General features: G+C 36.5%; 4 protein-coding genes across 7 annotated transcripts in view; 1 reads left to right on the top strand and 3 right to left on the bottom strand.

The window, feature by feature from the left end:
- The window catches only part of RTCB (RNA 2',3'-cyclic phosphate and 5'-OH ligase), a 12,475-nt gene extending 11,913 nt beyond the window's left edge, over nt 1–562 (bottom strand). Inside the window, exon 1 of the mRNA XM_034402679.3 lies at nt 112–562. Coding sequence (XP_034258570.1) covers nt 112–204 — 93 coding nt within the window. The 5' untranslated portion in view covers nt 205–562. The remainder of the gene's footprint in view (nt 1–111) is intronic.
- A 3,368-nt stretch (nt 563–3,930) lies between these two features.
- Nucleotides 3,931–20,037, bottom strand: BPIFC (BPI fold containing family C). The gene is made up of 15 exons (XM_034403054.2): nt 19,871–20,037; nt 18,953–19,064; nt 17,158–17,286; nt 15,129–15,284; nt 14,468–14,531; nt 13,097–13,157; nt 12,421–12,512; nt 11,775–11,954; nt 10,371–10,424; nt 10,104–10,274; nt 8,727–8,794; nt 6,918–6,960; nt 5,921–5,984; nt 5,255–5,331; nt 3,931–4,749 (listed from the first exon to the last, which is right to left on the bottom strand). The coding sequence occupies exons 1-15, from the start codon at nt 19,971–19,973 to the stop codon at nt 4,708–4,710; spliced, it is 1,416 nt and encodes a 471-aa protein (XP_034258945.1). The 5' UTR covers nt 19,974–20,037; the 3' UTR covers nt 3,931–4,707.
- Nucleotides 20,038–29,995: 9,958 nt separating this feature from the next.
- On the bottom strand, nt 29,996–47,198 carry LOC117655490 (BPI fold-containing family C protein-like). Of its 4 annotated transcripts, XM_034403013.3 has the most exons (17): nt 46,527–47,180; nt 44,608–44,718; nt 43,965–44,097; nt 43,359–43,470; nt 42,947–43,075; nt 42,584–42,739; nt 41,995–42,058; nt 41,804–41,864; nt 40,301–40,392; nt 38,530–38,703; nt 37,540–37,593; nt 36,655–36,825; nt 35,061–35,128; nt 33,674–33,716; nt 32,554–32,617; nt 31,981–32,057; nt 29,996–30,359 (listed from the first exon to the last, which is right to left on the bottom strand). In XM_034403013.3, exons 3-17 carry the CDS (start codon nt 44,065–44,067, stop codon nt 30,318–30,320), a joined length of 1,410 nt encoding a protein of 469 aa, XP_034258904.2. In that variant the 5' UTR covers nt 44,068–44,097; nt 44,608–44,718; nt 46,527–47,180; the 3' UTR covers nt 29,996–30,317. The 4 variants fall into 4 exon arrangements, with proteins under 4 accessions (XP_034258904.2, XP_087729948.1, XP_087729945.1 ...); XM_087873822.1 differs by lacking the exon at nt 44,608–44,718 and having other exon boundaries at nt 44,057–44,097; nt 46,527–47,198; XM_087873819.1 differs by lacking the exon at nt 44,608–44,718 and having other exon boundaries at nt 46,527–47,121.
- A 37-nt stretch (nt 47,199–47,235) lies between these two features.
- On the top strand, nt 47,236–60,373 carry FBXO7 (F-box protein 7). The gene is made up of 9 exons (XM_034403831.3): nt 47,236–47,565; nt 50,426–50,729; nt 50,926–51,153; nt 52,449–52,590; nt 54,185–54,268; nt 56,453–56,545; nt 58,816–58,992; nt 59,243–59,280; nt 59,676–60,373. The coding sequence occupies exons 1-9, from the start codon at nt 47,444–47,446 to the stop codon at nt 60,054–60,056; spliced, it is 1,569 nt and encodes a 522-aa protein (XP_034259722.1). The 5' UTR covers nt 47,236–47,443; the 3' UTR covers nt 60,057–60,373.
- The last annotated feature ends 575 nt before the right edge of the window (nt 60,374–60,948 follow it).

The following is a 60,948-nucleotide window of genomic DNA, read 5'->3' on the forward strand; positions in this document are numbered from 1 at the left end:
TGTCAAACATTGACTGTTCATTGACCATGCCAGGCAAAAACTCCAAAAAATAAAATTATATTTGGCTCCAGAACGAAGTTTAAGCGATGAAAACGCCTCTGAGCAACTCACGTTCATGTTGGGCACAAATCCTTTCTTGATGCGCCAGCAGTTCTTATCCAGTTTATCCAAATATTGCAATTCATCGTTGTAGTTTCGGCTCATGGCGAAAAGTAAGCAAACGCTCCGAAATCACTAGAATAGAAGAACGGTTTCTTTCCCCACCCCCTCAGGTGCTTTCTGGCAAAGCCCGGCCACGTTCACGTTACGCCAGTACGGAGGCCGAGATGGCTCCGCCCCAATTCTCTGCCGGGCCGAGAAGAAATCGTACGGCGGCCGAAAAGGCTCAATTTAGGACAGGGGTGGGCAATTGTGGCTCTTTTACAACTTGGCTGTCTCAGGAATTCTGGGAGTTGAAGTCACAGGTTGTAAAAGAACCACAATTGCCCACCCCTGATTTAGGATAACTGGAGCAACGCTGCAAAAACTGGGGCGACCGCTGGACGGAAATAAAGGGGTGCCTGAAGCTGCTGCGTCTTTGCTTCCGTGTTTTGCTTCTGTAGTTTTGAAACAGGAGTCAAATAGCTCCTTTTGTTTGTCTATGTCTGTCTGTCTGTCTGTCTCTGCCGTTAGAAACAGCTAAAAGTTGGTGTTTTTGCGTGCTATTTTATATCAGATGAAACAAATGCGGACACGCTCAGGAGAGTGAAATGGGAAAAATGTGGGAATACGCTTTTGAATAAGGAGAAACAGCCAAACCACGACTCTAGGCGTACTTTTCACTTGGAGGTGGCTATCTATAGATACATTAGTTGCTGGAGAATGACATTTAACTCTTAAGATTTCATGGGATATGTGAACATGATAAAAGAATAGAAAAGGTTTACAGGTTTACAGACCCCTCACATCCTGGACATAAACTGTTTCAACTCCTACCCTCAAAACGACGCTATAGAGCACTGCACACCAGAACAACTAGACACAAGTTTTTTTCCCCCAAACGCCATCACTCTGCTAAACAAATAATTCCCTCAACACTGTCAAACTAGTTACTAAGTCTGCATTACTATTAATCTTCTCATTGTTCCTATCACCCATCTCCTCCCACTTATGACTGTGTGACTGTAACCTTGTTGCTTGTATCCTTACGATTTATATTGTTTCCCTATGACTATCATTAAGTGTTATATCTTATGATTCTTGATGAATGTATATTTTCTTTTATGTATGCACCAAGACAAATTCCTTGTGTGTCCAATCACACTTGGCCAATAGAAAATATAGAAGTTTATTGGCCAAGTCTGATTGGACACACAAGAAATTTGTCTTGGTGCATACGCTCTTAGTGTACATAAAAGAAAAGATACATTCGTCAAGAATCAAATGATAGTCATAGGGAAACAGTCAATATAAATCGTAACGATACAAGCAAAAAAGTTACAGTCATACAGTCATTAGTGGAAGGAGATGGGTGATAAAAAAGATACTGTAAATCAGTAATTATTATAATACACTTTTTAGTCTTTAAGGTGCCACGATGCCATATGTTTTTGCTGCAATAGAGATACTACAAACAAAATGAATATTTTTAATAAGGGATGAATTTCAGCCACCAAAATATTTGCTGCATTTGTGGCAATTAAATCTGTATCAATATAATCAGTGCTTCAGAATCAAGGTTTTTTTGATTGATGCTCATATATCCAGCAGTGAAAACTATTTTAGAAGATGAGGCCTGCATGTATTCTGATACCCCGTGGACTGCATCTCTTATCATTCCCAAATTTTGGTGTGAATGTGAATGAAAACATGAGATACCCTCATTAGTTCTTTGATATTTTAAAATTAAAGAGCTGCTCGGGTCTCCAACACAAATCACCCTTTCATGATCGTTGGCCTTGATTTTTGGATTTTTTTTTTAAAAAAAGGAACGTCTGCTTTCCCTTAAGGTAAAGTGTCCATTTTCATGCCATAATTCAAGAAAAAACAAGAAACTAAGCAGTTCTATTGAATCACATAATTAGTGTGTCAATTCCAAGGCAAATTTTGAAGATGTGCAATAGAATCTTTGCTGTTGTTATGCTGTTCTGGTCCACATCTGGTCCATGACTGTCCATCTTACTCTTCTTATGTTGTTGTGAATCCAGATGAAGGAAGGCAGGATAGTGGTGTTGAGTTGAAACTGCAGCTCCCAAATTTAAAACCAGAATTATCTGCTCATTTTGTGAATATCATTGCAAAAGGCTACATATAAGACATGACCAACTCAATTTTATGATGTTTTATGATGATTATTAAAGAACATTGCTGCCTTTAAGCAGTCATTAAGCAAACCATTGTTCACTATGACACAGTTTTGCTGAAAACTGGAGTGCTAATTCTACTGTCATAAAAATTCAGTCATGTGACCACAATTTACTATTCTAGTAAATAGAACTTTGAAAAATGCTTGCTTCAGAGTTTTTACTTAGAGTTGGGGTTTTTTTTCTGGAACGCTGACATACACTGCAAATGGATATAAAAGTGACTTGTGTTGCCAAGTTCCCAAATTGTGGCCACATGAGTTGAGAAGGTGACTGTCAGAAATTCAGATCTGGATTGTAATTTTGAATGGTTGCTAAGTAACCATTGTAAGTCAAGGACTACCTGTAAATAAATTTATAAAAAATAAATAGCAAATTTCATTTTATATTGAAAATAAAATGAAAATTGCAATATATAATGAAATTTGCTACAATTTTCATTATATGTTGCTATATCCCAAATAGACAGTGCAGACAACTGAAGCCACTTAATCTAGGTTTGAAGTGGACCATTTTTGTCCCATAATCCACAGCCATCTTGATTGCATTCCCTTGGAATTATGAGAATCATATCCAGTGGATCTAGAGCAGGGGTGAAATCCAGCAGGTTCTGACAGGGTCTGGAGAACCGGTAGCAGAAATTTTGAGCAGTTTGGAGAACCGGCAGTAGAAATTTTGAGTAGTTCGGAGAACCGGCAAATACCACCTCTGGCTGGCCCCAGAGTGGGGTGGGAATGGAGATTTTGCAATATCCTTTCTCCAGGAGTGAGAGGGAATGGGGATTTTGCAGTATCATTACCTTGGAATGGGGCGGGAATGGAGATTTTGCAGTATCCTTCTCTTGCCATGCCCAACAAGCCACGCCTACCAAGCCACACCACAACACGCCCACCAAGCCACACCCACAGAGCCAGTAGTAAAAAAATTTGGATTTCACCACTGATCTAGAGGATTCCAGTGTAGATCCTATTATAGAATCCATGTTTTTGAACCAGGTCTAATGTTATATATAAAGGTTGTCAAAGCTCCAAATGGGTTTTAATAACTTTTTAAAAAGATATTTTTATCCTGCCTATGTTATTTTTATATATGACTCAAGGCAGTACACACACCTAATAGTTTTTCTTCTCTTTTCCCCACAACAACCACCCTTTGTGTTGGGCTGAGAATGTGACCGGCACAAAGTTATTCAGCTGGCTTTCATGCCTAAGGCGGGGCTAGAACTCAGTCTTCCTGTTTCTAGGCTGAAAAAAAAACCAGATTTGAGGTTTGCCATAGCTTGTAGATTTGGGAAAGAAAGAAAAGAAAGGGAAGGGAAGGAAGGAAGGAAGGAAGGAAGGGAGAAAGAAAGAAAGAAAGAAAGAGAGAGAGAGAGAGAGAGAGAGAGAGAGAGAGAAAGAAAGAAAGAAAGAAAGAAAGAAAGAAAGAAAGAAAGAAAGAAAGAAAGAAAGAAAGAAAGAAAGAAAGAAAGAAAGTTGTATATCTCTTTGCTGACACCCCAATTTTTACAGCCAGGTCTGGTAGTTGTAGCGTTACCATTATCAAACATTTCTCTTACACAGAAATTAGATTCACTCATCGTACTAAATTATATTGTGGTTTCTTTTTAATCTAGTGTGTTGTAACCATATTAAAAAACGTTGGCTAGTTTGAAACCAGTTAACAAATTCAATAAAATATTACATAAGCTTACATGATTTTCTCCACTGCAGGAAGGAAGGAACATAAATAAATAATGGTATTTCTAATACAAAGTTTCTAACAGCTTTGCAAAACTCTCAAATTCTTCAACTTTCTTAATTAAATTGTCGTTTCAGATAATATACTAGAATTAGAAATCTTTTGGCCATATAAAACAGGGATAGGCAATACATAGGAGTAGGACTGGGGACTACAACTCTGCTTCTTGATTTTCTTGAAGGCCACAAGAGGCTCTCAGGTGATACTGTAATGTCTCTGAAAGGCATAGGGAGGGGAATTTCGAGTGTGTGTGTGTGTTAAAGTAGACTTAGAAGCAGGAGACTACTATCTGTGCACTTAATATCACTCCATCTCCTGGCTAAAATCACAATGGTGAAATCTATTGATTTTGTCTTCAAAATTGAGCAGCTCCATTTTGGTGCACTGGGGAAATTCATTACCCATTCCCGATATTTAGTTGTGAGAGTGTTGGATCAATATTTTCACCTTCAGTTTGTTGCTATCTTAAACCAATATACTATGCATTTTTGAACTTCTGGTTGAACTATTAAAAATTTCATCCACCAATTTGCTCACTCACAAATGCATATTGGCTCTTATGCACTTTATGCATCTATAGTAAAAAAAAAAAGTCAACATTTGCTTGGAGATAAAGATTTCCTCGTTATCGTAGGCTTTGAATATCAGTGGAAATCAGCAAGAAACCCTAAGAAGATAAACAAAACATATTTTATTGCAGGTTTATAACAGCTTGATTATTAGAAATCTCACTTCTCACTGTTTTGTGAACTGAATTCTAGAAATAAGGAGCTTATGATTGACAAAAAGAAATAAAAACTGTCATGTCATTGGTATTATGGAGTCACTGTGGGTGAGTTGGGCAGTTGTAAACATTTAATAAATAAATAATATAAATATTTTAGTTACAGAAGTTACAGAAGTACAAATATTTGTGGATAGGTGTTATATGTATGTTTGGTCATAAAGAGGGTGAATAGGACATACTGAAAACTCATTTATTTATTCATATCTCAAATTTGGAGACCACCTATCTCTTTCATGGAGCAAATTCCATGAAACAGCAATTCACTGTATTGGAAGCACATGACAACTTTCTGACAAATATCATCTAATCTAAATATATCATCCTAATCATCTTTTATTTTTCACTCAAGGGATATAAGATAAGAATAGTCATTACCAAATCTTACCTCATAAATTCTAATACTGGGCTTCATAAGAATCATTGGGTCCAAGGCAGGTAGAGGAAACCCATCCTTTAGTTTAACTTAATAAAACATAGAAAAAGAGAGAAAGAAAAAGATTAAAATAGTTATGACTAGAATAGGTTTTGCGATTGCATACATTCCTTAATCTAAAAGCTGAATATGTTGTATATTATTGCTCAAATACAAACATTTTAGCATTTGTTTTATTTTTTATTCTTCAGAAAGTAGTTTATAATTTCTTCAAGAAGTGTAATATTATATTTTAAAGACAGAAAAAGGAGGCATTGAGATGCACAATTTTTTTTGCAGTTGTTATGCTTTGTTTGGATTTCACTGACTTCAGTTGTGAATACAGCATGGACAATTGTAGTGATAGGTAGTATAGTACTGATCACATGAATGGATATAAATCTGAGTTACTGTTGTGCAGGGATAAAAAATCTAAGCTATACAACTCATACATTTTAACTACCAGTCTTAGAAGTTCTTGATTACCCTCTCCACTCTAGTGTTGGATACTTTATTTATGGTCATGCTGGCTAGACTTTACAGGATTATTTATCAGTCTTTAGCCCATTAGAAGCTGTCTTAAAAACAAGTCATTAAAGACAGAGAAATTGAGAGAAAGAAAGAGGAAGCTACACTTACAATTGGCTGCTGGAATTATTCCAGTTCGTAAAATGTAAGACAAGAAATTATCCAGAAGTGAAGCCTGCAATGTAAAACAAAGGTTGACTTTTCCTTAGTAAGAGAACTGGGATGACAGTGTTTAAACAGGATTATTTTTATCAGTATTATCAATGGATGATATTCTAGCAGAAAAGTGACCTGATGCTATATACAGAAGGCAACTTTCTACGTTTGCTAATAATTTCTAATTTAGACTGCAAATTATTTGCTTGCCATTTTTGCAGCCCTTCTCTAAATCCTATACAATGTTATATTTGCACATTATTTTATTTGCATAATTTTATTTAATAAAATTTCTCATAAACTACTATTTGTTGCAATCATTTACCCAGTACTGAAAAAAATTATTTTGAAAATGAAGTATTAACCTCTTATGGAAGAAAATTCAAATTCCCAGGCTGAAGCATGCTGCTGAATCTCAAGAATTGTATAAAATGTCTCTGTGTGTATCTGTCTTTGTGTGTTTGTGTCTCTGTGTGTATGTCAGAAGGACCCTAAAGGTGGAGGATGCTAGAAACAGTTCAGTGAAGAGTGAATATACTCAATAATAATAATACCACAACACTACTTACCTGTAGAAAGATAGAAAATGGAAAACTGTGAAGAGGTACTAAATGCAGAATCTAAGAATGGTAACTGAGTGGTAGAATTCCCCTCAGTCCTTCATCTCACAAATTCCTTTTTCATTTTTTAGATATAAAACACTATAAAGTGAAATAGTTCTCAAGAAAATAATAAGGGAAGGGGCAATTGTCCTGAAATATTATTGGAAAGAAAGTTAAAATTAAAGGAAAAGAAAAAAATTATGGGATCAATAATCAGGACAGCATATTTTATAGAATTTAATAGTTCTCATGAAGAAAATTTAAAAGGTAAAGTAATATACTTTGTAAGCAATTCAGTTCTATCTGCTATAAGTTGCACCTGCTTATTTTTCCTAGAGGCTGACATTTACCTCAAAGAGGCCAACATTGGAATGAGCCAAGGAGCTGTGGAAACTGCAAGAAAGAAAGCATAATGCAGAGATTATTGTACATGACCAAGATAATAATGTCGGTGTGGCATTGCTGATGGGTTATTGGTCTTGAATCAGAAAGATTGGGGTTCAGATTTCTCTCAATGATCTTAATCATTCACACTGGGGCAATCCACACTTCCTGTTTGCTCAGGTGTGAGGGCAACTCACCCATTGTTTCAAGAGAGCGGGCAGAGGTGATATCATTCCTAGCCCACCTCTCCTCCCTCCCTCCCTTCCTCCCCATTAGTAACCTGTTGAAATTCTGGACTTTTAAAATAGATTCAGCAGAGGGAGGATGGCATCTTGTCCCTTCTGTTTTTTTTCAAACAGGGAGGTTCTTACTCCCATGTTTTCGCTGGCTAAAATTGACAAAAGTTTTGTCAAGTTTCCCCTCTGAGCCCCCTGAACTGCTTTTTAAGGGTTTGCAGTGGGATAGTGAAATGTGGGAGATCTTTCTTTCTTTCTTTCTTTCTTTCTTTCTTTCTTTCTTTCTTTCTTTCTTTCTTTCTTTCTTTCTTTCTTTCCTTCCTTCCTTCCTTCCTTCCTTCCTTCCTTCCTTCCTTCCTTTCTTTCTTTCGTTTGTCAAACATGTATGAGATAACAGGAATAAGTATAAATATGGATATGAATACAGGAAATGGGGACAAATAAATGGGCACAGTAGGACAGGATAGAAGGCACGCTGGTGCGCTTATGCATGCCCCTTACAGACCTCTTAGGAATGGGGTGAGGTCAACAGTAAACAGTCTAAGGTTAAAGTTATGGGGGTTTGGCGATATAATCAAAGAGTCAGGTAATGCATTCCAGACGTTGACCACTCTGTTGCTGAAGTTGTATTTTCTGCAATTGAGTTTGGAGTGGTTTACCTTAAGTTTGTATCTATTGTGTGCTCGTGTATTATTGTGGTTGAAGCTGAAGTAGTCATTAACAGGTAGTACATTGTAGCAGATAATTTTGTGTACTATGCTTAGGTCGGAGCATTGGCGGTGTAGTTCTAAGTTGTCCAAGCCCAAAATTTCAAGCCTGGTGGCATAAGGTATTCTGTTGTGAGTCTATCTTTATTTGTTTTTTGTTTATTTGTTTATTTGTTTATTTATTTATTTATTTATTTATATATTTAAAATAAATATTTATTTTTTAAAGTAAATATATTTACTTATTTATGTCTATCTTAAAGACATATCTTTAAGATATGGGTATCAGGGTATAATTGAAGAAAGTTCAGCCTTGTACAGGATGCAAACCATAAGTTCATTTTTTATATACAGTAAAATTTTACCAGTAATTGTATCTTACTGTTAAATTCACAACTGTGCTGTGTACTATCACAATTACTCCAGTGTTCAATAATGATTTTTTGTATGCAGTATTTCCCATCAATACAGCCATACATTCATATCCAATCCCAGAATTTTGAGCCCCTTTCTAAGCAATGGAGTAATCTCATGTGCATTTTCCTTGATAAGAGTTAAAGTAATTCATCATGTTTCAATTTGAAAGAGGAGGTAAAATGTGAGTTGGTCATAATATTCCATGTACATTGCAAAAGCTTCTTTCCTACATTTACATCTTAGATTACTTTCTCTCAACCTGATGTACTCCATTTCACAAATACAGTTCCATAATACAATTGCAGCATGACCTTTTTTATATTTATTTTAAGATGCCATACTTTTAAATACTAGATTAATCAATTTAAATAGCTTTTGGGATACAACGGGTTAAAAACCTAACAAAGGTTTTTACCTGTTCAAGCACAATGTAGTTAGCAACCTCCGGTTAAATATAGTCAAATCTGCATGAGTTCTGGTTGTCTGTGAAAAAGAAAGGTTACTATATTGTAAGTAATTCTTTCACAGTTAGACAGCTGCTGTAATAGTATCTGGGAAAGACCTTGGGATTTGAGGCAAAGTGATGTTGCCTAGAAAATGGTTGGCTAAGAGACACATAGCCCCCTCTAAATACTGGATAGGACAAGAGGCTCTGAAGGGACCCTTTCTAGTTTCTTGGACTGTAAATGAGATGGTTAGAGAATTGCACTTTCAAACAGGTAAGATTGAGGCCTGCCTTACCAGGCAGATCAGACAGGAAACACAATTAGATAAGTTAATTTTACCTTATTGTAAAGCTACGTTAATAGAATCTTGCAACTCTGAAAATTCCTTCCTTCTCTCTAGAGTTCCTGTTGGCTTCCCAATTTACTTTGCTTATTGAATGCTTGCAGGGAGAAAATCAACCAGTCCAAGCCTGCCAGGCAGGTAAGTGGCTGCTGTCGGGTGGGAGAGGAAATGAAAATGTGTGTGGTTTGTGCTGGTTAGGAGGAAGGATATGTGAGAGAATGCATGAGAGGTGCCATGTGGGTCAGGAAAGATATACAGGTGTGCACAAGAGATTCCAAGTGGGTTGGTTTGGACAAATGAGGAGGATGACATGAGTCAGGAAATGTGCACAGAGATGCATGAGAGGTACCATGCCGGTGGGATAGGGCATGCAAGGGGGGAGGCGGGGGGGGACTCCAGGGGGAAAGCATGGGCTGGAAAGGATGCATAAGGATACATAAGAGGTGCACATAGATTGGAGAAGATGCATGGAGGACAGAAGAGAATGCACATAGGTCCCTTCCCTTCCCTTCTGCTGCTCCCAGGTAGAGTAGGGACTGAGAAATTGCAAGAGTGGCTGGGAAATTGTCACAGAACGGAATATTGATACTGAGGATCATGTGACTGCAGCAGCAGCCTGGCAATTGAAGCAGCCAAACTTTCTCAAATTCCATTTTATTTTATTTGGAGATGTAAAATGAAAACAATTGCTATGAATAACATGTACTTTTTCAGTGACTTTCGAATAATATAGGCAGAAGTAAACCAGTTGTTTTGAACTTTAACTTTCATCAGGGTGAATGAGGCAAAATACTGTAGTTCTAATCTAAAACATCTGGGTTACCTATAACCTGTCCTTAGAATACAGTTAGATTTGAGATGGATTAGGGAACTATTTTATAGCCAACATCTAAGCACTGAGGCTCTTAACAGTCTAAGTAAGATGAAAAATTTGCAGGATGGCTCATAACTTCACATATTCCTACAAACAGGTCTAGAGAGAATTGGATATTGTAAGACTTACTATGTTCAAGGTGAACATGGATTGGGTGGTTGAGTTTGGCATCTTTGCCAATACTTCCATAGAAGCAGAAAACTTCAGGATGGATTTATTGTCATACAGACTAATCACAGGTGCATCAGTGATTCTTATGTTCATAATTACTGGAAGTGGCTTTGCATGAATATGAGAAATCTGTGGAGTTTAAAAGTAGAGACCAAGTTTCAGGAAAATTAAAACAGAGTTTTAAAAATGCAAACAGAAAGTTTCGAAGAAATAAAAAACACTTACAGTGGGAATGATGCTCTCCAATGTATCTGTGGTTAACTTGAAATAAGAAGAAAGCTGTAAAATGAAATGACATGTTAGGTTATCTTACAAAAATCGTGTGCCTTTATATGGGCTTAATTATCTGGAGAGACAATGGTCTCCTTTTCATCTAATGTGTTCCAACAGAGGCTAGACAGGTCAATTATTTATCGGGGTCTTTAATTTAGCTCCCTAAATGCATTTCTCCCATTGTTCCCTAAATGCATGTTTTTCAAAAGAATGTACTGATTCAATTTTCTTACTAGCAAATAGAGTTTGCTAAACCTTTGTTCAGAAAGACTTCTGTTTAATAGAAGCTTTTAGTACATATGATAGCCATAAGCAAATTAAGCCTGCAGAATATTATTTCTATTTCTATTTCCACTTGGAGATGGAAAATGTAATTAGCACGGAAAATGGGGTGGGGGGGGGGACAGGGAGAGAAAGATGGATGAACAAAGATGAATTTGGAGAGCACCTTGTGTATAACTCCCAGATTTTTAGCTGTTTTTAAATTAAACCCAGAAATATTAAAGTATAGGAGTTATTAAATAGTTCTGTACTAAAGGTTCCACAAATGAAAGCAAGTCATTAGATCCCACCCCAACCTCAAGATATTACTAAAGATTAAAGCTTGATGCCATTTGGAATTCCTTTGAACATCAGCCAGGAGGTGCTGTATGAGCTGTCATCTGATAGAGTACACTTATAAATAAATAGATGTGTTGCAATTGCAATTTCCAGGATCCCTATGTTTCAGAATGTAGTTGTCAAAGAAAAAATTCCAGAGGGCTAATAGAGTATGTTCATACAAAGCCAAGAGATCAGATAGATGTGATGGAAAAAATGGCTCATATTACTAAGAACAGTTTGCAACTCCTAGAGGCCTTTCTAGGAATGCTCCAGTTTTCCATGACAAATCCCTTCTTCAGCCAGTTCTCTTTGGCAAGATGAAGTCCTTCTCTTCATTAATTCCTATCTCATGCAGCCTTATGAACTGTTGACCTTAAGTACTGTCCACCCAATCTTGAGTAGACAGAAACTATAGCTATATGATATTTGGTATCCCTGCCAATCCCTAACTTGCTTCTCTTGCCTTTGTTCCCAGTTACTTTCAGGCTCCAATTTGAACAAGGACAAACATTCTGCTCCAGCCCCAGCATTGTTCAGGACAATTGAAGTCTCACTCACTCATGAGCTGGAGAGGGGATGAAGGCAATGCCAGAAAGCAGGCTTCACATGGAGATGTTTGTATCATGATTAGTTGCAAGTGGAGAAAGGCCCATAGTAAACTATGTCAAGGAGAAGGCTGGGCTTCGGCAGGATTTTAAATGGTAGAATAATACATAGCATCCCTTTCTTTAAAACATAGCGTTTTGCACTTACCATTTCCTCTTGCTCAGCAGAGATAGTAAAAGCACCAGAAGTGAAGTAAGCCAGTGAAGCAGACTGCAAGAGATATTCTGAGATTCCTATATAGAACATAGAGTTGTTCTCATTCAGAAGAACAAAGGGAGTTGGCTTGAAGGGGGGCTCTGTGATTTCTTCCACTGGATAGACTGTTCCCTGAAAAGGATTTCAGAAATGATAAGATATCATAGACTGCAAACTTTGGCCTTTAAAACAGTTTTCAGGGAACCAGATCATTGAAATGCATCCTTGAAATTAAGAGCATAAGACATACTGTATGGCCAGAGCAATGAGTACAGTTCTAGAACCCTAAACATGGGAAACTCAAAAGTCAAACTTTTTTTTAAAAAAAAAATTAAAAATAAACTGTGATTTAAAGCAATGCAATAGATGTCCCTGAAATCTTGGACTACTTCGGCTTCACAACTGTTGCCACTGGCTAGAGTAGGAAATCATAGGTGCAGCAAAAATAGCACTAGTTAATATATTTAAATACCTCTTTGATATGGTTTGCCATCAAAGTTATTGTTGAGGCAAAATGATGCTTATTCCTTCAAGTGAATAACAGACATATCATAATGCAATTTCAGAAAATGTACATTATAAATATGTTAGACTTTACCTTTAAATCCAAGTTAATTGATGATTCCAAGATAGTTGAAGAGTTTATCAGGGAATAGTCTATTACTGCAAAGTTACCAACCTGAGCTTGGACTGTTGGGATATGGGATAAAATTGTCAGGATTAGATAACGATGCTTAGTGACAATAGTCAAGATGTAAACTAGTCCTGATAATGATTTTTTTTTTTTTTACAAAAGTAATGGTACTAGTACAGGAGACTGCTTGAATAGTTACATAAATATTGTAAAGCTATATTTTCAACATAACCGTAAGCATCTTTACTTAAGTATAAGTTTGCAAAAATTATATATTTCTGCCATATAAGTTCATTTAGCATCAACTATAATTTTGATTATAATTTTGATGAGACTGCATCCTCCAGAATGTTCTACCAGAACAAGCCATCTCTCATTCACCATCTAACTGATTTTTCTGTGCATTGAAGCAGGCTGCACTAGATCTGGGTGTCCATTCTGACTCCTCAATTTTATGATTCTATAAAACAAGCACCAAAATTATTATATTTTTAATTATACAAAAGTATCATTCTAGCCATCATTTTTATTTTCAGAAACTCAACAATAGCATTGGTGAAACTACTAGAAGTGGAAGGTTTCATAAAAAACTACCATAAAATCATTAGCTCATTTTGCCAAAACCACCCAGAAAATATACCTGGATATTGGCTGAAGTCTTTATTAATCTTTTGGATCACAAAATTCACTTGCGGACACAACTATAGGAATGCAAGCAAAAATTATTATTCTAGTCAATGTTTACTTATATGTTAGTAATAAGATATTCCGAAGACTTCATAAGTCTATATTATCTATACTTATATCTTGCTTTATCCTGTATTTGAAGAATAGTGATTTTAAAAATCCATACATAATTGAATACAGTAGATTTGTTGTAATCAGTTAAATACATAACTGGTACTATAGATCTCACTCTAAATGCTTTATCCTTGTCAATGAAATCTATAGAAATAAAGCAAAACAGAATGTTTCTTTAAAAATACCCAAGCACGGCCCCAGATATCTTTCAAAAGGAAGCTCGCTCTATAATTCTAGACAATCTAAAGGCTGCTTTAGTGAGCTGAATACATTCATTCATTGAATGCCCCACTATACAGAGAGACTTTATTTAAGCAGAGAATATAATGTACAACAGCAATCCATAAATCAAAAATGATAATGATTCTGATGATTATGGAGCTGAACAATAAATATCCCAAATGAGATATTTAGAATATTTCAAGTGATTTATTTTGAATGTCTGACCTCATCTTCTGATATAATATATATGTGATGAAAATGAAGACAAGAAAATATTTGCTATAGATGTTTTAAATAAATAACAACATGTACAGTAATTTGAACTAATTTCTAAGCCACTGATGGGTTCTTATCTTCCTGTTCTACTATCTGATCCGAGCAAAATAAATCATGCCTATTTTTTTTATACACGCACAAACAATGTACATATAAATATAAATCCTATTTATTCAAATGAACATTAAACAGCCTTATGAAAGCATTCATTGCCACATTAAACTACTTTTTATAGTTTTTAATGGGTTAATTTTGAAAATGTCTTTGTGGTAATTTGTTCACATAAATGGTACACAACTTGCAAACTGCAAAATACTCAGGGGTGAAATCCAGTAGGTTCTGACAGATTCTGGACAACCGGTAGCAGAAATTTTGAGTAGTTCGGAGAACCAGCAAATACCACCTCTGGCTGGCCCCAGATTGGGGTCGGAATGGAGATTTTGCAGTATCCTTCCCCTGGAGTAGGATGGGAATGGAGATTTTGCAATATTCTTCCCCTGCCACACCTACCAAGCCACGCCCACCAAGCCACACCACGCCCACCAAGCCACACCAACAGAACTGGCAGTAAAAAAATTTGGATTTCACCACTGAAAATACTTATAACATTTTTGCATGTATTAAGGCTTTTGTTATTTATTTTAATAAACACATTTTTAGAAGAAATTGGATGTAGGAAGGGAACATTATGAAATAAATCCTTGTGGCTTACATTTGTGGCCAGCATGCTACACAGAGATTTTACCAGAGAAGCAGTAGAATATGTATACAACCATCTGAAAAAAAGCAAAAATATTGTTAATTGTGTTAATTAAATTTTCTGTGCGTGCATCTATTATATGGGAAAATTGATCAAAGCTAGATGTTTAAACAATTCTGGATTTTTTAAACTGATCCCCGTATTTTAGGTGGGGGGGGAGCAGCTGTAATGTTCTTGAACATGATTGAATCATAACTGAAGTCCTGTGTCAGTTTTCTACTAAATGTTTCCCAATTTTTACTTAGAATATTTATTGCAAATAAATCTGAAGGTTTTTTTTAGTGAAAAACTGCTGGCATATGTACGAGTTTGAAGCTATGACTTATATTTCCTGATACTTATTAAAATCATTAGACATATTTTTCCTTCTTAATCAAATGAATCTCCTGTATTTGTTCAATCAATTATGCTGAACTATCAGAAGTGAGTTTCAGAAATTTACAGTAATTGCTAGGCTTGCTTTCTGTAGTATTATGGAATATATTATTTGTATTATTTGTAATGGTAAAAGCTACACATACCAGTGTTTAAAAACTGATAATCAAACTGTTTTAGGGATCCTACGGTCAATACTTGCAAGTATATTTTTTAATTAGAACATTTTCCACTGTACCTATAAGATTGATTCAATTTGATGTCCATATCATCTACATCTGCTTTACAGCTGTCAAGCGACAATTTTAAATGACCGAATACATTCTGAGACACGTTTACAATTGCTGTGAGATTTACTCCTGAAATGAAGACAGCCGCACTTCCAGAATCTTTGCTGTGGACAGTAAAACAACAAATGTTCATTTTATCCTCTTGTTCTCAAGAAAATGCCAAGATTGCTATAGACTTACATAACAAAATAACCTCTAAGATTAAACATAAACATATAATATATAATATATATGACTAATAAAATAAAAAATACATGTTTCTATAAGAATAACAGATCTAATCATCGAAAATTAAAAGTTCATTTTTATTTTTCTTAAACAGGGAATTCAAAAATGATCTCCAAATAGAAACAAAGCAAGATAAGGGTTTGTCTTTCATCAAAGTAGTCAGTTTTGTCATCTCTGCCAGTTCCATTAATTCCACAATCCACTCTTCAGTTGTGGGAATTTGTATATCTTTCCACTTCTGATTGCTTAAATTTTATATTTTCATATGATGTTTCTGCTTTTTTGTTTTAACCTTAGACTAAGGGGTTACTTTATTATATATTTCAGTATCTATACTGAAGAAAGTCAGAAATCAACTTTTTCTTTTTAATTTTCTTGTTGTTTTTTAACTTCTTTCGCTTTGTCCTCCCATTTTTCCTTTTATTTTATATTTTATTTCTCTTTGAAATTTAATAAAGTTAATAAAAAAAATAAAATGCCAGGAAAGCTTATGCTGAAGAACACATGAAGATGGGTTCTTTTTAGCAAGCAACATAGCTATTTTTTTTTCAAAGCCTGCCTTTCAGATGCATCACATTACAACTTCAGCCATTTCTTGTTGACATCTCTGGATAGTACTAAATTATGGAAAGTTGATGCAAAATCTAAGCTATGCCTAAATACACCAGAAACACCTACCAGAAAAGCAACTCACCTACTCAAAAGAATGTACAGGTAGTCCTCAATTTATGACCACAATTGAGCCCAAAATTTCTGTTGCTAAGTGAGTTTTGCTCCATTTTACAACCTTTCTTGCCACAATTGTTAAGTGAATCACTGCAGTTGTTAAAGTTAGTAACCCAATTTTTAAGTGAATCTGGATTCACCATTGACTTTGCCTGTCAGAAGGTGGCAGAAGGTGATCACATGACCCTGGGACATTGTAAGTGTCATAAATATGAGACAATTGCCAAGCATCTGAATTTTGATCACGTGACTATAGAGATGTTGCAATGATCATAAGTGTGAAAAATGGCCATAAGTCACTTTTTTCAGTGCCGTTTTAACTTTGAATGGTCACTAAAGAAACTGTTGTAAATTGAGGACAACCTGCAACCTCCTGAGATTTATTCAGTGGGTAAATATCTGCATTCTTACAAAGTTGGTTCTATTTTAGGCAGAATAAGATCATTGTTAGGTTGATGCTGAGGGCAGCAGGATGCAGCTGCTCCCCTTAACTGCTTGTTCTCCTTACTTCCTGAATCTCCCTATTTTCTATGTCAGCCAGGATAAAAGTATCTTTTTAATTAATCCAGGGTTTCCAATTTAGAAGTTGGAGTTTTTAAGGCTTAAATATGTCTAAATATGTATTTCTTCAAGAGGCAGACTGTCTTATCTTGCAAGAAGGCAGAAGTTTTTATCCCTTTGCAACACCCTTCTTCGAACTCAAGATGAAGCACATAAACCTAGTTTTTAAAAAATTATTTTGCAATACTGGTGAATTTTTAAAATTAAAATATAATCATGCCTTTGTGGTTGTCTAGTACGTTCACGGTACTTTCACCATTCTGCCTTGACAATGTCCCTCCTGTCTTGATTCAAACAGCCACTTTGGGGAACATTTTTTGATAGGACCACAATGGAATAAAAGACTTGCATTTCCACCTCCTCCTCCTGGGACTGTTATTTGTGCTTTATAAAATGTGTGCAAGCATTTGAATTTGTAAAGCTGACACGGTATTAATGTCTTGCCTTCATTATTCCACTTACAATAGCCAGGTCTCCACGCTCCAATCTGCAGTAGCTATTGCTGAAGCATTTTCAACTAATAGTTTAATTCCAGTGCCAGAGATGAGCGACAAGGATGTATTGGGCAACTCCATGTTATCAATTCTTATCCTGTCAAACACCAAAATTATGTTAGCTTGATTTAAACCACAATCCATGAAAATAGGTAAGGCTAGCAGGAATAGTATAACTCACCATCCAATTTCTGGTGAAACACTAAGCACCTACAGATTTTGTATCATGCACTTGTATCTGTTTTTCCTAGTATCGCAGAACTCAGTGGACTCTACATGTGATTTCTTTTTAGAAGACACTAACCAAACTACATTTATTTATTTAATCTATATATATAAAAACCAAATACCACAGACTATCATGAAATCTCCAGAATGGTAAAACTTACAAACTTGAAATTTGGCATGTATGTTCCTCTTGGCTTCTAGGTTTCGCTAAGAAAGGATGGTCATTTCAAAATGACCATAAGATCATTAGTATTTCATATACAGTATTATATTCACATGCTCTGATGCTAAGGAGTTAGATGTTCTACTCCCTCTCCCCACCTGAAAGGAACTGCTACCCCTTCGCTAAACCAGGCGTGGGCATGGCCATCACATGACTCATCCGGCCTGCGGGTTGGGACATTCTATTCCTCCTCTGTTCCAACTGCCAGTTGCCTTATTCTACATTAAGTTTCAGGCTTTAAGTGTCAATTTATCACACCAATCACATAGTTTTGTAGCGAAGCACGGGCGTCCAGCTATTTTGTTATATTTGTATTCTGCCAAGCTTAGAAAATGGCTTTGGGCGACTTGCCCTATAACTGCATACAACAAAGATAAAGATAACACACTTTTTTTCATAGTATCACAAATGAATAGCTAAATATCTATTGAAATTCTAAACTGTCCAGGTCATGCTTGTCCCAAAGGTGTTTTTCAAAAGGCAACTGGACTTTCCTGTTCAGGTGATGAGTGTCCTGGAGTCCTGTTCATGTGATGGGTGATTTGCTGACCACAAGAGCAAGAAAGAACACCAAGAAAGCCAAGTTGCCTTTTGAAAAACACCTCTGGGTCACAGTATCACAGGTAAGATGCTGACTATTCAAATCCCCAAAAAAACTTGGTCTCAAGTTTCCAGACAACCAGTTATAATTCAACCAGGATATTTAAAAAGAATGCTGCCCCAGGGGACCTATCACTTGATAGTTTTTCTTGTATATTTTTAAGCAGTTGGGCATATTTGTGTAAGAGAATAGCTAGGCCTTCTGTGTTCAGTGCCTGAATATATATCTCTGTGTTGTTGAAAGCAAAGCTGTGTTTGCTCAGTTAGTGACTCAAACCAGTTGAATCTTCTACCATCCTTTGAGATTACCAGCTTAATTTTATACAGATTAAAAATGGCTGTTGAAACTTGCCCATAATAGAACGATAAGAGAGGCACATTACTAAATTGGGCTATATGAAACATTAATCAGAAACTGGGAGATGGCTACAAGATAGCCATACCAGTTAATCTCTTCAATTGGAAACCAGATTCCAATAAGTGCAGAAAGAATACCTACATTTATTCACCCATTTCAAAACTAAAGCTGGACAAAAAAAGGAATCAAATGGGTTTTCTGGGTGTAGTAAAGAACTGGAACTTTGAGAAATCTGTATTAAAACAGTGCTTGCTCATAGACAGAGTTGTGAAATTAATGAGGGGGAAAGAAAACCATTGGAAGTACTTAACACCGAGCTATACTAAAGGGCCCTGTTATGAAAATATTTCTTACTTTGAAATTGTGTAATTGAGTGCAAAAAACCAATATGTAGATTCTCCATTCCAATCTTCAAATGTCTTTCCTTTTAATTTCTGCTTCAGAAGCTCTACTCCAAATTGATTACCTATAAGCATACAACATATATGTTCACTGAAATAGTAATTTATAGAAATGTGTGTTACTTCTTACTCTGCTTCTATGTTTTTATCAGCCTGGAGTGGTTGCTAGGAATGACTTATTGCATTTTAAGTTACTAAAATATTTTGAAAATGCTTTGGTCCATCCTATGCAAAATGCTATTAAAGATCTCCTAATAGTGATTGGCGGCCATGCATTATTTTATTACTGAATAATATAATGACACAAAAGTTTGGATAGTGGATACTGCAGTATTGCAGTGGAGAAAATCACAAAATACAGAGGTTTACAAGGAAAAGTAAACAACTGTGGCAAATGAAAGCAGAGAGAGTATTAATAGTAATAGGTGGTTTGGGTGCAATCCCAAAACAGTGGAGGGCCACTTATTAAAATTATATGCTGCCAATTTCACCAAGGTTAAATCAACCACTTGAACACCATCACTAATGGCAAAATCACCATCAATCAATTGCAAAAGGCAGCTTTACTTGCTGCAATTATATCTTTAAATAACATCTACCTACCCCACATCTTTGGAAAGGACTCAATAGGTGGATAAAAATGCCAAATCCAGCCTAACATCTGGCTGATTGTGTAACCAATTATGATATCCCACATTTCTTGTAAGAACTCAGAGGAAATCTTAATGGGAAGATACATTATTTAACAATGTTAACTGGTACAATCAGGGTTGGCATTTGGTTCAACATCTTGATTAAATGTCCTCTGGTGCACTCATTCTTCTGAAGGTTACAACATAGCCATAATTCCAAATATTTTTTCCATACTCACCATAGTCCAACGCTTTTTGTGTAATTTTCACCTTGATTCCTGGGTTAGCCTCAAGAAGCAGAATGAATAAGCCCAAGATAAGGAAGGTGATAGAAACTTTCATTCTCTTTCTTCTCCTCTTCCTCCCTTTTTTGACAGAAATGTATAAAGATAAATTAATTTTAAAAATTTGGTGACTAAATACATACTGTTTAAGTATCTGACCACACTTGTTTAATTTTTTTTCCAGAGAGAAAGAAACCCTCCAGCCTTAAAACTTAGCACCTTGATCATGAAAAAACAATTATAAAGATGTGTGAAGACATTCTGCATATTCTCAGAATCTCATTTTTCTTTATATATATGAGAACTGAACTTTGTTTCAGTTTCAGTTTCAGTTTATTTAGTTTTATATACCACCCTACTCCCGAAGGACTCAGGACGGTGAACAAGATAAAACACATACAATACAAAATTAAAAAAAACAATTTAAAACGTATTAAATAAATTTGGCCCATACTAATTAAAATACCCCTGTTTTTAAAAACAAATTAAAATTAAACAATTAAAAAGCGTTAAGCCATTGGCAATATTTAATATTGGCAATATTAAATCTTCCTTCATTTCTAATGTTGTTGATCATTGTGAACAATTTCATTTTTCTTATGACACTTTGCATACAGTGAACTGGAATCAGTGAACACATTCTAATTTAGATTAGGTTGAAGTTAAACTTCTCACAAAAATTAGGAGTAAAATTATGCCCAATAGTGAATAGGCAAACTGACTTCCTTTCTAATGAAAATAAAGCTGACTGCTTTGATTGTTGACAGTCAGTTGTAATTTAATTGAAGCAAGCCTTTATCAAACTTTGCTCAATATTATGCTGACAAGAGTCTTTCGTGTTCAATAAAACTTACTCTCAGGTTAACATGCATCAAAACAGGTTTATTATTATAACTTCACATTTTGAGGGAATTAATACCACAATATCATCTTCTGCTGATCAAATAACTACAGGGCAAAGAAGTAAATATCCTTGTCCTAGAACTTCAGTTTGAAGTTCGAAACTTTTGAGCTGAGCTATGCTACCAGATCTGGGCCATGCAAACCTAGTTGACAGTTAGTTAGCAATAAGAAGATACAGAAAAGTCTAAACTCACAAATCCCTTGGTGTTTGCTGTATGTGTAACTCCTAAACCCTTGTCTATAGGTATAAGGGTTTACACTATACACCTGTATAATATCCCTTTAACATAGTATTAATCCATTACCTCTCTCACTGGAAGACTTATAAAGTCTCATAGCCTTTCCCATTAAACATGGGGCAATTCTGACCACCCATTCATTCTCAGGCCATTACAAGAGGTAGTAATTCTTTCAAACGTAGTAAAGTAAGCTTCTATGTCTTCTTCCTCTGTCAATTTAGGGAGTTTTATGTCTTTTATGTACCACCTCCTCTACTATATGTTCTGAAAATCCTAAAGTTGAATGTGCCCCTTCTGGAAGTGTATCAGCTCCCCATCCTCTTCTCTTCTTGCTTTTCTTTTACACTTTTTACATTCTAGACTCTTTCCTCTCTGTCTTCCCCCAAAGTTGCTCTTTTAATTAATCAAAGCCTTTCTTCTTGCTATGACTTCAACATTTTTGTAATGGTATCAGAGCCTAGCCTGGTTTCTGGTCGGTCTGCTTTCTTCTTTGGTTTAATTAGTGGTGTAGAGTAGATATATGCAGTGGTGGGTTGCCCCTGGTTCACACCGGTTCTATAGAACCGGTAGTAAAACTGGCAGGAGGCCCCGCCCACTGACCCCGACGTCACCAAAATGCTTCTGCGCGCGGCCCTGTTGCAAACCAGTAGTAAAGGTAAGTAGAACCCACCCCTGGATATATGTCTCTACTAAAGTAGTAATCTCTTCTAAGGGAGAATCAGTCCCTTCTGCCTTTTCCCATGTCTGTTTGGCGTAGGCTGTAGTGAGATGTCTGGTTTCTGCAGCCCAGGATGTTGGATATTGCCTGCAAAGCCTGAGCATTGCAAGGCCAAACTCCCTTCCTTTTGTTACCAAGGTTTGTTCTCTTTTCATGGAGTATTTAATGAATTCCTTGAGTTTAAGCCAATTCCACTTGTGTGTTTGGTAACTTGTGTTGGATATCCACCACTATTACTTTATCACAGGTTCTTTTAAGTATATCCAATTCAGTTGGCTCAACACACCCAAGAACCAGCACAAGTCTCTAGGGAAACCTGCACACAAGCATTCACAAGCTATTACTACTCACCCCTACTCTTCTCCACTCCTACTACTCTATTACTCCTTGTGAATCCTACCATTCCTAGTGAATACTGATAGAGAAAACTCTCTCTTTCAAGCTGCTTTACTTCCACACATTAACACACACCTTTTGCTCTGTCTCTCTTCTCTCTCACAGACGTGACCACCCCAGCTCTTCTCAGCACAGCTTTTATAGTTGCCCTGCTTTCTGGGGAGAAGTCTTAAAGAAACAGGATGAATGTAGCACAGCTGCTGGCCATTTTCTGGGCAACCCACCCTCTCACGCTTACACTGTTTTTTCTCCATTACAGATAGCAATAATTGGGAAACTCTTTGTAAAGAGATACTGAAATAACCTTTTTCATATTTTAATTTTTCCTTGAATGACAAATATTGATTTGGTCATAGTGAGTTTTATATTTTGAATACAGCACAGTTCCCCAAAGAAAAAAAAATATACTGTCTCAGACTTTAATTTTAAACACATTGAGAAATAGTCTGAGGCTGAATTTGTGTATAATGCTGAGAGAGAAAGCCTCACTGAAATCATATTTCTGAGTTAACATGCTTACCACCATATTGAATCTGTAAGAATTTGTTGTCATATGAACACATTGTAGTAGGATATTTATCTTCATGCCTTATTCATATGAATTCCAAAAAGCAATTTACAAAGGCAAATAATTATTATTACCTAGTTAGATTTAGAGCCTGTATTTTCTGTAGAAACTCAGGGCAGCTTACATATTAGATTTTTATTCCAACACCATCTTGTGAGTTGTGTTGGGCTGAAAAAGATTGCCCAAAGCCACCCAGTAAGCTTTCATGGCTGATGTGAATGTGAGTCCTCCTATACTTAGTCCAATATGTAGCCATTCTACATTTGTTTTCAATTTGACACAGTGGCTATTTTTTGTCACAACTACTTTCTCTTGCTTCTAACTTTAAAGAAAATCTCTCTATACAAAGGCCATCTTTAAAAAAAATGCTTACTATCCAGAAGTCAAGGCAAAAGGGCTATGTATCACTCATATGATCCACAAATTGTAACAAAGCACAGAAACATAAATTATCTGTCTTTCTAATGACCTGGTTGCTTTGTTAGCTAGAATTTGCAGTTTCATCACGAATTTCAGTCATTGGTTACTATGTTTATCTCCTAAACTAAGTTTGTTTTACACGGAGTACTTTCTCATTGAACGGTTTATGAGAAACTGGCTCTTTATTTAGAATTAATGAGCAGAAGTGGTGATCCAGCTCATTGAATTTAATCAGGACTTGCTACACAATAGCACTTATTTTGGCCAGCAGCTGCCGAAAGCTAATTTTGCCTCATTCATTTTAGATCAGCTACGATTTTTTGTTTCTTTCTGTTCTAGAAAGACACCCAACTAAGTACTTTCCTTAGAATCAAAGCTTCTTTTTTCCCATCAACTAACCATCTGATTAATCACAAAATCAATGGGTTTCCATTACCTTAGTTTTGTTAGGATGAATCTCCGTGAGCACAGAATGAATCTTGTCTGTCTCATAAGCAAGCACCTTTATTTATAACCCAGCTATGAGAGAAACTCATGCAATGAACATAATCTGTAAGAAATCTTTTAAATTCAAGCAAACATTAACTATACCTTATGATGTACACACAATTGATCTAGTTAAGATATTCTTTAAAGAGATAAAAGATTACTCCTCTATTTCCATCTTTGTAGATTTCTGGGCTCTTGCCATTGCTGAATGGCTTTATCAGACTGTTTCCTATCTTTTTGATGGTTTATGACTCCTTGGACAAATAAAACTGCTGGTACATGGTTCCTAAAGGGAGACAAAAGTTTAAGTACTGTGGAATGAAACTCTGACCTATAATAATTTTTATGCATAATTCTTTTCCTTATTAAAGCAAAAGCCTGAGTATTGTATTGTTGGCCACAATACAAAAGGCTCCAGAGTTTTTTTAAAAAAAATAATTTTAAGTTCCACATGTTTGTCTCAGTAGACTTTCAACAGATTTGGTCTCTAAAACAGCAAATATTGCAGATAACATTGCTTTTGATGTTAGAATAAAGGCAAAATCTTAATATGCCTTATGGTCGCATAATTTAGCCTTATGGGATCAAGGCTGTTGTTTTGCTAGAACTCCTGTGTTGATGGCTGAAGCTAGGTTTAAAAAGTAGCGAAAATGCATAGAATTAAGAAAGGGAACACTTTTGGAAATATGCTCATCTGACTTTGAAAGAGTACTTTTTAGTTCTTTTCCTAAAAACATTTATTCGTCATCCCTCTCATCATCCATTCTTCATTTCAACATCCTTGTTTATGATAGAGAATATATACTCATCCCTAAGAAACTATTTAATGAACTATTATAAAACATACCTAGATCTTCCCAAGATATATTTTCTGTCTACCTTTATATCTTACAAAGAGTGACTAACTAGGGATTTAAATTTGAAAGGGAAATCTCAGTATAGAAGGTCAGGAACTTTAGGGGTTTGATAAAAGCCAATGAATCACTCTTCCTTGGCCTGGTAATGGTTTATGGAGACTTAGTCTAATAGAGCTGAAGGGTCTCATAGTGGGGAAGGGTGAATTATACAAAGGAATAGCCTGATGAAAATGTACCAAGAGCTGAGAACTTATTTGACTATTGATAACTGAGGTCATGTTTCAAATGTTGGATATTTTCGTAATGTTGGATGTTCAGTATATAATTCTGAAACAAAAACAAAATAAAGAAAAAAGTTATTTCTAAAATATAGCAGTTTTGTAGGGTATTATTTAGAATACTGTATATATTTGTCACCTGTGGTAAGCATGCCAGGATCCTCAGATATGTTCTGGCTTTTTTGGTCTATATAGTTTGGTTCCTCCAAAAGGACTTTACCCCAGGGGTGAAATCCAGCAGGTTCTGACAGGTTCTGGAGAACCAATAGTGGAAATTTTGAGTAGTTTGGAGAACTGGCAAATACCACCTCTGGCTGGTCCCAGAGTGGGCTGGGAATGGATATTTTGCAGTATCCTTCCCCTGGAGTGGGGTGGGAATGGATATTTTGCAGTATCCTTCCCCTGGAGTAGGGTGGGAATGGATATTTTGCAGTATCCTTCCCCTGGAGTGGGGTGGAAGTAGAGATTTTGCAGTATCCTTCACCTGCCACGCCCACCAAGCCACACCCATTAAGCCACACCATGCCCACCAAGTCACGCCCGCAGAATCAGTAGTAAAAAAATTTGGATTTCACCACTGCTTTACCCATAGAGAACATTTCAAAAATTTGCAAATCTTTGGTTCTTTAAACCTCTAAACCCTAAACTTTGGTTCTCCACATCTTTCTTCTGTATGAGTGGTATCTGTTTAGATTAAAAGAAGACACTTGGGCAATTCATTAATCTTGACTGTAGCTTTGGCCATTATACTGGCTTTAAAAGTAGCATGCCTTCAAATATGAGTTGCAGAAGAACATTAGTGGACACAGGCATGTCTCTATTTTCTGCTTCTGAGCATCCAAAAGGTCTTCCAGTATGTTTTGGGGTCAGTTCAAGATGATGGTTATTATCTATGAAGCCCTTTATGGTGCAGGATGGAGTTATTTGAGGGGCCCACCTATCTCCAGTTATTTCTGCTTGTCCTGTGTAAAGGAACATAGAAATGTCCTTGAAGAAAATATGTGGCAATCATTTGAAAAATATGAGCTTTAAAACAGGAAGGCATGAGGAAACTCCTGATTTTCTTTGTGTTAAGAGGGAGAGAGACCCCGCCTCAAAGCAAACAAAAAACAGACAAACAAACAAATACCCACTGTCAGGCTTTTGAGATGGTGCTATTAAGCCTGACACATAAAGACCAACAGGGTGGACATACTGTATCACCTAGAAACCATTTTATCTAATAGGATTCTGGTGGCATGCAAAAAATAAAGGAGAAATTAGAAAATGGGGCACATCTGAAAGAGGTTCATTAGGATATATTTTTAATTGTTTATAACTTTTTCCTTATAAAGGAAAATTTAAGTACAAACCCCAAAAACAAATAATTAAATAAGCCTAAAGGACAGCTTTCTGAAATAAAGGAATGTCTTTTTAAATAAATGGTATATGGGCAGTGTGTCCATGAATGAGTCTATCTTGATAGCGTAGTTGTATGCTTGTTTGTTTCTGAGCCACCCTGGATGCTATGTGTTGTTTTTAAATTATCTTTATTATTGTCTATTTGTAAATGTTACACCCAGAATCACATGTTTAAAAAAAAGTGGGCTGCCATACACATTTAAATAATGAATAAAAAAAAAAAATCTGGTTGAAAATACTGGACTAAGCTACGCCTTGGCCTGATGAAATAGAATTGTTCTTATTTTTTTTTCTTGACTCATTATAAATTATATGGTAAATATTGATATCTGGTTGATATCCTATAACATGAAAGCTTCCTACATGAATTCAAGCAATGTTCCAGATTACTATCTTGTGGAATTCTAACTGATCCTGCTACTCATGTTCCTTTTGCTAAGTGGAACAAAAGTGAACACAGAAAGGGGTAGGTGGAATCTGAGAGTTTAGGCATGCTGATTGCTCATATCTATTACCGGCAAAAGCCTTTATCTGAAAGAATTTCATGAATGAGAGTCTTTAATATTGGCTGAGACTTTTAACTTTTCATACAACAGGCAGTGTCAAGGCAATCACAAAATCTGGATGTCTAAGTACTGAAAGGAAACTGCCAATTGTAGGACATGGCCTAAACCTTTGCTTAAATTTTAGAGATGGAATCAATTGCAGGGTTACATGTATGTCAAATAGCAGGAGGTCATTCTTAGTCACAGATGTTCTTTCTTTTTGGTGAGTTGAGCCTGATTTTACAAACTTTTAAAAAATGGTTAAGTGAATTACTGCAATTAATGAATCACAGTCATTAAGCAAATTGACTTTGCTTGTTGGAAGCTGGCTGTGAGGGTCACAAATGGTGATCACATGACCTTATGACTATCATAAATTTATTTTTATTTTTTATTTTATATTGGATTTCTATACCGCCCTTCTCCCTAAGGACTCAGGGCGGTGTACAGCCAGATTAAAAAAACATGCAGAACAAATATTAAAAACAATTAAAAGATATATAAATTTGGCCCAATTAAAACTCATTTACCAATTAAAAACGTTTAAAACATTTAAAAACAGTTAAAAATTTCATCTTAAGCCAGCCCGGCTTGTTTAAATAAATGGGTTTTAAGGGCGCGACGGAAGGCACTGAGGTCTTGGATTCTCCTTATCTCTGGGGGGAGCTGATTCCAGAGGGTAGGTGCCCCCACAGAGAAGGCTCTCCCCCTGGGGGTCACCAGCCTACATTGTCTGGCTGATGGCACCCCGAGGAGGCCCTCTCTGTGGGAGCGCACGGGTCGATGGGAGGTCGTTGGTAGCAGCAGGCGGTCTCGGAGATAGCTAGGCCCTATGCCATGGAGCGCTTTAAAGGTGATAACCAACACCTTGAAGCGCACCCGGAAGACAACTGGGAGCCAGTGCAGCTCGCGCAGGAGCGGTGTTACATGGGAGCGCCATGCTGCTCCCGTCACTACCCGCGCTGCTGCGTTCTGGACCAGCTGGAGCCTCCGGGTGCTCCTCAAGGGGAGCCCCATGTAGAGAGCGTTGCAATAGTCAAGGTGAGAGGTGACGAGGGCGTGAGTGACTGTGCACAGGGAATCCCGATCAAGAAAGGGCCGCAACTGGCGAATCAGGCGAACCTGACAAAAGGTCCCCCTGGTTACAGCCGTCAGATGTTCCTCCAAGGACAGCTGCATATCCAGGAGGACTCCCAGATTGCGAGCCCTCTCTGTGGGGGCCAATGACTCGCCCCCAATAGTCAGTGATGGAGTCAACTGACTATATCGGGATGCCGGGAGCCACAGCCACTCAGTCTTGGAAGGGTTGAGCTTGAGCCTGTTCCTCCCCATCCAGACCCGTACAGCCTCCAGGCACTGGGACATCACTTCAAGGGCATCGTTGGGGTGGCCTGGGGTGGAGATGTACAGCTGGGTGTCATCAGCGTACTGGTGGTATCTCACCCCAAAGCCACGGATGATCTCACCCAGCGGCTTCACATAAATGTTGAACAGAAGGGGCGAGAGGACCGATCCCTGCGGCACTCCACAAATGAGAGGCCTTGAGGTCGACCTCTGCCCCCCTGCCAACACAAACTGCGACCGGTCGGAGAGAAAGGAGGAGAACCACCGCAACACGGTGCCTCCCACCCCCAACTCTTCCAGCCGGTGCAGCATGATACCATGGTCGATGGTATCAAAAGCCGCTGAGAGGTCTAACAGGACCAGAACAGAGGAACAACCCCTGTCCCGAGCCCTCCAGAGATCATCAACCAACGCGACCAATGCCGTTTCTGTGCTGTGCCCAGACCTGAAACCCGACTGGAACGGATCTAGATAAGATGTTTCCTCCAGGAATTGCGGAAACTGTCGTGCGACCACACTCTCAACAACCTTCGCCATAAAGCGAAGGTTGGAGACAGGACGATAGTTGGCCAATATTGCCGGATCCAGGGACGGCTTCTTGAGGAGAGGCCTCACCACCGCCTCTTTCAAGGCGGTGGGGAAGTAACCCTCACTCAACGAAGCGTTGATAACACCCTGGAGCCAGCCTCGTGTAACCTCCCGGGAAGCCAGTACCAACCAGGAGGGACACGGGTCCAGTAAACATGTGGCCGCACTAAGTCTCCCCAAAATCCTGTCCACATCATCAGGAGTCACAGCATCAAACTCCTCCCAGATAACATTCTCAAGACTATTCCTCGTCACCCTGCCCTGATCTACCCAGTCAGAGTCCAAATCCCCCCGGATCTGGGCGATTTTGTCATACAGGTATTGTCCGAAATCCTCCGCCCTGCCTTCTAAGGGATCCTCCCGCACTCCTGGATGGAGCAGGGCGCGGGTCACCCTAAACAGGGCAGCCGGACGATTCCCTGATGACGCAATAGAGGCGGAAAAGTAGTTAGACTTTGCCGTCTCCATCGCCACTAGGTAGGCCTTAATATGCGACCTTACCAGTGTTCGATCAGATTCAGCGAGACTGGCCCTCCAACCGCTCTCCAGGCGTCTTTTGCTGACTGCCTGCAGTTTGATCCTGACAGGCTCAAGGTTGATTCAGCCTTCAATCCTTCTGGTTGTAAAAGGAAAACCCAGATTGTTGGGGACTATCTGTAAATTGCTTAGAGAGGGCTGTAAAGCAAGTGGTATATAAGTCTAAACGCTATTGCTATAAATACATGCTGGTTGACCAGCACCCCAATTTTGATCCCATGACCGTGGGGATACTGCAATGGTTATAAGTGCAAGGACCAATTGTAAGCCAGTTTTTTCAGTGCCATTGTAACTTCAAATAGTTGCTAAATAAATGGTCGTAAGCAGTGGTGGTATTCAGCCGGTTCTATCCGGTTCGGGTAAACTGGTAGTGGCAGCTACGGGAGGCTCTGCCCACTCACCCGGATATCATCACGTCCTGTTTTTAACCCTCTGTGCATGCATGGAAGCTTCTGTGCATGTGTGGAGGTGGCATGTGCGAGCGAAGCAAGCTCACATGCTCACATTTGCGAACCAGTAGTGAAGGTAAGTGAATACTACCCCTGATCGTAAGTTGAAGAGTATCTGAATATCCATCAAATACAATGACAAGACTTAAAACATCTATTTAAATAGTCAGTCCATTTAAGCAATACAGTTCTTATTACATTGTTCTTATTTAGTCATATATTTGGTAACCCTGCATGCTGTTAGGTCCTGAGAAGCATAAAAATAATCAGCTCCATGATGTCTTTTCACAAGCTAGACCATTATGAAAGTGCTTTTTCTTGGCCCAAAGAAATATTTACACATTTGTCTCCTTTCTTAAAATAAATGCTTTAATTCCAAAACACAGAGATTGCATGCGCTACCTGAGAGAGAGAATTGGAAGTACTAACAGATTATTTCAACAACAGTAATAGTGATATCAAACGAACTTTTGAGATTTCAAAATGTGATGTGGTTATACCAACCAATTATTTATTCACAGCATTTGGAAGTTTATAGACAGTCAATGTTTTGTTTTTACACTTATTTCAAACGATGAGTGATAGTCTTCTTTAAAATCATCTAGAGAAAACTGCTTACAGAGTGCTAAGTATTCCACAGTAATTTTCACTTGATGAAACATCTGATTTCTTAATATTTGTAATTTAGGTCCATGGAAATCAGTATATATCCCTGGGAAGTTAAAAAAAAGCAACAGAAAGAAATAATTTATCATCTCCAGTTACATTTAAATAGTTTCATTGTTTGGTTTTCATGTTGGTTTTCACTATGCACTAATTGTACTCCTCATTGCTGACTGTATTTTGCAACATTTTATTATCATTCTTTTCTTGTGGATTTGTGACTCACAATTTTAACTTCCCTCTATTTTGCTGAGAGGACTTTAGTTATTAGGCTGTCTAAAATATTGTTCAAAATGTGAAACCTGTAGAGCTAAATTTCATATATAGTATAATTTAAGATTCAGAGATATTCTGAAACAGAATGAGTTTAGGAGACAACAGACTAATAATTAGAAATGATTAAAAAGTTGTTTGAAGAGGTATAAATTTATATCTTTGACAAAGTATTTGAAAATTAGAAATAAGAAGGATACAAAGAAAAAAAACTGTTATATAATTAACAGTTTTTTTTAAAAAAAATAAGATTGGAGTATATGATTTGGAATAAGACTTAAGGAAATATATGGTATAAAATGTTTTTGGTTTATTATTTTGATATGAAATGAATGATTGTAATATTAGGAATTATGTTAAATGAGATTTCAAACTTAAGGGGTGTAATATAGAGATGAAGGGAAAAATGGAATTTGGTTAAGATTAAAGTTAGGATGAATGGGTAATATTGATTTTTTAAAAAAAAGGAAGGAAGGAAGAAAGAAAGAAAACAGAGAGAATAAATACTATGGCAAAAAGGGAATATATAAATTGTGTTGAAATGACTAAAAATAGTTTAAATTTGTGAATCGGCCAATACTCTGTTCAGAAAAAATACATTGTATGTGTATCTGTCTCTGTGTTAAAAAAATAAAAAACCCTTAAAAAAGATTAATAATTTTAAATTAAATCAATTTTTAGGACACTTCATTGCTGACTTGAAGGTTGCTATTTTTCATCAAGAAAACTTTAAGCAGAAAGCTAGCCTGAAAGAGCTAAATGAGATGTCTACTTCTGCCCTTTTAAACTAAATTAGAGATCATGGTTTCCTTTACAGGTGTTAATTAACATAGCAGTCCTGAACTAGTTGCATTATAACTAACTTGGAATGGTTACTCAGATTATTTTCTTTACATTCAAAAGGGTTTTGCGTCACAAAGCAATCTAATCATGCTCCAGGTTCCCTGCTAAAAATGCCAAATCCATTCAGACCCCCATTTCAAGGGTCTCCTCATATTGACTGACTGTGCACTGAAGTCATGTCAGCTCATATTGCCTCCACAGTGACAGAGACCTATATACAATTCACACAATCAAATCAACCTGCAGAAAATGAAGGTGCTGCACAAATGTTATGGGATGGAGAAGCATGTCAGTCTGATAAACCCTCTGCCTTATAAGTATATCCATTCTTATCTACTAATGTTTGATTTTGAGTCAATGTCTGATTATTTCATTAAAAACAAGGTGGGTGGTAGTTTGTTGTTATTTGCATTGGGACTGAAGTTCTGAATGTTCCCAAACATATCTTCTCAATAACTTAAACTTATGAATTTCGTCAGCAAAGACACCATCACTTTGCCTTTAAAAATAGAGGGAAATAAAGAAGATGTTCTGCAAAGAAAACTGAATTCTACCTTGTTAACTTCAGTCACAGCTTCAGAAAAAACAAGTTTGGCCATTGTGGGTAACTGTAATCCTCTCTTCAGTGCAGCTTAGGCAACAAAGAAAAAAAAAAAGGAAAATACAGAATAAACAGATGCAATATGGATGCTTCTTAGTAACACAAAGTCTGGATAATTTGAAGTGGCCTTTTCGTGACTCCCTAGGAACAAATAATAATTATACAGCAGCATAGTGCAATTAAGACTACAACATGAAATGCCAAGTTCAAGGCAACTCTTAGCCATCAGAATCAGTCATTTTCTCTCAGCCTAATGTACCTCACAGAGTGATAGGGTTGCCAGGTCTGCTTCCAAAAAATAGTGGACAAGGGGGGGGGGTTAAGTAGTAAAAGAATAAAAAAATTTTTTACAATTAAATTATATATTTTCTTACAAACATTTTAACACGTATTAAAATAATCACTTCAAAACTTTCAAAACATATCTTTCTATAAGACCTAGGATCTTGGTAATCCTTGGGAAATATTTGTTCACTTAAATGACAACCGAAGAACCATAACTTGTGAAGAATTTCATAATTCTTACCAGCGATTGGTGGAATTACTGTATTTTGTAAGGAGTAAGACAAGAAGTTCTTCAAACGTTGGACCTATATAATAGAAAGCTATATTTAACTACTACTCCCAGAAAGTAGACATATATTTAGGCAAAGTCTGACCTTGATTAGTTTGCTTCATTTAAGTTCTCCTCTGAGTTGGCTCTATTTTTAAATTTTGTCTAGTCATGTCTCAACCAGCATTATTTTACAAATACTCAAGATTCCCAATTCTGACTATCTCCCACCTGATGAATTTACTTCCACAAGAGTATATACTGCCCATTGACTAAAAAATCAATCATTTATATTAATCAAACCCTTGATTAATATAAAATCTCATCAAAGTCTTCTCTTCTTGTCCCTACTCTTGTCCCTGGTAATTCCTCTTGCTCCTAGTATTTATCCAGATTCAATCTGGAAATAAGGGAGAATTTTCTGGCAATATGAACAATTAATCAGTGGAACAGCTTGCCTCCTGGAGTTGTGGCTGCTCCACTGCTGGAATTTTCATGAAAAGATTGGACAACCATTTGTCCTGGATAGTATAAAGACTCCTTCCTTGGACAGAAAGTTGGACTAGAAGACTAGAATGGACTCCAAGCCCTATGATTCTATGGCTACCTAGTTATAAATTGCTGTGGAATCAAGAGCAAATATATTGAGTTGTATTTTATTATAACAGGTATACAAATAGGTAAACAAATCTGAGTATAAGAATTTATTTTTATGACTGTCCTCCTTTTTACTCTTATCCTTTATTCTACTTTGAATTTCTTTTCAAAAAACCTGTGTTTAAATTATAGATTTAGAGTAATGAAGTGGGGTGAATTTCTTATCTGTTTAAATTATCACTCTGTATATGTTTTGATTGCTTGGAAATGTTGTATAGCTGTGCCTGTATAGCTAAGAGGACATAAGTGGAAATAGGTCAGATTGCCCCTTCATTCACACAATCTAGGAGAAACTCTAACTTCTGTTTTTAACTGCTGGGTCAAGCTCAGAATTAAAACTCATTGCCTTATATTTTCACAACTCATTGCTTTGTATTTTCACAATAAGAAGTATTCTAATACAATGTTTCTATTATTATTGTCATTTTTCATTTACCTGGAAAGAGCCAATGCTTGAATAAGTCAGAGACAGATATAATCTAAAATAAAACATAGGAATGTGATAATTTAGTATTTGTAAGTCTTAACATTTTAGTGTGAATTGGTACAGCTGGAAGGGGGCACCCATTCTAACGCAGTAATCCAAATTAAAATGAGCTCACCAGCAAACATCTACCCAGGTTTTGCTTGAACATATCTGGTGAAGAGAAGCCTACAACCTCCCTAGATAAATCACAGCTGGGAAAGTAATCAACTTCCTTTATCACAAGATGTAGCAATACTACTAGTATGGATTAGTGTGCAGTAAGATAGTATTCATGATGCTATTTATTATCTTCAGCACTAGGACTAATGTATCACTAAATAAGACATATTTCAGAAAATGAATAGGAAGGTCTTCTTAGGTGCATGTCCTACTTTTGCTTATCAAGATCCACCTGATCTGGAAACAGAATGATATAAAATCTGTTCCTAATGTACTCAGAACAGCACATAGGGAGATTCAAGGCACTCCTTTACATGGAAAATTTCCTTATGGCACAGAATACTTAAAGAGCATACCTATAATCTATGAGTATTTACAAATAGACAACTAGAGCACAGGGAACAGAGAGGCAAATATGAACAAGGAAAAAAGTTACAGTATTGAAAGAAAAGGCAGAGTGTCAGTAATTCAACAATGCATTGATGAAGGTTGTTCTAGCTATTTATGGACGGGTTGGAAAAAGTTATTAAAATTTATTTATTTAGTTTGTCAAACATGTATGAGATAACAGGTATAAGTATAAACATGATTATGAATGCAGGAAATGGATACGAATAAATGGGGACAGTAGGACAGGGGCGGTAGGCACATTGGTGCGCTTATGCACGCCCCTTACAGACCTGTTAGGAATGGGATGAGGTCAACAGTAGACAGTCTAAAGTTAAAGTTATGAGGGTTTGGGGATGCAACAACAGAGTCAGGTAGTGCATTCCAGGCATGTTGCTGATATGTCCCTGAAAAAAGTCCTTGAAAAAGAATTTATTTGGTATAATAAATTTATCTCTGTGTACCAAGAAGTCTCTGTGCTGGGTTTTTTTGGGAGAGAGAGGGGGTTAATTAATATCTTGCTTTTCAACCCATTCATTCTTTCCATGAAAATCAATGCCAGACTTCCCTCTTTTAGCATCTAGCCTGTCTAGATGCTAAAAGAGCATTCATAAAGCCTGTCTGCTGAAAAAAAAATCAAATCTACCATGTTTCTTTTTACGTTGTGTAAATGACAGCAATGACAATCCCAAGTGAGAAATTTAGAAAGTAATTATTATTTAAATTGTAATCATGGACTGAGTTTCTTGATGGGCTGGTCCGAAAGTAGTAGGTTACCAGAAATAATTACCTCTGGAGCTGTAATAAGACAATTAGCTTTTGCTTAGCTATTACTGCCTTGGCTTTCAAACCTATAGACTACAAAGAGAAAAAAAAAGTATCAATAGATGGACAAAATAATATTTGTGTTTATTTGGACTAAAACTAGAGTGTTCTATTCATATATTCTAAATAGAAGTTCTTTTTTCTTGTTCCTGATCTTTTATTCAACAGAGGAGAATTTTTCATGGTCTACTTCATCAACAACTCCTTTCTTCAAAATTGTTTCCAGTAGGTAACTAAAGTTCTTTGTAACTTGAGATGGTGCCTGAATATCTAAAGAAAGTCATTTCTCACCATTTTCTTTTTTGTGTTCTACCCAATAGATTGTAAAGCTGGGAAACAGGCTCACCTATTTGCTGTTAATCTTATATAAAAGCTCTAGATGTTTCTTTAGGTAAAGAGCAAAGTTAAATTATTAAAGTTTTTTAAAAATGACATTTTAACCTCTCATTTGCTTAAGAGAATACTAGGTGGACAGAACATTTAAACAATTTCATTGTGAGCAATTTCATTAATTTCAATTCTTAAACAGAATTAGCACCAATTAAAATGTGAATGCCAACAATTTTTGAATAATGAACATGGACATAATGGTGTGCATATTAAAAACCCTGTTAAGGAGGGAGTCATTTAATTCACCTACATGACAATCTCTTATCTGGTTCAGTGAACTATAGCGAAGAACAACACTGTCCTAACTAACAAATCAAGGACAGGCTAATAAGAACAGAGAACACTCCATCGTTCCATTATCTATGACAATTATATCAAAGAGACAAGCTCTTACCTGTCCTTTGCTTCAAAAGCAAATATTGCTTCCTTTGTAAAAGAAAGTACTAAAGGAGGAATTCAAATAGTCAATCCTAAAATAGTGCCAACAGATTAGCATTATTAGATTTGGCCTTTTATAATATAAAGTTAGAAAACATCCTGGATGGGATTTCCAGGAGAGGTATGGAGAACTGAAGACAGCTCAGTGAAATCAGAACTATCAAATCTGATTGGCAAACACCAAAGCAGTGGTAAGTCTGGATCAGAGGTGGGTTTCAGCAGGTTCTGACCAGTTCTGGAGGACCGGTAGCAGAAATTTTGAGTAGTTCAGAGAACCAGTAGTAAAAATTCTGACTGGCCCCGCCCCCATCTATTCTCTGCCTCCCAAGTCCCAGCTGATCGGGAGGAAATGGGGATTTTACAGTATCCTTCTTCTGCCACGCCACCAAGCCACGCCATGCCATGTCATGCCCACCAAGCCACACCCACAGAACCGGTAGTAAAAAAATGTTGAAACCCACCACTGGTCTGGATATGGAGAAAACATTTTAAAACAAAGAAACAGCATAAAAACAAACATAAAAGCAGAATGTCAGAAATGACAAAAATGTATGGGAACCAAGAAAACTTTTAATCACTTTTACCAATGGCTGAGCACATTACATCAAATTATTACATAGCTGTGATTTTCCTTGGCTGGCTCTTGATCATCTCTATAATAAGTGGCAGGGAAGAAGTGAGTTTTTTCAACCAATTACTTTTACATATTGTAATATTCTATAATTACTTACTGCATTCACGGCAAAGATGGGCTTTATCATTGAGTTTGACAGAAGAGCAGATACTACTACAAAACAAGGAATCTCTATAGTGAAACTGTTATTTTGCAACCTTAAAACTGGAGCTGCAGTGACCATTAATTTCATTCTCACTGGATGTGATTTGGCATAATGCTGTATAACCTGCATAAAGAAATAATTATTTATTATTTATAATAATTATATATAGTCATAGTTATTTGGCCCCAAATCTACATTGCTATGTATCTTTACTCTAAAACAGCATGTATACGTGATTAATCCCATGCATATTTACCTGGAAATATAATCCCACTGTCCAATGAGATTTATGTTCTGACAAATTTGTTTAGAATTGTTAAGTGTAGTTATTTCAAAGATGGAATTAGCAATACGAGGAGTAATAAAATTCTTTATTTTATTTTTACATATTACTTATACATTATGTTCATGTTGTCATTCAGAATATAAAACATTTCTATGCCTCACATCTGCTCCTGCCATACTATGGTGAGAGCAACGAATTTATAGAGTAGCTACAAAACTGGAAAAACAAAGAATGGGATCTCATATTTGTTTGTATGGGTTGAGATTCTGACCCTAATGGAGCTGGATTAATATTTTCCCTTCATTAGTCAGTCAAATCATTAATTTCCATTAGGAAGAAATGAATAAATATCAACATGAATTTCCTGCTATCACATATCCTTTGATCTTTTCTTGAACACATTTTCTGCATGCTGAAAGAGGCAATCTTTCCTAAAATCACATTTTGTCAAAAGTAAATGCTGAAAACTTTTGGAAATCAATCAATACTTATCCAACATTCATGCATATAAACCCACAATTGTTTAGATTTTTAAAATAGCTCATGCTTACTTGAGGAATGACTCTGCTTAAGGTATCTGTGGTTAAATTAAAGTTTGAGGAATGCTGCAAAATGAAAGAAATATATGAGTTTCCTACTCATCTTTTAAATGAAGGACTACTTAAATCCCTTCCCTTGATCACCATCATTGAGTGTTTTGTGCACAGGAGCAGAAATTTTTATGTCTCTTTCCACATATTTATGTTTCAAATTTATATCCTATCTTTCTTTTGGAAATTTAAGAAAGTCTGCATTGTGCTTTCCACTCCCATCCCTCCCCCAATAATTCTGTGAAATAGTCTAGGTCAAGAAAGAGGGTCTTAAGACACCCAGTGAGCAGTGAGAATGATGGTTCTTTGTTGAAATGAAATGAGTGACTGGATGGATGAGAAAGGTGCAAACCTGAGTTTATATTGTGTTGTGTTGCCCCTTTTATAAAAGGTATCTTGAACCTAGGGAGATCAAATAATGTACAAAAATTAGGATGAGACTATTGCTTGTTAGTTATCTATTAACTTGATTTGACATGAAAGTTATTCTGCATGGTGTTAACATGACAGGGAATTGGAATATAGGTTATTGTTTTCCTCATTGCTGCTGTTCACAGTCCTTCAAGTACTCGAGTAAGGGGCTGCAAAAATTCAGATGACTGCTGTATAGTAAAAAAGTGTAGTTGCTAAAAGTTGACACTGACATGATGGCACATAATCAATCAATTACCCAACAATGAAGATGTTCAAGTTTGAAAAACCCACCAAGATTTCTTTCTACAAATAAAAATATGAATATGAACCATATGAACACAAGTTTAAATTACAAATATTTGCAACCTTTTTAATATCCAAATCAGTTGCTTTGCTTGAGTTAGTGGTTACTTTGGCCTGACCCCATATATGACCACATGCATTTTTTCAAGATCACTTAGGACTTTTCATAAGTTCAGACTCATTCACAAAATATGTAATACTACTAATAACGCCGTTGATACTATTGATAATTACCTCTTCCAAAAAAGTTATCTTCGACACTCTAGTAGTGTAATAAGTTAACGTAATAGAGTTTAGCAAAGATTCAGAAATTCCACCAAAGAGCATATAGTTGTTCTTTTCTGGAAGAGTGATGGGAGCTGCCACAAAGGGAGACTCTGTATGATTACTTGAAAAATACACAGAAACCTGAAAAATATATAGAACAGAAGTTTACTTATAGAACAAAACAAGTATTCCATGATCACTTAATGGAGGATCAATCTTATTGATTTTAATGGGCTTCATTTAGAAGTATACCTCCTTCTCTAAAAAAAAATGTCCATGAATGCTCATGCTTTACCATTTTAGCTAAAGATCTTCCATTAGTAAATGAGGTGATTTTGATTGAAAAATGCAACTCCAAAGATCTAACTCCATTTATGCAGCTACATATTTTTATAATGAAGTCACAGGGACAAAAAAGGATGGCTGTTTAAAAACTCCATTGCCCCCTTATTGGCCTCCATTTCTGATATTTGAAAGAAATGCTGCCATTCATTTCATTATATGTTTTCCACTTTATCTCATACAACTTTGGATCAGAAGTGCAGCACAGAGTTCAAGCTGATCCACAGTATTTTGCCAACACCTAGGACAGGGTCAAAACCTATAGGAGTAATTTAATTTAGAAATACAATATACTTTATGCATCAAGTATTACACTTATTATTGATGGAAAATCGCTTATGCACTTTTTGCTGAAAAAATGGCCTTGTGGTTTATGGATTTGATGCTTAGAAAGGGTAACTTATTGATAAAGGATATTTTGATATAACCTTAGAGCAGGGGTGTCAAACTCAGTTTCATTGAGGGCTGCATCAGGGTTGTGTTTGACCTCGGGGGGGCTGGGAGAGCACGGCCAGCTCGATGTCACTCATCGAGGCTCCATTTTCGGCCATGACGGCCTCCTGGAGCAGCTTCCCCAGGCTCTGTTTTCACTGGCAGAGGCCATCGCAGCTGAAAATGGAGCCTGGAGGGCCACATAAAGCTCTCCTGAGCTCCGTTTTTGCTGGCAGAGGCATAGCGGGCCGGTCATTCGCTATTTAAAGGGCAGGCCCATGGGCCAGATCTATTTATTTTCTTTGTTTCTTTTCTAATATTTGTACTGTATTGTTTTTATCTTGTTAAAAATTTTCAATAAAAATTATATTAAAAAAGAAAGACAATATTTGCAAATGCTGAATGAACAGTTGCAGTTTCTTGTTTAGCTCTGAGTTTTGATTTATTTTACTTTTGACTTTCAGATTTTTCAAATTTTCTATTCCTATTCTGTGCTTTTCCTATAATTACAATCACCCCTCATGCATGGCTGGGTGTTATGGAGTTTGTAATTACACAGATTAAAATGGTTGAGGAAGGCAGATTTAAGTCCAATTTTATCTGCTTTTAGTTTTTGTTATTAATTTGTGTCCCATCCCAATGAAGGAGGTGCTTGTCTTTATGAAAAAAAATCTAAGAATTAAACAAGTAAGCTAAAATAAAATGAATATAAATGAAATAAATGAAATACAAGAATCAAAATGTTTATCTACATTTCCTAGAAATGGACGAACATTGAATCCGAGAATCTGACAGTTTTATCAATTTAATAATATAACAATAACACAATTATATTTATAAGTTTAATAAATTTATAAAATAAAGAAACAATGTTTTAGATTTCTGAAGATCGCTAGATGATTGTTAAAGCAAAAATAGCCTATAAAACTACAATTTCAGACAGTATAACAACCAACAGGATTACCTTAAAATCCAGATCAACATAGGATTTAAAGACTTCAGGAGGTTTAATAAGTGAATACTTTACTTGGATAAAGGGATTAATCTGGAATACACCTGTAACATTATTAAAAAAGCAAAATTGAGGTCTCTCAAATTTTCTCTTCCTCAAGATCTCAGATACTCAAAATCTCCGATACCCTCCCTTCCACACATCCTGTAAGGGAGGGTAGGGCTGTAAAGCAATGGCCATCTCAATGTCACCCACTAAACCTCACACACAGCAGGAATTTCAAGAATTTTCCTTTCTAAATCCAACAACCTTGCCATTAATCTTACAGATGACTAGCTAATCAAGTGAAGTGTTTTGAAATAACTAGTACGCAAAACTTGAAGCAGATCAGAATGTTAGGAGCATGACAAGTGACATATCATGTTTGCTTGTGAGCAATGCCTGTTGCCTATTAGGCACAGATAATATTGAAATTAACAGATCTCCTGATAACACTTGTACTTTAGCTTCAGAGGGAAAAAAGATTTTATTCTTTGTTTATCCTTCCTAGTCCATGTCCCAAAGATGAGCAGATTGGCCACAGCCGTAAGAAATGAAAACTGCCACGAAATACTTTGATAAAAGATGCAAGATACTAGAAAGAAATTACAAGTCTCTGGTCTGTATTTGCCACTATTCTTGGTTAGTTAGCTATGCCATGGTAGAAAACAGTGTGTCATTAATTTAGCCTACTTTTTGTAATAACCTAATCAAGATGTAGCTCCCCACATAAGGAACAGCAATAATGTAAATACAAAAATAAAATCATCAACAGTATAAATGAAATAAATCAAACATTCCCATTTAAGAGAGAGAGAAATTTTCCATGCTACTTCTGAGTTTAACACAAGTTTAATATTGTACTTTCACTGCAACAAACCAAATTTAAATTCTGCATTTGGGGTTCTTTACTCTAAAGTAAAGTGATAGGATTTCCTTATAGTGGTAGTACTGGATGCTATAACAGCAGTTTGAAAACTACAGAAATGTAACAAGAAAGAGGCTGAGCAATGTCATGCAATAGGAAGAAACAGTCCCTCTGTTTGCTAATACTGAAATATATTCCCAGTCAATAGCTATCTTTCCAACAGTTGTTTTCATGAGGTCTTTCATATACTAATAAAGAAAGATAAGATAGAAAAATGAAATTGTTTTTGGAAAGGAAGCCTTCGACTGATAGAAACATATAATTAAAAAATCACTGAGTGTATGGAAGACAAATATAATTCCACACTTTTGAAAAATTATCATTTTATATTAAGTACAGAAAGCTGTGATGTTTTAAGCATCCTTCCCTTAACTCAGTATCAGTGTAAGTATCAATATAAATAGTATTTATCAATACAAATAGTATCAGAAAGGCTTTCATTTTCAACTTCACAATTCTTAAATTTTAAAGATTTTGCATATTGCTCAAATGTTAGTTTACAATACAGTAAGCCCATCAGCAAAATATAGATAGTTTATCACACTCACCTTTTAGTCCTTTAAGTACTTCAGTTTCCTTTTGGATTCTTAATATAATATTTAGACAGAGCTGTGAAAAAATATATATACATACATAAGATTTTTCATTTTTGTCAAGTGTAGGAAAGAGTCGACTAAGAAAAAGAACATTTTGCTCTTTGGAGGCAAATTTATTATCCACTCAAATTTCCCAAACTTACTTGGTTTTCCAATCTTGTACGTATAACCTTTTCCAAATGTTGAACAAAAGCATTATAAAACCACCTGGAGGTTTAAAAAAAAAAACACCAGAACATATGTTAATTCCTTAATAATTTAATTTGTTAGATAATAGAAATATGCAGACATATGCAACAGTTGAATGCTCATTGAAAGTTAACTGGTATGAAGCTTAATAATTAATTAAAATACTACCTCATGGCATGCTACTTTTGGGAGAAGTTTTTAAATTATTGTGTTCTCCATTTGGCTTCCACATGTGAAAAACAATATGGAAAACTGAGATATTTATCTGAAGAAGACTGGAATATTCTACACATTACAGGTACATATCTCTATATATTTATTAGGGTGACCTGAGTGAAACATGAGTTTATCAGACTTCAATGTTTATCAGGCTTTGTATCCCACAGACCAAATTCTGCTACAATTTATATTATCTACATAATTTGCAACATCATACAAATAACATACACTGTTCAATATATCAAAAATTCATTAAAAACAGACCCCCATTACTATAGTTCCTTATAATTAAATATGATTAAATAATATATTTCTTGAATTTACCTTCCTTCACTATTAAGCTGGACTTCAATATTACCAGTGGTCAATTGGCAGTTTTCAACAGACACCAGAAAATCTCCTCTGTTATTTTGTGCCACAATTATATTTGTTGTAATAGACAGTCCTAAAATGGATATTTCAACTTCTCCCTGATAGTCACTACACAGGGAAAAATAAGAAGACACAGCAATAGTTAAACTCAATATCTCATTCGGTTTTAAAAGTATTTTTGTGTTTCAGTTCCTTGTTTAATTTCTAATTTAAATACTGTCTGGATGAAAGCAGCTAATCTAACGCTTAGCTTTAATTATTTTCAATTATCAGGTGACAGAATAAATAGCCTTAGATTTACAAAATTGCACTTACATCAGCCAGTTGTTCAAGGTCCAGTGTGTAGTAACTGTCACAGAAATATTTTTAATTAATAGTCCAATACTATTCCCAGGTATCAGGACCACAGAAGAATTATATATTGAAGTAGACGTGATTTGAATCCTATAAAGAGAGAAGCTTGACATATCATATTGCAAGATGAAATGAAGCTTAATCTATGTAATGTAAAGCAGGGCATGTTAACTCAGAATAAAGTTCTTTGATGTGGCTTGTGAAATTAAAAGAATAACTAAAATAAAATATGCATTTATAGAAAAAATGATAAACAGCAACAGTTATACTGAAATAAACAAATACATTTTATATCAAGAAACTGAAGTATATTGTCACAAAATTCAGAAATTAAAGATAAGGTAACACATTCATGGCACAGATAAGCAAATACCTTGATACTGTGTAGTCAACTTTGCCAAAAAAGTATTTTTCAGTGCCAATCTCATCTGGAAATATTCTTGTCCTTAGTTCTTGTTCAAGGAGCTTCATTCCAATTTCTTTTGCTAAAAGGAATACATGGTGTTCAGCTCCATCATTTGTCAGTCTATTATTTACTTGAATTCATAAGCCACCCAATATTCTTCTGAACACGTTTGAAGATAGAAAATTAGGGGCAGATTTCTTAGTAATTACTCTAATTCTTCATATTCTGCTCCTTAATTACTTATCTTGTCAGGAAACAAGGTTATTCTGTCAACTGTGCAGAAAGGGAAGAGAATTTAATGGTAACTTATATCAATGAATAGGAATGCTTATTGTATTTCACTTTCAGACAAGTTAGGATGGATTTGTGTAGATATGCAATCTAATTTCTACTTTACAGACATGAGATTCCTTAAGCATGTTTATAAACAGCATTTTAGGCAGATGTATGCTGCAGGCTCAAATTATTTCAGTTCTCCGAGGTGACCATGAAGCTTTGAGGAAATCCATAGTATTATATAACAGTTTTGAAGTATATTGAAATATAGTTGTAAAATAAAATAAATAAATTTACCATAATTCAATCCCCTTTGTGTAATTTTTATTCTGACTTCAGGGTTAGCCTCAAGTTGAAAAAGAAATAAACTTAAAAGAATGAAAACCCACCAGGATCTCATCTTCCTTATTCACTTTTTGTTGAGTATTACCTGTTAAAATATATTGTAAGCTTAGTTATTTCATAATCCTAATCCTAATTTCATGTTTGTTAAAAGTAAAATTTAAGGCACAATTAGCCAATAACAATTAAATATTTAGATCTAAAATTATTAGGAACATTTTTACATGAGATTTCAAAAAATCCATTATAAGTCTATCTTACACAATTTGCCATATATTTAACAGCTGTAACATTTTCATCTGTATATTTTTAAAATATCTTCATTGTAAATATTTTTGTAGAAAAAAATAGAATCTTATAGACATCATTTTAATTTCAATACATAGATGCAGACTTAGTCCTGAAATAAGAGATGCTTTATCATGATTATCCCTGATTTCAACAGGTCTCCTTGAAGGAAATTAAAGTCTGGTTACAACACCCTGATGCAAAGCAAATTAAGAACAGAAAACAAAACCCAGGGAATGCATGTAGGATTAAAATCAAGGTACAGGGTAATTGTAATAATCTTTCAAAAGAAAGATTTTCTAATCCTTACCTCTAAATACTCCTGGTGTTCTAAATGTCAGAAACAGGAATATAAAAAATAACTGATGGAGCAATTATTCTTTTCTGAGCCTCATACTGCAAAATGTGAGAACTGTACATCCTATAAGCAGAAGCAAACACTTCATTACTTTTTTTAAAAAATGTTGGCCTGACTACTTTTGTTTGTGTATGTGGTTTCATTGTTTGTGATACAGGATGCACAATACAGAATCCTGGAACGGTTAGTCAGAAATGAGGACATGCCAGCTAAATGAACTGAAACTGCGTCCAAAGCAGCTACTCAGAAATGCTGAAGCTTAAAAACTTTAAGAAACCTTGTCTCACCTTCAATGTTTCCGATCCTTGAAGGGCTTCATGGCTTGGCACCAGGTTATTTATATGTATTTCATTTAATTTTTAATTTAGCCACTGAAAGTCACGTTTTTAAAAATAATAATTTTTATTGCAGTTTAAAAAGATAAAGAATACAAATAAAGAGAAATAGAAAAAAGAAACAATGAAAATTGCAGAGAAGAAAAGACTATCATCTAAATATGTATGTTTCTCCAGTTTCAGAATGATAGTTAGAAGGGAATCAAGGCAAATGAATGTGTGTCTACTTCAGTGTGATTACCATTGGGACTTACTCCCACATAAGTGTGCATCAGATTGCCAATTAAACCATCTTGGATTCTCTCGATATTTTGTTTTTGCTAAAATCAGAATAAAATAAAAAGTGTGCCAACTCACAGAGATATTTTAATGGTCAGCAGCAAAATGCTACATGTTCTAATTAATCATACTACTTTTATTTAGTGTATTTGATTTGCTAGTTATTGTTTGAACTTCACACTGTGGTCAGTGCCAAGTCTGTCTGATGGGAAAGACAAATATCCCGAGCGTTTCACATGTATTCAATTCTCTTTTAGAATGGCAAAGGAACATTGTGTGTTATTTTCAGCAATCCCATAAGGCAGGAGACTATTCCAGCCCTACCACCCGAAGAGGATGTTCATTTAATCATTTTCACCGGGAAAGAAAAAATATAGTCCGATATTGAACTGTATGGTAATGAACTGGAAATGTAGTAAAATCTAGGATGCTGCATAGGTACAAGTACAAATGTTCAATTAAGATTGTTTGATAGGTAAACAATTTATAGACACAGTAGTACCTTTGATAAATAGTAATTAAGTAATAAAATGAATCCAAGATTGAACTATGCTATTAATGTTAATTGTGATACATGTTACATGTTTTCAGATATTCAGACCTTCACTATTTCGCAACTTAACAATAACTCCATAAACATGTCAATGATTCACACATTGCATTACAATTAGTTAAACATGGTTTATTGAATAAACTGTAATCGTGAGATAAAATACAAACCATGGTTTAAAAATTATAATTATAATGCTTCACATAATGAATAATAGTATATAATTTTTCTGGATTAAGAGCCAGTTGTTATACTTGGCATATTATACTATATTATATATTATACTTGGCACAATATTTAAACCTATTCCCATTTAATATAAAAGAAATGTATGTATTTCCATTTGTGTGTGTTTGAATATATGTATGTATGTAAAGTGCTGGTGAGTAGGAGCATATGCCAAGCTATCTTGGGCTTGGAAGCCTAGAAGCTCAGACTGTTAGACCTAGTTAGTTTATGGATGGGAGACCACCAGAACCTCCCCCCTCCAGGCTAAATTGTGAAGTGGAAAAAGTAACTTGAGATAAACTTTCATGTTGCTCCCATTAGTCCCATTAGAAGTGTTCACAAAGGTACCAGCAACTGAGATTATTTGAACGAGATTCTTCCTTTCTTAACAACATGAATCAGTCCATACTAGAGCTGCCATGTTGTCATCTTGTTGTAAAGCAAGACCCTGCCATCATAAATCACAAAAAAACCCAGACCTCCACATCCTGTTTTGTGCAGCCTGATGACGCCCCATAACCAGATGCTGTGGACAAGGATGGATACGGATGGATAAGGAGTCCTCTTTAGTCTATAGAGATGCTCAGTCATCCAGGTCATGGCTGTCCCAAAGGTGCTTTTTCAAGAGGCAACTGGACTTTCTGTTTTTTTTCCCTTGAAGACGTTTCGCTTCTCATCCAAGAAGCTTCTTCAATTTCTTCAGTCCAGAACTGAAGAAGCTTTTTGGATGAGAAGCAAAACGTCTTCAAGGAAAAACAAAACAACAACAGAAAGTCCGGTCCCAAAAGTGCTTTTTCAAGAGGCAACTGGACTTTCTGGTTTTTTTTTTCCCCTTGAAGACGTTTCACTTCTCATCCAAGAAGCTTCTTCAGCTCTGCACTGAAGAAACTGAAGAAGCTTCTTGGATGAGAAGCGAAACGTCTTCAAAGAAAACCCAGAAAGTCCAGTTGCCTCTTGAAAAAGCACCTTTGGGAGTGCTCTTTACATAGGACAAGCCCTTTGCTACCAGAGAAGCGCCAGATGAGAAGAACGCGGATGCCATCAACGGAAGACCAACTTCGGTAGAGAACAAGATGATAAAAGGCGAGCACCCAATTACCAACGCTCAACGATTCGTTGGCGTGGGGTGGGGGGGAAGGAGGCGGTTGCGTGGAAACGACGCACCCGCTGAGAGGGGTGGGGCAAGCCGAAGGGCGGAACTACGTCATCGCAAGGTCGCCGGGGTCAAGGAGGCGGTTCCTCGGCAGCCCAAACCCACAACAAACAACAACGACGGCGGTGGTGGCGTCGCCTCTCTGTGCCGCCACCTTCGCGAAGGGGCCTCTGCGGCGCAGCGGGGGGTGGAGGGAGGGGGGGAGCGCAGGGAGCTTAGGCGGCGCGAGCGCAGTTGGCCGCCATGAAGCTCCGCGTACGGCTGCAGGGGCGGACGGCTCCGTTGGAGTTGGCGGAGGCGGAGCCACGGCTGGGGGATTTGCGTGCGCACCTTGGCCAAACCGTCTTGCCCGCTTGGGGTTACAGGTATGGGCGAGCGGAGCTGCCGGGCAATGAGGGTGTGAGGTGAGGTAGTCGACGAGAGTGATGGGAAGCCGGGCTTCCCTATTCTAGGAAATGGAGACGGTTTCCATTTCTAGGAGAGCCGGAGGGATGGACCAGAGTCGGAGAAGACTTGTTGGAAGACAATAAACCGTTTTATAGCTTTTATGGGGAGAAAACTTTCGAGTCCTTCGAAATGCTTCATTTTGATAGTGACAGTGAATGGAACAGACGAATAAATAATTTGGGGATCCAAAGGATAAATGTCATTTTTTTGGGGGGGCGGGGTCTGGCACAAAATAAGAATGAGGGAAATATTAAGAGGAAAGTGTCTTTGCCCTTCTTTTCCCTCTTTAAACTTGGCCTCTTTAAGACTTGTGGACTTCAACTCCCAGAATTCTCCAGCCAGCTATGCTGGCTGGAGAATTCTGGGAGTTGAAGTCCACAAGTCTTAAAGAGGCCAAGTTTGAAGACCTCTGCTCTTGACTAAAACTTTGTGTTTATGTCTTAAGAAGATTGGTTCCCAAGATGGATTGCTTTAAGTTAAAAACTTAACTGTTGGCAACTAGTGGGGATGAGGGAAAGCATCTCAAGGAACGGGATGGTTTTACCTATTTTCTGTATTGCTGCCAAGAAAATTACACATGGATGGGTTTATGGAGTTATCCAGAAGTCAGGCATGGCTTAAAGGAGACGTTATTGTTACAATGTACAGCATTGAAGTGAATCAAATTTTAGGATGTTTGGTTTATTATTCAATATTATTAATATTGCAGTATTGTTGGCATTTGTAGGATTATAAATTATGTGGAATGTATGTGGAGTCGGTCCCATCCTTCACACACAATTTCTGTGCAGAGGAAAACATATGACAGTTTTCTAAAAAATAAATAAAAAAAAATCTTATGCATTTTAGGATGGAAATGGTTTGGTCAGTGTTTCAATGCATTGACCAAAGCAAAGCAAAACAAAACAGAAATAAATATTTACATACCAGGCAATGTTCAGAATCAGGATTTGTGAAAAAGTGGGGAATCTATCACCTGAATAGTTTCTTCAGTGATTATATTTCCCAATCTTTAGGCATTTCTTTATGTGTTGAAGTCTTTTGAATTTTTGGTAAAACAGTTTTGCAGGATCATATTGTCTAAACAATGTAGCAAGTTAGACTAGAACTGATTCATTTTCTCCCTCCCTCCACCTAATGCCAAGTCATTATCTTTCAGGTTTGCCTACTTTTCAAAATTGTAAATCTAAAGTACATAGTTTATTGGAAAGAAAAAAATCATGTTTGGCAAATACTGTGGGGAGTCTGCACAGCTTTTGATCTGGTTACTGAATATCTTCCTTTATGTAGAGCAAATTTAATTTCAAAACATAGCAAACCTCTTAATTCATGTGGCTTGTTGGATATTTTAGAAATGTTTTCATTGAATGATGGATTCCTGGATTCCTAACTTTTCAGATAAACTAATTTATTGGAGAATTAAATAACTGAGTCAATATACTAAGAAACAAATCTTATTTTCCCAAGTAAGCTGTACATGAGATTGTATTTTAGTGAACTAGTTGATCTATAATCCTGAATCCAGTCTTGCTAGTCATAGGTATATTCATGAAAGTATTGAGATTATGTTGTGATAGATAGAATCAGACTTTTTCTGTCCTGTTGATGAGGGATACTGTAAGTGAAAGTTGATAGTATTTTCCTTGTGAAACTGAAAGTCAGAGTAAGATTACATATTCAGTTTCGTTTATGGGCTACAGTTATAATAGAAACTGATAGTTATTTCACAGAAATGATGTGATTTATTAAAATATTGGTAGTACACATTCCTCTAATTCTTGTCACAGTGGCTTATTTTATTCAGTGTAATATGGATATCCTCTCTAGGGTGGCTTTTACACACACACACACACACACACACACACACACACACACACACACAAACAGCTTGAACCATAACATCAAACAGTACAAAAACAATGTGATAGAGGTTCAGCCAATAAATTACACCAACATTTAATCCCAGGCCTGGGAATAGAGCCAGGTCTTAAGGGTTTTCTGGAATCCCAGAAGAATGAATGCTAGGGTTTCATAGCTGAGACTTATAGTGGTAGGGTTTGGTATGCTAGAGATTTGGGATTGATTTGCCTTGAGTTTACAGTGAAAAAAGTTATTATTTTAAAAATTAAATATTGCTGTTTTCCTCAGACATGCCCTGTAAAATAATAGTCACTGGAAAAATTATGTATAAAAACTGATTTTGTGATTGTTGAATTTGAAAATATCTTTTGAGCTCAAAAGTGAGTTGCAAATGTTGTAAGGTGAAATGCACCATTTAGGTTTTGTGGAGATGGACATTGTGTTTGATTGTGAAAAATTTCCCTTGGTACCTATTAAATTTTTTTTTAATTACATGCAAAACTTAAAATAATACTTTTGAAATGCAAATCATAAGTTAGATACTATTTAGCTATTGCAATGCAGGCAAATTCAAGAGCCTTGATAATATATTTTTATTTAGTAAGACTGAAAGCATTCTTTTAGAAATGTGGCCTTCCTCTTTAGCATTCTGCTACTAATAATTTAAATGCTAATACTACAAATAGTACTTTTAAATATGTATTAGACTTACATTTATAAAAAAAGTTTATTCCTGGCATGTAAACATGTATAATAAATGCAGGTGAAAATGAATCAGTTTGAGACTTGTTTTAATGGCTATACTTATTGGTTGCATTATAGTAAATTGTGGAATTAGGTAATTAAGGACATCTTTTAGTCTGCAGTTAGTGTGTGTTCCTCAATACAAAATGTGTGCTTAATGTTGTTTCCCTGCAGTTCTGACATCAAGTTTGCGATAACATTGAACAACAAAGACTCCCTTACTGGAGATGAGGAAACCCTAGCATCATTTGGGATTGTTTCAGGAGACTTGATATGTTTGATATTGGAAGATATTGAGACAGAATTAAGAGTATTTCCAACTCTCACCTCATCCCTGCAACCACAACAGAATAATCATGAACCATCCACTTCAGCCATTTGTCACAACCAATCTAAAATTCTAGATAGCGAAAGACACAATGGACATTTACCAGACGATAAAGTTCAAGATGATATTCAGATGAATACAGACAATATGGTAAGTCCATAAGAAATGAAGACTTTCATTGTCCCTTGTAGGGAAAATACCGAATAGGGAAAATACTGAGATACTGCTTCCATTATTTTTAGATAAACCAGCTTTTTTTCACAGAAACCCTTTGCTCTTATCATTTTAAATATAATTTTAAATATATTTTTTAATGCTCTCTTGTTTCTGCTGCTATCCTTTCAAGGCAGAATCCAGCCAAGCATTTGCTTCAGAAGCTGTATCTGATGACTTTGACTTCCAAGAAGCTGCAGGTTCTTATCCTTCAGAGCCAATGCTTTGCTCTGAAGCTACGGATGGACAAGTACCACACTCGCTTCAGACCCTGTACCATTCTGCAGAATGTACCAGTGCCAATGATGCCTTGATAGTTTTGATCCATCTTATCATGATGGAGACAGGATATATACCTCAAGTAAGTAAATTTTTACAAAGGATGTCTGAATGTGAATACTATGCATCCCATCAGATTTGGTTGAATTTCATTTCTCATCATTTCTCATCATTTTCATCATTGACATAGATCTTAGGCCAGTAATAAGATAATGTTGGCTTCTAGTAAGTCATGATTTGCTGATAACACATAGTATTGCTCATGAATATATTGGTTGTCACAATCCTGAATATTATGGCCACACACTGTTCTGCATTAGTCATAATTTGTACTGCATACTCATTGAGCAAAACACAGTTAATGCACAACATTACCTAGTGAAAGAAATGTGAAAACCAGAACTGCATATAGTATTCATAGGTGTTGTTTTACAAAATAAATTTCTATTGTGAATGTTGAATATTAAAATAAATGCAGGATTCCAATTAAATAAACGTATCTGATTGTCCCTTTTTAATGAGCTTTAGCATGGAAGCTCTTTAGGTAAATTCTTGTCTTGCAAACATGCCTTTAGCCTATGGAAGATGAATAAAATAATACAAAATAGCTTTCTCCTTTCTAATATGTAATGTGTGTCACATTAAAAATAATTAGACTAATTAGAACTAGGGATAGTAAATATGAGTTATCAAAGGTTTATCAAGCTTCCCAGTGCAGCCATATAAGTAGAATTTCGGTAAATTCTGAATTTAATATTTTAATCTCAGTACTTTTTTTTGGCAAATATTTGTTGCTTTGAGTTTGATTCATGACATTTCGATTTAGCCTCTTCATTATCAACAGCATAATTTTAGATGATGATCTTAATGAAAACTAGTTATCAAATTGCATAAATATATAATTAATAATAAGGTATAAGACTATGCCAATGATTGGGACTGCTTTTCCTCTGGGCTGGGCTGCAAAAGATGCACAGATGACCTGTGAAAGTTCTCAAAGGAGGTGAACACTGACTTTTGCCCAAAAGAAAGTGACTTCTAGCCTGTTAACATTACAGAGGCACAGAAGCAGGGACCTTAATTTCAGGATGAATGGGGCTTTGTTTGATATTCGGTGGCCATTTCTGTAATGGCTTTAGTAACTTGATAACAATAAAATTACTGATTAGAATTGTGGTTCTCTAGAAGGCTTTCTTGTAATTTCTTGCTGATTAACTGAGAAAGGTTTGACAGTGACTACTTACATGCTTTAGTTGCACTGTTACCATAATCAAAATTCCCCATCCCCTATGATTTTAGTAGTGCTATTGCAAACACATAACAAATCTGTAGTCAAGTTTTAGTTGCCTTGTTAAATTCCTCTTTTATTATTCATAGGGAACACAGTCAAAGGCAACAAGAATGCCTGACAAATGGCGAAACAGAGGTGTTTATAAGCTACAGTATGCCCATCCCCTCTGTGAAAATGGCATTGCTGCCCTTACTTGTGTGCCTTTGGGAGACCTTATTGTTATCAATGGTAGGTATATTCTGATATTTATTTGATTGAAGGCTAGCATTTGTTATTCTTTGTCTTCCATACTATGTAACTGCTAACAAACTTGAAAGACTTAAGAATCAGCTGACTCTTATGTCATATGTGATGTCAGCTTTTAGGCATTACTAAATATGACAAAATGCATTGAGAAGTGCTATGAAGTGAGATAGATTATCCTCCTGAACTGTATTAAAAAAGAAATGGCAGTCTTTTATATTTTGCAACTTTACTTTCATGTCCATCTCTGAAGAATCAGCAATAAAAATGTAAACTTGGACACATAAACTCTAGAAAAAAGCTTTCTTAACTGATTTTGCAAAAGTTTCAATACAACTTGTGCCAAGATTGATGTTTTCTTTCTTCCAATGTTTCAACCACCTATCATTATCTTTGTCTTGGAGGAAATGTGATATTTATTTTCTTCCAACTGAATGCAACCAAATGTGCACGGAATTTACATTGTTTATCAGCCACTTAATCATCTTCCTCCAACCTTTTTATTGACTTCCCAGCACATCCTCCCTGTTTCTCAAATCTTGCCACCAGCTCTCCCTGCAGTCCTTCCCCAACCATGGCTGATTGATTCATGTCCATGCCCACAGTCTTCCAAATCTCTCTTCCTGATTTGCTGCATCCAATTGGCTCCAGCTCTTCCTCTGAGCAACAAATTGAGATCCGATAGTGACCAGTCTAGGTTCCTGCTTCATTTCCAACCAGCCTTCAGTCCTTCATGGATCTCAACTCCCATTAATTAATTCTCCTACTTTCAGTGCTTATTTAAAACACTTATAAAGAATTCAGGTGTTTATTTAAAACAGACAATGGTAAAATAATAATGATAACTAGATAATTCTATGACTCAACGAATCTTTACACCAGAGATATTTTCATATCCAAAGATAAACAGAAAGAAAAATAGAATGACATCTGTCAGGCAAAAAAGCTACTTATTGCTATCTTGCCCATTGGTGTTTCTTGTGGAAAGTGTAATCAACAATCAAGTGTCTAGCTGACTGCAGCAGCACTGAACTGGCCACAACTTAGGCAAATTTCAATTTCATGAATCATGGGTCCTGAATTTTGGTTAGTTAGGCCATTTGAAGTATGTTGATTGAAAAAATAGTTTTGCCCAATTGAAGGTTACAAGTAATCAGACATGAAGCCTTTAGTAGTATATTGAAACTAATTTGCTTAAAAAGAAGGATTAGGCTGTAAAACAGATACTGAGAGACAGGGCTTCAAAAGAGAAGAGTGGGCAGTCTCATTTGAGATGTGTTTAAGGTCTCAGAAAAGTCCCTTTTGAAGGAAGTGAGGGAGACTCCATGAGCACAGACAAAATTAAACTATTCACTCTATTACACTTAGTAATCCAAGCTGGTTAGATTCCTTCATATATCCTGGAATATTATGCCACACAGCCTCCAAGGCGAAAGAAGGGGGGTTGTCATATTTTTTATTGTGTTTTCATAGCACACATTGCTATTGGTCAAATTTATTCTGTTGAGTTTCCCCAGGAAGTTCAGAATCCTCAGTAATGTTTTTGTTAAGCTCTTATAGTGTCTTTTTCTATTTTTAGCAATGCTGAAGATTGACATTGACATCAAAAGTGTAAAGAGACTACAGCTTCTGCCAGCAACATTTATCTGCTTTGAAGACTCAGGTATATGAATCTGAATTTTGGGGAACAGCTAGAAGCTAATAGATGAGTAATGCCACAGTAATTTTAATCATTAAGTGAGCAAATTAGAAGATGAAGTCGAATGCAGTAGGTGCATCATTTTTAAGTTGCATCATTGAACATTTAAAATTTATTCAAATAACTACAAAGACCTCATGAATTCCTGCCAGGCTTTGAGTTCTGCAGCAATGTATTTTATGAAAACAAAACATTCCAAACAATGAAAAAATATATTGCAAGGCACAGATTTTCTCTTCAGGCAGAAGAAAATACTTATACATTATAGACAATTGCAGTGGGTCTAGAGCCGTGATGGTGAACCTATGGCATGTGTGCCACAGGTGGTGCGCATCACCCTCTCTGTGGGCACGTGAGCCATTGCCCCAGCTCTGCTGCGCATGTGTGCGTGCCTTAGCCGCACATGCACGGGGTTGGGGCGCATGTGGGGGGATGCACGCGCATGCATGGGGAATGGGATGCGTGCAGGGGCCCCGCACACGTGTGGGCATATGTGGGGTGCGCACATGCGTGGGGGCGGGGCGCATGCAAGAGGTGCCACAAGCGCATGGGGCCTGCATATGCATTGCATTTTGGGGGTTTGGGCGCACTTTGGGCACTCGGTCCTGAAAAGGTTAGACATCACTGTTCTAGACAATCTGCTACAGGTGAAAAAGTGTGTGGCTGACAAAAATATTCTGAAAAATATTATTTTATTATGATACATTCTTCTTTTTACCCCATAACGATAAAAACATGTTTAAAGAAAACCATGATAAAGCCAGAAAATTTGTATACCAATTTAAGATAAAATAGCTCTTTAAAAAGATAATTTAAAATATATGTGGGAAATGAATAAGCAAATGTAGAATGGCAGATTAGTTGCGTTTCCATTCCTCCTCCTCTCTATTTACCAAGAAGACTCTACTTTTATTTGGCCATTAAGAGAGAAATAAACTAGTTTATTAAATCTCATTTTAACTTTAGGTTATTAAGCAGTTGTCTGGAGTTTCTTTTAAACCACGTTTCAATCTGGTGAACTCCACTCCAATTCTGGTTTATTCTCCCTCTTGGCCACAGCAGGAGGAGATACTGATGCTTGAATTGGGAACTTTATCTTGATACCTTCGGCTTGTGCAGCTAATCTAGGTTAGAGCTATATCCAAACTTGCCCAAATGTGTTTTCTTTCATTTCTGCATAGTAACCTGTAGGAAATCATGGATATACTGTGTTCAAGGGGAGGTTTTGAGTTAGATTCTAGCACAGGCTTCATTTGAGGCAACCTTCCATTTTCAGCTTTTCCTCATTTACATTTCTAAGGCTGTATCTTTAAAAAAAAGTTTACACAATCTTTCCTTTGTAAACCACTTGCTTGTTTATACAGTATTAAGTTAATGGTGTAATGGCAGATAATGCCTCACTAGGGGGACCCATTGTGTTGAAAATTTTAAGAAACTCTAAAGGGGGCTATAGTTTCCCAGCTCAAAAAGTGAAATAATGAAACAGCCATAGATGTTAATTATTGAAATACCTTTTATAGTTGATATAATGTGGTTTCTTCTCTTCTTCCTCTTTAAAAACTTTTTTAAAAACTTTCCATAGATTCTCTGTAGTATTGTTTAACCATGCTAATAGGTCCATCAAATTCATCAGTCCATGCAGGACTTGCTATTTGTTGTAAATCAAATTGTTACAGCATATTGCCAGTCTGAATGAGAGAACCAGTTGTTTTCCATTTTACTGCTTGGTGATTTATTCTTAGAGGCAAATCATTAGAATAGAATATACTAAGCAAGAGGGATGCGGTGGCTCAGTGGCTTGTCGATCGAAAGATTGGCAGTTCAGCAGTTCGAATCCCTAGTGCCACGTAATGGGGTGAGCTCCCGTTATTTGTCCCAGCTTCTGCCAACCTAGCAGTTCGAAAGCATGTAAAAAATGCAAGTAGAAAAATAGGGACCACTTTTGATGGGAAGGTAATAGCACTCCGTGCGCCTTTGGCATTTAGTCATGGCGGCCACATGACCATGGAGACATCTTCGGACAGCGCTGGCTCTTCGGCTTTGAAACGGAGATGAGCACTGCTCCCTAGAGTCTAGCACATGTGTGAGGGGAACCTTTACCTTTACCTATACTGAGCAAATGATACTTATTTTTAATTTTTCCTAAAGGAAATGTTGCAGGCGTGTATAAGGACCTTCAGAAGCTCTCTTGTCTCTTTAAAGATCGACTGGTATACCCTCTTCTGGCTGCTACTCGGCAAGGTAAGCACATCATGGAAGGAGTCTTATAAATCTTTTTTAAAATTATTTTTATTATTATTATTTTTTTAATTTGATTTATATGCCGCCCTTCTCCGGAGACTCAGGGCAGCTTACAATGCGTTAAGCAATAGCCTTCATACTTTTGTATATTTATACAAAGTCAGCTTATTGCCCCCACAAACTGGGTCCTCATTTCACTTACCTTAGAAAGGATGGAAGGCTGAGTCAACCTTGAGCCTTGGCGAGATTCGAACCCTGCAGTAATTGCAGGCAGCTGGTGTTAACCACAATGCTTTTAGTCTGCTGAGCCAGCAGGCCCATTTTTGTAGAATATTTATTATGGAACAGGTAAAACCACCGAGAATGATGAGTGGAGTATGTTTGTAGCCCCATGTGCTTATTAGCACAAGACATGGAGAAACAGCTCCCCCCCCCCCAACTCATTTAGCAGGAATGTTTTGAGAGTATAACCAATATTTTCTCAGTATGATTCTGGATTCCCTTCACTTATTAAATATGATCATGTTTGGTTCGAACTGTGTTAAGAGTTGAGATGACTCTACATAATGAGCTCTGCTGCTGACTAGACTAATGTTTCTCAACCTTAGCAAGTAAGATGTGTGGGTTTCAACTCTAGAAGCTGAAGCAGGGAGCTGAAGTCCACGTATCTTAAAGTTGCCAAGTTTGAAAAACAGTGGTGTAGACCAGGGGTGTCAAACTCAAGGCCTGGGGGGCCGGCCTGGAAATAGTAAAGGACATGCCCGTGTTGCTTCCGGCCAGATGTGGGTGGTGGTGCGGGGGGGGGCGGGGCAGATGCCATTTGCAGCACTCTGCTGGCCAAAATGGGGTGCGGGGCGGCTGTGTGCTGCCAGCCAAAATGGGGCGTGGGGTGACTGTGTGCTGCCAGCCAAAATGGTGCACGGGGGGGGGGGCTGTGCATGATCCCCCTTGCGCCCCATTTTCGACATGAATGGCCTCCAACATTCTGCCAGCCAAAACAGGGCACGGGGGACTGCGCGCGCCCCCGTGCCCCGTTCTGGCCGGCAGAATGCTTCAGGCCATACAGGCTGAAAACAGGGTGTGGGGGAGCCATGCTTGTCCCCCATGTCCTGTTTTGGCCGGCAGGGTGGTGCAGGAGTCGTCAGTCCCATCCCCCTCCGCCTGGTCAGCCGGCCAATGGATGACAATTACAATGCTGATCCGGCCCTTGAAGAAATCCAGTTTGACACCCCTGGTCTAGACCACCAAGTGTACTGTCTGAAGCTCATTTGTGCAAACAAGTTGTCACTCTCTGTTTAGGCTCTGATGCCAAGTAACCAGGATGGGTCCCAACTCAGAAAGATTCTGTCCCCAGCACTAGATGGGTACTCAGCTTCTAAGCCATAATTCTTTTGCTATTTATAAATTAGACACTTCCTTCTGCTTCTCATCCTATCATGACTGCAGCTGTGACTTGCAAGTTGAACAAGTACCAAATTCTAATTTGAGAAATGTTATAAAATAGATTAAAATCTGTAAGTGCCTTTTGAAACAATTCTTGTTTCAATTAATAGGCAAAACTCTATTGTAGTTGAGCCAGCCGAAGAGGCTATTTCCTATGTGGCTTGACAACATAGTAAAGCAATAATATATTAACTTTGATCTGAATAGGAATGTTTTTTGTTTTTTTTTTTCTTTTCTCTTTTACTAGGCTGAAGAAAAACTAGATGATATTGCATACTGATCTCATTGTGTAGCTGCCAGAGGATTTTGGCTCTAATCAGGAGAGTGAAACCTTTCATTGTTGAAAGTCTAATGTCACTTCTCCCTAAATAAGTGCCTTCTAAATCTATCAGGGAGGGTGCTTTAGAGTTTTATTTCAGGGACTATTGAGTATTTGGTTAGTAGCAATCATACCTCTGGTAACATTGTCTTTTTAGTTCCATTTGGTCATATGTTTCATTAGAAATACAGTGGTGCTTAAAATTAATGAACTCTTTTGAAGTTTCAGTATTTCTGTATAATTTTTCTGATGTTATCTGTTTCCAATAGAAGTCCTAAAAGTAGGTAAAGAGAACCCAGTTAAACAAATGATCTTAATATTATGTCATTTTTTATGTCTTTGATAAATGCATGATTAAATTCAAAGCACTTTGCACAAAAATAGGCTTTTTCTTTAGCCACATCTTATCAACATGCTTTGTTTCAAGCAGTATGTAATTATAATTATGAAATGGATAAGAAGTTAAAACTGTTGGAATGTTGTAATAATGTAGTTCTTCTCCTTTTAGCATTGAATCTACCAGATGTGTTTGGCCTGGTGGTTCTTCCATTGGAGCTGAAACTCCGAATCTTCCGGCTCTTGGACTTTCGCTCATTAATTTCTTTGTCTGCTGTTTGTCATGATCTTCATGCTGCTTCAACTGATCAGTTATTGTGGAGGTTCATATACTTGCGAGATTTTAGAGGTAATTGTTCATAAAACTTTTTTTCTAATGATATGACGCTGAATGAGAGGCTTGTTGTCAGCTTTGCAAGTTAATTTGCCAGGGTTCTTTGTAAGGAATTACATCTCTATGAAGCTGTTTGGACATTGTGTCCAATAAATGGTTATTGTCTTGGAGCAGTCATGCAATCAATACAAGTTACCTAATGTGTTGTCTACATCATTATAGAATTGCTGTAGCAAGCTGATTTGTATCTTACATGTTTATGCAGATCCGGTTGCCAGATCTCGAGACACGGATTGGAAAGAAGTAAGTGGATGTCATGATATATTTTTTTGTTTTGATTTGTTTTTCTAAGAATATATGCAGTCTGAATAACCAAGTTACATTCTCAGCTAATTGAAACCTCCAGGCATCATAGGAAGCAAACTGTACTTTAACAATCACACTGGAAGAGCAGATGAACATTATTATTCGAATGGGTGCCAGCCTGCACTGCTTTTTTCAAGCTGTTGTCTAAAATCCCCTACCGATTGAAAAATTGCATGAAATAAAAAAATTATCAAGATGCAGAAGACATGGAGATAGTTGTGCTAATAAATTTGGTTCATATATTCTAAATATCCAAGAGTATACTAGCAAACCTTTATAACAACGAATGCTATGAAATGTTAAGCTAAATTTTATTTTCCTCCTTTCTACAGCTGTACAAGAAAAAATTGAAGCAGAAGAAAGATGCACTGAAGTGGAGACACACAATGTTTCTGCCCCCTCCTCCCCTCCCTGTGCCATTTCATCCCAGTCCATTGTATCCCAATCCTTTTTGTCCTAATCCACTTTATCCCCCCAATATCATTGGTGGTGAATTTGATGAGAGGCCAGCAGTCCCTTCCATTGGTGATCCAATAAGCTCCCTCTTTCCTGGCCCTGCTGAGCTTCCAAGTCTTCCTATTGCCCCACACTTAGATCCATTCTCTACTTTACCATATTTCGATCCTTTTGTGTCATTTCCAGAACCCAATCCAACTCTCCCAGGAAGAGGCAATCGGAGCCGCCCAATTGATAGTCGCCGTGCATTCATATGAGAACTCTTTCAGCCTTATTGATAAAGTTTTAAACCTCTCTTTGTGGGCTTACTTTAAAACTGTACAGCTTCAGAGCTATGATGTCTACTGTTTTAAAATTATGACAGTGCATAAGTACTATAGCATCTTGATTCCATAGACTTGGGCCCAACAATTCAGTGCAAACAATTTTTCTTGCCTCCCTTGGAAACGCAGATCCCTTTTGCAAGAATATTGTGGGACATTATTCTTTTCATTTACAGTGGCAGGCTCCTTCTTAGAAAGTAAAAGGAGGTTTGCTTTTGTTGCATCAGATAAAAAGCACCTTAAAATATAAACATCTAAGTTGGTCTGGGTTGTTTTAATTTTTAAATCTGTCATTTAAACATTTATGCTATGTTCTTTTCTTCCAGTAATTAGTCTGACTAAATGCTTTTTCCATGAAAAGATTTTCTGTTCTATGCAATATCTGGCACTCGGAAGGCTGCAAAAACCACCTGATTTGATTGTTCTTCGGACACTTTATATATTTTCTTTATTACTTGAAAAGCAATGTTGGTATTGGGGATTTCAAAGCACAAAGAATATTGAGTTTAAATGATTTTTTTACATATGAGAGAATAAGACATTGAACTGTTCACCTTACAAACAGTTGAATAATAACATGCTACACAGTATAACCCAGAAGATGAGAAATGGTGAATGCCAGAAGCTCTGGCAAAAAGTTGCTGCCTTTCTATTTCAATTTTTTTCTATTAAATATCAACAGAAAGTATCCCAAGTACTTTATGAAATAAAATGACAGGGCCATCTGTACATTTAAAGAATTGTGTAATTGATGAGACTAATGAGCGTGATAATTGTTTCTAACATTTTTCAGTCAACTAAATTGGGTAAACATTCCTAGTTATTT

This window comes from Pantherophis guttatus, chromosome 7 (assembly GCF_059756535.1).
Source record: "Pantherophis guttatus breed Tessera chromosome 7, ASM5975653v1, whole genome shotgun sequence".
NCBI lineage: Eukaryota > Metazoa > Chordata > Lepidosauria > Squamata > Colubridae > Pantherophis > Pantherophis guttatus.

Excerpts from the sequence above, each read along its gene's own strand:
- LOC117655490 (XM_034403013.3), bottom strand. The coding sequence starts at position 44,067 with ATGAGATCCTGGTGGGTTTTCATTCTTTTAAGTTTATTTCTTTTTCAA. Across the intron at positions 43,471-43,964 it reads ACAAAGGGGATTGAATTATG|CAAAAGAAATTGGAATGAAG; the intron begins GTAAATTTATTT and ends TATTCCTTTTAG. Across the intron at positions 32,618-33,673 it reads CAAGCATTGGCTCTTTCCAG|GTCCAACGTTTGAAGAACTT; the intron begins GTAAATGAAAAA and ends TCTATTATATAG.
- BPIFC (XM_034403054.2), bottom strand. The coding sequence starts at position 19,973 with ATGAAAGTTTCTATCACCTTCCTTATCTTGGGCTTATTCATTCTGCTT. Across the intron at positions 6,961-8,726 it reads ACTACATTGTGCTTGAACAG|TTTCCACAGCTCCTTGGCTC; the intron begins GTAAAAACCTTT and ends TCTTTCTTGCAG. Across the intron at positions 5,332-5,920 it reads AATAATTCCAGCAGCCAATT|TTAAACTAAAGGATGGGTTT; the intron begins GTAAGTGTAGCT and ends TGTTTTATTAAG.
- FBXO7 (XM_034403831.3), top strand. The coding sequence starts at position 47,444 with ATGAAGCTCCGCGTACGGCTGCAGGGGCGGACGGCTCCGTTGGAGTTG. Across the intron at positions 47,566-50,425 it reads TTGCCCGCTTGGGGTTACAG|TTCTGACATCAAGTTTGCGA; the intron begins GTATGGGCGAGC and ends GTTTCCCTGCAG. Across the intron at positions 50,730-50,925 it reads AGATGAATACAGACAATATG|GCAGAATCCAGCCAAGCATT; the intron begins GTAAGTCCATAA and ends TATCCTTTCAAG.